Genomic DNA, 72,089 nt, shown 5'->3' with positions numbered 1-72,089 from the left:
TGTTGTTGTTGCTGCTGCTGTTGCTGCTGCTGCGTGCGCCGAACAATTTCAGCAACAGCAACTAAAAGAGCCGAGCGACGTAATTCATTTTGCATGTGCGTGCAAAATGTGCCAGCGTATTTATTACGTAAATTAACAACAACAACAACTACAACATGAACGACAGCCCACATCATGACAGCAACAACAACAACAACAACAGCAGTACCAACGGCGACGTCGTCGACAGCAGGATGTTCATGACGCAGCGGAAATAAATTTTGCGTGAACAATACAACGCATTACACTGCAGGTTAGTTTAGCTGCCAGCAAAATTGATGGCAACCCTAGGTGGGAAGGAAGACAAACACACACGGACATACACGTATGCTAATGAGCAGTCACTCATGTTGCAGAGTTGGCAAGCTGGCGGTCCTCCTTGTCGGTCGCTCGTACGCTTGTTGCCCCATTGGCGGCGGCGCCGATGACGTTGCGGCAGGAAGTGGCTGTCAGTTGAGTTTTTGAAAAGTGAGGTGTGCTTCTAGGCGCGCTGCTTAGGTACATGCCTAGGCCATGAACTTTATACATATATGTATACGTATAAGTGTCCAACACCTGGCCAAAACTTAGCAATAGGCTTTCCCAAATAATATCAATATCATGTGGTTAAAGGGCTTAACAGTGGCAGGTTCTTCCTTATATCGTTTCTTATGTATCTCCCATTTCCCGCATTTATTGCTTTTTTATAGCTCTCGTAAATCGTACAGTTTTTTTAACAAAAAGACTCCCTGACTCCCTCTCTCAAAAGGGCAGTTTCATGGAGGCTTGGTTTTTGTTAAGCTCTGCATTTATTATATATACTATTTATATATACTATGCTGCAAAACACTTTAAGGATTAGAAAAAAGCTGAACAAACAAAAAGGGTATCAAGAAAAGAATTCAAATGAAAAGGTTTTTCATAACTCTTTTGCTTAATAGGCTTAAGTATTTATAGAGCTCGACAGTAGTCACAAAAGAATCAGTTGGAATTTTTTTCGCTCATAAACTTACCCAATGTTTTCTTTTTACCCGATTCTTGACTAATAATATGAGATATTCAAAGTCCAGGTAAAATTAAAATGTAATGTAAAATGTAATTTTCATATAAAATTGAATCTCCTTCTTCGGCAGGATTAAAAAAGGATGTATTTAAATTTCGTTTTGTTATTGATAAAGTAATAGTTCCAGATAGACCACAAGTAATAATAATAATGTGATAAAGATATTCGACCTAATATAGTTGCTGTTGATTGATTAATTATTAATTATTGTTGTCCTAAAATTGAAGAAATTCCAACCGAATGTAGAGAAAAAATTGCTTAATCTATTGATGCTCTTTCATGTGTAATTCCTGATGATAAAGGTATGCAGTACATCCAATTTCAGCTCCATTTTAGACTATTCTATTTACTATTAAAAAAATTTAAAGCTTTATATATGTAATATTGAGAAATTTATATAATTTATTTTTATCCTGCTCCTCCAATTGCAATTCCTAAAAATAAAGTCGTACATAATACAGTACATTCAGTTCCAGCTTCGTTTTCAGCTATTCCACTTCCTAGTAAAAGTGTTAAAGCTGCAGGTAATATTCAGAAACATATATTATTTATTTTTTAAAGTACTTGCCGCCAATTTGGAGCTTCTCCATACCGCATGCGATTCATGTCTGTCTGACCAGCGAGCAACCTCATTAGACCACCAAAATGTGTCACTCATCACTCATCATCAAGTGATATGTTGTGTCAACAAACGGAGCAACAAAAAATACGCTGGAAAAACCACCAAAAAGGCAACAAAAACAAAAAGTGAACTTGTTGAAAATCACACCTCCCCTCTCCCTCTCCCTATGCCAACATCTATCAGCTGACATAAAAATGCGTAACATTTTTCACATGCAACTGTGACAAAGCGGCAGCAACAAAAAAAAGCAAAAGGAAAACAATGACAGGCTGGCCACAGCCACATTGTTGTCACATGTCAGGGATTTAAGAGAGATAGAGAGAGGCAGCGTGAAATACGAGTCGTCCTTCGAGCGGAATGAAATGGGCGAAAAATGATGAATGACAAAATTATACAGCAAATGCGCGCGTCTGTGTGACATGTGACCACTAATGAGGATCAACTTGCTGGGCTGACATTCTGTTGTTGTTGTTTTTTTCCTTCTTTTTTTAGCCACTTGAAAGTCAAATTATGGCATTAAATTACCACTCAGAGAATTACGAGTAACAAGGGTAGGCAGATTTTCCTTTGTTCTGTTCCTGCTACCACAGTTTCCTTTTACTAATTGTATTGAGTTTCGTTCGTAAAAAGAAATGTGGCAGCAGCTCCTCTCAATAATTATTAAATGACTTAAAATCAACATTTATTGCAAATTATAGGAATATATTGGGAGAAAAAATATGCATCCAGAGTTCCAAATATAAGTATTTTTTAAAGTATACAAATCAGACTATTTATTTTCTGTACCCAAAGGGTAAAAGGGTATTCTACTTAGGGATCAAAGGTTTGAAATATATTTTACACAAATTACAAATCAGACGTTTTAAGGGGAAAGGGGTATTCTATATCGGGAGAAATTATATGCATCCAGGTCTCAAAATATATTTTATAAATAAAATATACAATTAATTTCTGTACCCAAAGGGTAAAAGGCTTTTATATATAGTCTTCCTATATATGCATCCAGGGTTCGAAAATTGAAATTAGTCTAGAGTCGTCTATACTCTGCTCGTTTCTGTAGAAGCCATTTGTAGCTATTTGTTTGTAGAAAACTTGCTCTACATATAGATATGATAGCTCTACATACACACCAAGTTTGGTGTCCCTAGCTGTTACGGTACAAAAGTTCTCGCTGTTCATACAGTCGGACTTCTGCGTGTTACACATATTTGACGTCTAATCTTTCTAGTATACTTCTATATTGTATTAGTATTTTCTTACAACTTTTATGGGTATTTTTTGCAGGCGCACATATTTTGCCAGTTTATATTGAAGAGGTGCGGCGAAAGGGCTAAACTGCATAGCTAAATGACGGCAACTTTTGCCCATTAAAGGGCAAAGCAAATTATGCTCGTCATCAGGAATTACGTCATATTGAGGATGTCAGGGGTGTAGTAGGCGTGTTGGGGTTGCCACAGCACATTGCCTGCACGAGTGCTGAGCTTATCTAAACGATACATGACGACATGGCCTCTAAAATGCATGAAAATGGTCAGGAAGTCAGAGCCATGAGCAGCAAACTCATTCAACTAAACGAGCGTCAGCTGAGACGGAGGTCAGACGGAGGACTGTAGACTGTATGGCATAAAATAATAAAATGCAAAGTCAGCAGGAAATTCGCAAGGGGCCTGTGAAGTAAAGTGAATGCTTGAAAAAGCGCATTGCCTTTTGAATTTTTAAGCTGTAATCAAAAGGAAATCCAATTTGGATAGCTCTAGACCAGCAATATACTCGTATGTATGCAAATACTTGTATATAGAATAATGTGTTGTGTATTAATAGCAGTCTGGCTAAAGGCTATTCAAATAGTTTATATACATGGATCATTGAGGCCAAGACGAAAAGAACACATTTATTGCTTACTGTCAGTTCAAATATCTTAAGTAATATTATGATCGCCATTCTCGGTAATGGTCTTCTTTTGAATTATCCACAAACTGATTTAAACTCATTTAATGTTAAGTGAGGTTTTTTTTTTTTGAAAGTAAAGCACTTTAAACTCACCTTTTGCATCATTATTCATAGTTCATATGCCCCCATCCGCTACCGCTGTCGCATTTTGAGTTTTTGAGTAGCTCTTGACATTTTTACTGACAATGAGTTGGCAACGGCTGTTCGTTGCTGTGGTTCTTTGGTTGCTTGCCACTTGGCATGGATGGCTACAACAACAACACCATCAACAACAACGGCGTAGTAGCAGTGGCAGGAGTTTCCTGCTGTGCGCCACCGTTGGCATTCTGTATGCTCGCTGGCAGCCAAGTGACAGATAGACAATCCCAGTCGGGCAAACAGCCGAAACGAAATGAAGAATGGAGCGTTGCGGAAACGCAAAAGACAATGACACTTTGCTCCAAAAAGGGGAAAAAGATATATATATAGAGAGAGAGAGCTAACGTAAAGCATGACCGACCTATTGATTAACTTTATGTTTAATTAAAATTATCATTATGCGACTGCAGAAATCACAAATGTTCTGAGAAATGATGAAGATCGATTTTCAAGATTGGGATAGACTAGCTACAAAATCTAACGATTTATTATTATTTCATCTTTCACTTTCGTAACGTCTAAACTTTAGACTCTAAAGTGTTGGGTCTTCCGCCAAATTTGGTTTTAAAACTAACAAATCGTAGGCTCTATTAAACGATTCTGCAGTCTGGCTTCATTTTTGTTTTTAAAGAAACTTGATTTATCGTTTGTTGCTTAAATCATTCTCAATAATATATTTCTTTTATAACTAATTTTTCAGTTCTAATCTAAACTCATTTTATAGGTTAGTACAGAGCACCTATACAACAATTTGTTCCTTTATAGCCTTAATACTTTTCATGATATAGAGGCTCATACTTTGAGACAATTAGTTGACATTTTTCACTTGCTCAGTCTTCTCCTTCTTAATAAAAGACCTTTGTACCGCTTTTAAGAAAGGGTATATGTTGAAGGACGCGTAAGAGGAGTAGCGCTAAGTGGCGCAGCAAAGCAAACTTTGCACCTACTGCCAACCCTGCCAACTGTGCGCACACGCAACACGTCGACATTCACGTCAACGTCGACGTTGAGGAGGTTGGTGGGGTGAAGAGCCTGCTGCATCCTTCATCAACATGCATTGCCTTTTCTGCGCTCTTTTTTTTCTCTCAGGGCTTCCTTGATCGTAATTGTGAGTGACAACGCCTTGATGCCTGATTATGATAAATGAATTGTTAAATTGAATTAGGTGTTGCCGCGCGGCTGTCACTCAATGCCATCGTCATATTTCTGGCTCACCACCATAGCCGTGCCCCCGACTTTGTTGCTCGGCTTGCATCGGTGTGGCTGGTTGGTTATATATTTTTTGGGGTAGAATTTCCACAATTAAATTGCATGAAATTTGATATTTTTCAATGATGTTGCTGTCGACAGCAGCTGAGAATTGTTATCTGCAGACTCGAAAGGGTTGACTGAGTAGATGGATGGATTGGATGTTCTGCCTGCTTGTCGGGCAGGATGTATTGCCTTGACAATTTTGGCAGCTCTGAAAATTAGCTCAGGTTACCTTAATTATGCGCTCTCAGTCTATGATGATTGTCTATTACTATTGTTTGTGACAAATAGTGGAGCTCCGATTGCTAATAGCTTCTTAGACCACCATTTAGCAAAGGCTGGAATTAGAGTAGCTGCTGGATCGTATATAAACGGAGAGTATATCTTCAATCGAAGTATTTTTAAGCGTCCCTCAGAAGGGTATGAATAAAAAATTGTGATAATCTTATTGCTGTTTTTATGCGACAACAAATTTTGCTTGTTTTACTTTCTTATCTGATTTCAATTATATATAGATTATATAAAGATTATCTATTCTAACAGTGAAGGAAAGAAGGAATGCTTGGAACTTGTGTCGATACATAAAACTAATTAAATTTGAACTAAAGGACGATCATGGAATATTAAATAAGAATGCATAGATTGCAAAAAAGTTACAAATAATTTTGCTTTAGCCTTAAGAGGTGGGACTTTGAAGCTTATATGGATGCCTTAATAGATTTACTCAGATTCAATTGCTACATTTCACAGCATACATAAGTTCACTTCTAAAGACCACAGCTTAACAAATGTTTTTAAATTTTAGCTGGTTACAAACAATAGATTTTTTATGAAAAAATTAGCAGTGAAACGAATAATTTACTGATATCATAAATAAATATTAATATTTGCGGCAGGTTTTGTAATTCCAATATGATCTGAATATTAAGAATGCCACTTGCTGACTTTTCATTAATTAAATGTCATAGCTGTATTATAAAATTAAAATCCTTTTCGAAATCTATTGTCCAAAATAAAGAACAATTTATTTGAAAAAAAAAAAACTACATTATGGAAGGCATCTTTTGATTTCACTAAATTGTTGACCCAATTCGAGTATTTATTTGACTTTTTCAAAAAAAAAAAAAAAAAAACAAAACGGAAGCAAAAACCTCGAGTACATTTCCTTCAGTCTTCAATGAGCAAAGCTCTTTTAAAACTAAATGATTTGGGAATTAGAACTCTAGATCTTAAGCCGTACATATGTCAACTTTTTATTGTGAGAAATTAGCATTTTTAAAATTTGGATCCCGCACCTTCAGATGCATCTCAGAGTTGCTGAAATTTGCATGTCAACAAAGTCGAGACCTCAATGTGAAATAGGTTGTGTGGTGACCAGGTTCCCCAGCTCTCTCCAAAAATTGTGCAAATGTATTTCTAAAGCAATGTAATAAATCAAAATGCATTGTCATAGAATACGACATGCATACACCACAGACTCCATAGCTCAAGGCTTTGAGCTCGTTGTGCTGACAGGCACGTCAGTGCCATATCACAGTGTTGCACTCGTGCAGAGTTGCCCCTCTTTCAGAGTTACCCTCGGCTGGGGAAGTATGAACAGCAGCTCAACGGATATGTCATTTAGAACGTTGTGCTTGCCACATTTGTAGTCGTTGTTGTCTTTGTTGTTAATATTGTTGTTGTTGTAGTTGGACCCTGTCATGCACATTTGACCAAGTTCCGGATTGTAAAGCAATTTGTTAAGCTTGGCCATTTCGGTCTGCGTGTGTTGTGGTTGCAGGTTGCACAATAAGTTTTATTAAAACTTGCAACCACCCGCCGCTCAGCGCCCAGTCCATTAGCAACATTGTCATAAACTTCCTTCCAATCCCCCCTCTTAGTGCCCTCCTAGTGCCTGTCTTGACTGCCTCTCTAGTGGCAAATGTTTTCATTTGTATTACAAACCATTTATGACAGCAACAGCAAGGATGATAAACTGCAAACCAAGCGATGGCAACAACATGCAAAATGCAAACAATTGACGCAACTGCAACAGCTCGCCAGGCCCCCGCAAGCCCAAACCAAACTCTCAACGATGCTCAGACATTGTTGCAAAATGTCGGTGGCGATATATTAGAAAGACAGATGACGCACCAAAAGCAGAGGCAGGCAATGACAATGATGAGAATATATACACATACAAGTACAGTGGCGCAAAAATGCATCCTAGCTGTATTAAGAACTATTTGCTATTTGTCATCGTACATGTAGTATAGCTTATAGGCTATATATTTTTTAATTAAAGTCTGGTTGTATATTAATTGTGTGGTCGCATTGACAAAAACTTAAAAACATCTCTAATTCTAGATTTAAGTTATATTCTTTAAAGCACACGCTTTTAACTCCTAAGCAGGCTTACAATAGTGTTCGACAACGTTTTCCAACAGGCTTCTAGAAAATTGCAATAGTTAAAGGCATTAATCTAGACAGCACCCACAGCAAATAGACAAAATATGCACATAATCTTGCCTTATGCAAGTTCACGTTTCCGCAGCACAACCGAATACTGATGGATGCAAAAATATCTCTCCAAAACTGATCTTCAATACCCCAGCAAAACTGCCAATAGCGATTCACTTTAAGAACGTAATTAAAGCCAGATTTATTTTATTGTTTATAATTATATTTATGTTTTTCTTTCATAAATAACCTTTTTTTTAAGTCATACATCGTCAGATATAAATGCGTCAGATTTGTTACACATACTTCAATATTCTATGGATACACTGTTCGCGTCTGAGGGCAAGCAAACATGTCAGCCAAGAGAGCAGTTGTCTTTGTTGCTCTTCTGTCTGCTTTTGCGACATCAACAGTGTCCCTTCTCCTTATTCTCCATCCAGCCCCAGTGCCACGCCCACTCCCGCTGCTGCTGTCGCTGTCAGCAGTACAAACGAGCTGAGTTGACACTGCATTTGGAGTTGCAGTTGCAGTTGCTGGCACTGCTGTCTCAAATGTGTTGCTACAAATACGAAATATATATTTCGTTTCAGCTGACACTGCCCATTAATTTTGGCACACTACGTAGGAAGGCGACAGGCAGCAACAACAATAACAATAACCAACACCCATGCGTATGTTGCATTGCGTTGCGTTTGGCTTACGTTACGTTGTTGGCTACGTGTTGTTACATGCGTGTGAGTGTTTGGATTGTTAGGGATGTGTATTTCTGTGCGGATCGTTCAGATTTCAAAATAAATATTATTAATAATATTAATATTCACTAATTTATGTTATAATCAGAGAAGTTTTTGCAGTAAATAACATTTTATTCTCTAAATATAATAAATGTTCTATTTAATATTCCAAATCATTTCTATTTCGAGAAAAGTCTGTGATGGCAAAATTATTTTGAAAACATAATAGCAACCATGAAAAAATAATATATTATTTTCCACACACATATTATTAAATAATATTAACTAACTTATGTTATAATCAGAGAAGTTTTTGCAGTAAATAACATTTTATTCTCTAAATATATTAAATGTTCTATTTAATATTCTAAGCCATTTCGATTTCGAGAAAAGTCTGTGATGGCAAAATTATTTTGAAAACATAATAGCAACCATGAAAAAATAATATATTATTTTCCACACACAATATATTTATTTAAAATCAATACTAAGGTGGACAAATATTAAATTTGATCATAGATCGTGACAATATCTAAGTAGCTTTCAATTGGCAGTTATATATGACTTATAGTTTTGAAATTAAAAATGCTTAAGCAAAGACAAGAAAGAGGAGGCCGAAGTACTGCCTGTTGTCTAGCATGTTTATGGCCAGGGAATGTTATCTTTACATAAATAATAAGCTCTGTCAATAATTTATGTAGCATTGTTATAAAAACATTTTTAAGTGTCGAGGGGAAATATTCATAATTTCATTTTGTCGGCGCAATAACTTTTGCAAAGGTCAGCCAATTTGATGAATTTTCTTTTGAAATTATGCACATCGCTAATCTATCGTCCCACACTCTCTAGCTGTCAGACAACAATGCTTTCACTGTCAGAGACAGAGCAATATTTTTGTTGTTTCTGTTTCTGTTGCTGTTGCTGCTCCTATTCCTGGACAATTTGTTATGTTCGCTTTGTTGTTGTTGGTGCTTCTGACGATGGTGGCCCGTTTTGGATTTTTATAAAAAATTCTGCCATGCTGCAAGCAACCAAACTAGAGTGCAACAACAACAACAACAGCAATAACAACAACAGCTATGGCACATGTCAACAACAAGGATGTGCATTCTGACAGCTCAATGACATTTTCTACATTTTCGTAAATTGCTTCAATTTGTTGTTGTTGTTGTTGTTGCTGATGTTGCTGCTCCTGTCGTTGTCACCATGCGGGCATGTTATGTGCATACATACTGACTTATATATGTACGTATGACAAAAGTTAAAGTCCTCGCCATTCTCAGAGCTCCAAAACGTGTAGAGAGTTACACAATTATTTGTGTCTTCCATATGCAGCAGCTTTTCAAAACCTGTGCAACATCATTTGCTGAGCTCTGCTAGTTTCTGGACATCTATCTTTCCGTCTAAAGAAAGCGATAATTATTTCTTATTTGTATTTGATTTTAAAATGGGAATGCGATCATCACAAAATGTTAGAATAAAGCTTTCTTACAAGTAGTTCTTAAGGGTTAAGTTTTTAGTTCAACCAAAATATATATTAAATTTTCTTAATATCCAAAACTATTAACTGGCTTCCTGGGAAAATATTAAAATAATTCGTTTCCCATTTTTATAATATTGTTTGGAAATAGCAGTTGAAGAATCGCAGACGAGAAAGCCACGGAGACGGTATATTTGCCTTTCGATGATAATGTTTATTAAATAGGAATAACTGTGATGTCTACTTAAGGTAGACTAGACTTTACCGGACAACCGCTTAAACATTGTTTAAAAAAAATGAATTGTAATGCTCGTTAGTATATACTATGAAGGGAATATGCTAAAATTAATTTATGAATTTCGAAAAAATTCTATGAAATCTCTCATTTAGTTAATGCTAAGTCCATCTGTTTGGAGCACAAATACGTTCAACTAAAATTGCAGCTTATTGCAAAATATTACGGTCCGCTGGGAAATAAACTTATACATTTTTAAGCTTCACTAACGTGTCTATAATTTGGAGAGCTTCGAGTGCCAAATAATTTCTGCTGTTATCCGTGTCCTCCACCTTATTATATTCAATGACTATTCCTATAATTGTTTTATTGGAAGAACCTAACTATTCGGATATAATTGTTGCTTTTGGAATAGAAATCATCTAAGCTAAAGCAAATGGAAGGGGAATTACTGTATACCTCAGATTAAAATATCTATATTTCTGGCATTGCTTCAATGCTGTTTCAGCAGCAGCAAAATGTAATTACAAACAACATAGCAAGTACATTGTATTTCTTTGTTTCCTCGTTAGCCGAAAACTTGTTTGCTACATTTATCTAACATAGTCGACTTACAACATACTACCCAGAATGATAAGAAAATTACTGGTTACACTTATTAGACAGCAAAATGTCAGAGATAGCGGCGACAGCTTGCAGACAAGCCAAACAAAAGAACCAGTTTCCGTTCCCCCGCTCCATTTCAGCGCGGACTGTTAAAAATCAGAAAGTGTAATAAATTTTAAACAATGCGGAAAATTTACGGTGATTTTCGCTGACATGCCCACACTTCTGCGCTTTCGGGCAGACAAGGGGAGAGACGAGAGACGAACGTCGTCGACTAAACTTGAGCCAAAAGGCAAAGTGTTCAGAGTGTTGGTAGCAACGCAGCCCCAAACGCAATGGCGGCGCATCAAAGCGTTTGAACGCCCCCTCGAGTAAAGTGTATTCATATATACACGTAAGAGTATGCATGTATGTATGTATGTATGTATGTATGTATGTGTGGCGTTGTGGTAGACGACGTCGCGACGTCGACGTCACAAACTGTTGAAAGCGCAAAGTGAAAGATATATGACTTCAAGTAGGTGTAATCGCCAGCACATACTCGTACTCAGAGACATATATACACATACTACAGTGGAGCTTCAATAAAATGCATTTTAAAAGTGAAAAAGGGAAAAACTATATACCCAAAGGGCGAGTCAAAACTATTTCCAAGGGCTCCTTATATAATTAAGTAACGTAATCAGAGATACTAATAGGTGCATTCTTTTGTTCGTTGACAATTCAAAGGTCAACAATTTATAGAAACTACGAATGAAGCCACCAAACTGACTCAAATGATTCTTCTAGTCTTACCGCTAACTAATAAAAAAATAAATAAATAAAAAAGACTTTGACATGTTGATTTGAATAAAGCCCTTCAACCATATATCAAATTTTTAATTTTCAAATCGTGTTTAATCAAAACCGTGTAAAAACAGAAGTGTTTATTAAAGCAATAGTTCCAGGATATATTCGATGAATTATTAGGTTTGTAATATAAGAAGGTATTAAACTTTTTGACAAAATTCAAGGATGAATTATATCTTAGATACAAGCAGTTTCGAGAGCCGAATCCTGAACGGCTTTTTCTATCTGTTTCAACGACTGATTGCTGTTCCTTGAGTTTATTTTCGAGTAGTTCTTCTAAACAAATGAGTATTGAGTACTGAGTAGAGTCCTTTTTCCCGGTATAATGCCCGCAATCTTACGTATACGTACGCAAAAATTGTTAGGAGATAGTTTGTAGCTGATTCAGACTATCATTCAGTTTGCAACAGCTCAAGCTTTGGCTTAAATAAAGAATTCCAAACGGAATTTTAATAAATAATTTATATATTTTAGCACATTACTTTGCTTGTTGCTTATGGGAAAAATCAAAAGGCCCATATCCATTTTCTGCGTCTGTTTAAATACGTTTTTTATTTTCAATTATTTTAATGTAAATATTTCAATCATATTAAAATTAAATTAAATTAAATTAAAATGTGTAGTTATGGCAAGTATAAAATAAAAAAGTTTTATTTTAAATCAAAACTTTACTGATCTCAGTTTCGTTAGAATTCAGACAAGTCGTTCAAATATAAATAACTAAAGACAATAAAGTTGAACGTTCAGCTGTGTAAATGCCAAGAGTCTGAACCATTTAGGGGAATTTTGAACACTTGTGGGGTTTTTCAATTATTTAAACAAATTTCATAAAGAGAGAAGCTCTACTATAGTGCCTCAATAAGTGTGAGCTTAAAAAATGGCAAAGCCAATGGCACTAAGTGTGTGTGTTTTTTTTAACTTGAAGCCTGTGCGCACGTTCTGCAATTACTGGGTAGCCAGTATGTTGGCCAAGTGGAGCATGCGCCATGCACACACACATGGCGCACAGAATAGGGTACACTCTCACACACATATAAGTATAAGTGTATAAGTGCTCGAGACTCTGGCATAAATCGTCTAAGTTTGTTATTTACACTGCTCTAGTCAACATGCCAACGCCATAGAGACGTCTATCTTCCCCTTTGTTGCCCCCATCCAACATTCCCAGGGACAGACTCTCAGTTCCATTCCCATTCCCAATCCACAAAACGTCGCTGTTGGATCTTTATTATTTTGGCTCTCTGTGAAATACGATTTATTGTTTTCGTTTAAAAGATTTATTATGCGCGTCTTGCCTGGCAAAGGTTTTGCCGGTAAAGTCAGCTCCAAGTGCGGTTGAACTTTATTTGAAAAGTTGGCAGAAATATGCGCACATCGAGTTTCTAGTGTGCACTCATTTGTGTATGTGTGTGTGTGTGTGTGGGCCTTGGGCAGACAAAAGGCTTATTGTTTTGCTTCAAGGTCCTATACATTACAGATTATGCCTGTTTCGCAATTGTTTATTACAAGAACGCTGACGCCGTGAAGTGTTTTATATTTGTCAGCCGGCTAGGTGGCAATTCATTGGGGGGTATGCGGATCACTAGTATTGGTATTTCTCCCAATTGGCACTTGAATAATAAGTTTTTAATTATGAAATAATTTCAAATATGCATCAAAGAGTATTGTTGTAAATAAATCAAGCTAGTAATGCTATCTATATTCTTTTCATAAATAAAACAAGTAAAAAAGCTAAAGTCGGGTGTCCCGACTTCGAAATACTCTGTACATATGTTTACAATAATTATAGAAAATAAAAAAAATTAAGAAAATAAAAAAAAAAATTTGATCGATTTTACCTCTCTCGGTATTCGAACTCACGTAAATGGTGTATAATTGCACATTTACATAGCAATTGCGTTTGTGTGAGTGTATGTATGCCTATGCGCATCAATTCGTGTCTGTGTAAGCATTTTCGCAGTCAACCAAACAGCAACATCAACAACAGCCGCGGGCAGCGCTTGAGCAGCGCTGCATCAGCAAATATATTTATGGCTATAACTTCTTGTTAAATCGGTCTATCATAATGAAATTTGGCATACGGACACATAATAACCAACTGGGGGTATTTCCAAAATTTTAGTTCGAAATTCCAAGAATTACGGGAGTTACGATTTGCGGGGTAGAGGGGGGAGGGAGGGGAATTCCAAAATATACATTTTCTGCGTATTCACATAAGGCATCTGGGACTAAAATTTGGTGTTCCTAGGTCTTATAGTCTCCGAGATATAGGCGATTATACGAATGGAAAATCGGGAAAACCCCCATAGGGGGGAAGTGGGGGGGAAAATCAAAAAAATAAAACAAACTCGTATAGAATACACACATAACGCATCTTCGTGCAAAATTTGGTGTCTCTATCTCTTATAGTCTCTGAGATCCAGGTGTTCATACGGACGGACAGACGGACAGACGGACAGACGGACAGACGGACAGACAGACAGACAGGGCTAGATCGACTCGTCTCGTCATGCTGATCAAGAATATATATACTTTGTGGGGTCTGCCACGCCTCCTTCTGCCTGTTACATTTTTCAGCTCCCGCAAACCTAATATACTCTTGTACATTTCATGTACAGAGTATAAATATTAAATGGAAACCCAAGTCTTTGTTCAAAAGTTTGACTTATAATTAAACTTAAACTCCTTATTATGATGATAAACAAATATTCGGTATTAGTTATTCTTACAAATGCTTTTAGTTTTTTATTCAAAGCAATATTTCCTTCAGAGATTAAAAGCAATATTTGATTCTTATTGTCTCCTCTCTACTGAAATGTTCTACAAAATTTTGTTCTATTTTGTTTTAAGGCCTAACAATATTTTAAAGAAGTTTCGCTATATTTCCCAAGGAACCTAAGATTAAACTTATTAATATTTAATTGATAATTTTATAAATAATTAATAATTTTTCCCATAATTATTATTTATATTTCTTAATCCCTTTAGAGAAAAATGTAAGTGAGCATTGTTTATTGTGAATTTTAACAGTCAAAGGATAGAGTCTCTGATATCTATTCCACAGTATTAGAGTTATCTGTTAGGTATAAATAATATGTCGAAACCGCGATAACTATGTTATGATATAGCTATCATACAAAAGACATGACATGTTTTTGTATGGAAAACTTTTTGTCTATTAAGATTTTGGAATAAAATGTGAAAATGTAATCAAAGCATTTTATTTATTTATTTACTTCTATTGATTTATAAACCTTATCCTAGCTTTACATGCATCAACTGAATAGTCAAATTATGATTTCTAATAGATTATACGTACCCAGTACGGCTAATACGTTATTCGCAAGCCACGACAGATTTCGGTTAGAAGGCAGCTCATCTATTTTTTACCTTGATTCTTTTTGTATCCAAGTCTTAATGTACTGTTAGCCAAACCTACCCTAACTGTCTCAACAGCACACTCTACTTAACTAACATTTATCATAGCTTGCTCATACACAGCCACAACTTTTCATTGAGTAACTGCTTTGGGCAGACGCAGTGGTGGCAACTAAGTATAACATATATCCATACTTATTACCACAAAATCCAACACATATATCACACACAAACACTGGGTGTATTAAAAGCGCTCTGACACGCCCCCACAATCAACTTTGAACTCAAACAACTGACCCCTGAACCTACACAGTCAGTGGTAGTGGCAGTGGCAGCCAGTAAGCATTCTGCCACCCGTCAATGGCAGCGACACAAATTGCAAGCGCGCAAGACATTTATACACTTTCGACTGGTCGTAATCCCCCCCATCCCCCCGTCCCTGACAACATCCCACCAAAATTTCAGCCCTTGCGCTGTAGGAGCGCCCCAGCTGGCGCTCAGCCGCACAAACGTCAGAGCATATTATTGTAAATTGAACTCAATTACCACTGACAGCAGACAAATTGAAGTGGAAATTGAGATCTTCTGCTGCAGCATGGCTCGTTGTATTTATGTGTTTGAGTCTTTGCTTTGGGTCTGCGCGAGATGTGAGAAACGCAGCGAAAAACTTAATAAAAGTGAAAAATATTCTCGTGGCACTTATAACAAAAACGGTGATGGCAACGGCGACGGCAACAACAAAAATGATTCACTTAAAAACACTTTTTGCCTGAGCCTCTACAATTTTTGGCCCCCTTCTGAGCAATTTTTTTTTTTTATTTACTCTTATTTATATTTTCAGTGTCTCTCATCTCTAAAATGTCTGGCAGTCTGTGAAATATCATTTGTCAAATGCACTTTGTGTCAACTGTCTGTCGCAATGGACCCTGCCGGCATGTCCGCCCTTCCGTCCTCCCTTGATGGTAATGTCAGAGACATGCGGGTGAATTTGTCAAGATTTCATTTTATTTATTTATTTTCACTTTTTGCACACATTATTCCCAATTCACAGCTAGTTCAAACAGTGCGTGGTGCCTAATTAATGACTCAATTAGTCTGTCTGATTTGAAATGTGAAATTATTATTAAAAATAGCCACGAATATCAACCTCAAAACATCACATCCTGATCGTTTCATTTAATAATACTTATTTTCATATCACACGATGATTTTATGCTCTGCAAACAAATTTTTCAATTTTTACAAATAATCATATTATATTATGGTACTTTATTTTTACCAAGGTCTACTTATAAAAACGCGGGTTTGTAAATATTTGAAATGTAGGCTAGAAAGAAAAAGCAACATACTAAAACAAAATGCTGAGAAAAATCTTCAAAGCTCATTATTTCTAATAGATAATAATGCTATTAATTTAAAAACTGGTGGGTAGAAAATCTAAGTTTAGACGAAGAAGAAGGTTTTTAACAGATTCCAAAACAAAATACTGATTACAATCTCCAAAGTTCATCATCCCTAAAGGACATATCAGGAATTGGCTTTTGCTTACATTATAGATTAGTTCCGGATAAACGACTACCCAAACATCTAGGCCATAAAGCTTCTAGATAACAGAACCATCATCCGAAGACAAAAGACACTCCAACTGTCCTTCAAAACATTAAACTAACCATCGAAAAATATTAAAATAGTTAAATGATTGTTTCCTAAGGAAGATATTTTAAGTAAACTATTTTTGAAGAAACAGCATCAATATATAGAGTCGATTTCTAGTATTGCTCAGCAAATTTTGAAGATTTGAGAAGGGACGCAAATGGGTTAGGAGAACGCAAATTTTCGCAGCTAATCGTGCGTTTATTTTATTGTGTCTTTGGTTTATGAATCGTTGCATTTGGCACATTTCTGAAAGTGTTGCTGTAAACGCAAGTGCCCATTAGAACCATTAAGGAAGTCATCCAGCCGGACCATAAACAACTCACAACATAAACAACTCACTCGCATTGGGTTCCATTTAAGTAGAGCAACTTTGTTGCAAGTCGAATGCAATGCTGAAATTTTGAATTTTGCAGTGCTGCGAAAATAAGTAGGACACATGTGAGGGGTAAGAGCTATAGAATATTTAGTAAAAAGAAAATATGAAGTAAATAATTAATGAAATTTAAACACAACTCTTTGGTTAGCGCATTAAACGGGAAAATGAATACAATATTTGCAGGTGGAAAAATACCGATAGTGGCCCAACAATGTTTGGGAATATCGATACCAATAGATAGTGGAATTATTTTAAAATATTGAAGGTATCACATGAATCGAAATATTGATCGTCTTGCAATTACAGCAGCAGTCAAAATAATATTGCTACTTTAAGGAGTATCAGAAGCATCTTTAATTGCAATTTATTGCTCCCACAAGGGAGCAGAGGTAAAAAAGATATATCGGTTTTATTGATACAATTGTTGATATTGCTAGAATTTGTTTGATATCGTTAGGATTAGAAGAGCTGCTTGTAGGGTAGTTCTGATAATATAGTAATGCCAATAATTCCGCTACTAGCTGTTGTATTCGTAGCTTAAGACGTTTCGCAAGATTAGAGCTGTCTATAATATATAAGTATAGCTGGTAGCAGTAGTATAGAGAAGCAGTGTTAGTCTCTGCTCTACTATTGTTTTAAAAGAACTAATATAAAATAAGTAGTTTGCTATATCAGTACTATTGCTGGCTGTTAAGAAGAGTAGTAAAAGGTACGCTATTATGCCTTTACTTAGTACAAGTAGAATCGGTAGAAGTTAGTGCAGGTTTGTGGCATCGATAGGAGACTACATTCCCTAGTTTCCCAACACTAGTCTGCACCCACACAGGCACTCCAAGCCAGCAAATCAAATGTGCAAAATGCATGCATTCACCCGAAACTTAATCGCGTTTTCTATAAATATCTAGTTAACCCCGTAAGCTGCATGTAATAGGGTGTCATGGCACAAAATGATTACAGATAATTGACAAAATTTATTTAAAATATTAGCGTCGTGCACTGGCAACTGCCCCAGCACCATCACATGTCACCATGTGGCCCTCCTAGTCATTAGTTGCTTTTGCAGCATCCGCTTGTAAATCATGTTAAAATATTTATACAGCTCTCTTTTTTCTCGGCCGATAAATTTGGACCGAAATGACATTATGCACTCGTCTATATACAAATTGTGTGTGTTTGCGGGTGAATGAGTGTGTTTTATTTACTGTACTTAGATAAAGCGCGGCTCAACTGGAACTGAAACTTTGCGGCACGGCCCAGCAACTGCTGCAATTATCGTGCAACAAATCATGGTCGCTGTTGTGGCTCTATTGCAGCAGTCTGTTTGGTTGTAGTTGTTGTTGTTGTTGTTTATGGCATTAGTTGTGTTAATTTATGTACATTTATGAAATATTTACAAATTTATAAGCCATTACTGTTATTGTTATGGCAGAGATTTTCCACTTTTCCACTTCTGTTTTATCGCAATTTATTGTTCGCCATAACGGACTCACACACACACATGTATATATATTGTGTATATGTATTTGTATATGAATAACAAAAATAGCAACAAAAAGAAAAAAAAAACACGAAAATTTTGGTTTTTGCGCAAAATTTTTGGCTGTACATTTTATTTTGTGTTTTGTGCCTGCAGCGCGTCAGCTGCGTTTTATTTATGAGGTTTTATTTCAGATTCGAACCACCGCCGGATGTTTAGTTGCCGTTATTACTGCTGTTGGTATTATGTACGAGTATGTGCTGTTGCCGTTTTAATATTTATTAAAATTATGCATATTATTTCGTTTTTAATGAACGCTATGTCCGCGACATTGTGACAATAAATGTGCACAATATTTGGGCGGTAAGGATGGACTTAATGATTCATTATTATTATTTGTAATCAAATTCATTTCAGAAATGCAACTAAATTGAATTATAATTTTTCATTAAGTATTATCATTATGTATTTATTTATTATTATGCCAACAAAGATAGAAGCGAAGAAGGCCTAAAAATATTCCAACAAAATTATATCTAAATCTAATTAAATATCTAAAATCGTGCCGATCAGAGACGTTAATAGCTTTTATAGCTTAAAACAAAATATTACCTGACAGTATTTTGAAAAGAAAAACTTACATCTAATTAAAAACCAATTAGATTCAAGCTGCACTTTGTAGTCAGAAACTTCTCAGAAAATATTTAAAGAGAAACGTTTATAAGCTGTCTACCAGAAACACTAAAGTTAAATTCGTAAGTATTTAGATAATATGATTTTTAAAAACCAAATAGCAAATATCTATTTGGCAATTGTTGCTTAAACATTTCTCAATTTCTTCTTATAAAGACAATATTATCTAAAGCCTTAAATGAAAGTCGAAAAACACAAAAATTTTACATTTTTGCACTTATATTGATGAAAAAATTCTCAAAAGGGAAAATTGTTCTATCAGGTGTTATCTTAAAGCAAATGGTAGCTCCCGCTCTTCTTGTGATGCCATAAAGTTCCCTTGCTCTTTATGATTTGAAATAAATACATCGAAATGTAAATATTGAATGGGTTAGTGAGAGTTTAGTTTAGTTAAGATTACAAAAAATAATTAAAAATGTGTCCAAAACTAAATTACATTCAAATGTATTTCTATAAATAAAACTGTTGAAATGAAACATTTGAAAATAATTCAGATAAAATATAAAATATGAATAAATAGAAGAATTAATTAAACAAAAAATTACGTTCTTAGAGGAATTCGTCGAGAGTTGAAGCATATTTATTAAATGAAATCTACCATATAAATATAGCATTTTAAAATGATAATATTAGTTGCTGATATAATTCGCATTAAGTTGTTTTAAATCAAATCTTTAAATGAGTTTTTTCATTTTAATTTTTTACAAACACTTTGTTAAGAAATCTTTATAAAGTAGTTACTGACTATCTGCGAAAATAACAAAACTTTAGATACCATCAACTGCTTTTTATAAAAGGAACATAATTTATATTTATTTTATATTTATTTTATATTTATGTGAATTGCTGGCAAGAGTTTCATTTGATTAAATGCTTTAAAGTTGCTGTCGTTGCTGCGAGTTGTGTAAATGTTTGTGTTATTGATTAATTACATTTACAACAATCAAAGTTCATTGAGTGATACCAATCAAAACAACACGAGTAATAGCAACAGCAACAGCAACAATTCAATTCCATGCAACGCAATGAATCTTCAAGTTGAAGTGGCACGAAGCATGAACAGCCCAGAAGAGGCATAGAGTGCAGCGAAGCTGAAACTGGCAAGCAAGCTGTGCATCGACTTGAGCAACTGACTGAATGACTGGCTGAGTGGCTGACTGGCTGAGTGACTGAATGACTGAGGCAATGAGGGACTGAAAGATTGAAGAACATGTCTAATGTCTGTTGGCCGTCGCTTGATTGCTTGCATGTTCAGCGGGTTGTCGGATTGCACGGCATTTGTCTGTTTGCCCAAGTTACTTTGATCTTATTTTTTGATCTTCACTCGCTTTGATTGATCAATTAAATTTATTTGTAAACAACTTGATGCGTGTTGCGTCGATGACGAGCCGCCACAGCACAGCTCAGCACAGCACAGAGCACCAGGGCATGACGATGATGACGACTATGACGATGACGATGACGATGATGGCAGCCAGCGTCAAAGTAGAAGCGAGATTTATTTGTTGCTCTTTTAATTTATTTTTGTAAATTTGTATGTTGCTGTTGTTTTTGTTTGGCGGCTTGTAAAACAATCTTAGAGCGGCTCTATTTGCTGTGGTGGAGCAGCAAAACCACAACACGAATTGGGAGCACCTTTTGAAAAGGCAGACATTCAAATTTTCCAAACCACCCACCCGCTGGTTATAATTACACTACGAAACAACGTTTTTTTCTTTTTTGGAAAGCAATAATAATACGGACATACATTTTTAACATTTTATGAATAGTTTGTATTATTAGGTGTATTTATGCTTTCTTATCTTTTAAGTTGAGATTAGTGTTATATTGTTATATTAATTTATATCATCATTTTATTTTTTTATTTTAATATATATAAATTGTTTAAATATATTTTAATTATTACATTCGACTGAACTATTGTTGATGTACTTAATAAATAAATAAATAAAAAAATGAATAAATTATGTAGCCTTTGGCTAATTCAGATATAGTCTTAAAGGTTTCAGCAGTTAGAGCTAAACATGGCCCTCATTTAACACGACCTTTTTTAACGCCAACTCGGTCTAATACGATTATAAATGTTTTCCCTTTCCCCTTTCAACACGATGAAAACCTCATTCTTTTATAATAGAAGTTGAAAAATATTTAAAAAATAAGAGTATTATATTGTTGTTGGAATATACCCCAAATCCTACAATTAATATAAAAAATATAGTCAGGATTTCGGATACAACGGAGACTGACTCCATCGCTGTAATCAGTACTGGGAAGAAATGTCCTATTGCCTTGAATTGTTTATTTTATCCATAAATAATCTGAATGCGGCAATAAACAACGGTTTTTTAAAACAACAAAACTACAGCTGTCACAATTTAAACTCCGTGAGACATTAGGATTTATCATTTAATTACAGGTGCAGGATTCGAAAAAATGAATATAGATGATGAGCAGGAGTTGTTTGAAGATAAAGGCATGGATAACGAATTATTATGTGAAATTGAATTTTAAATTGAATAAAAATAATTCAAAATCAGATGACAGCAACTCTAAGAAAACTGAATGTATAAATCATTTATGCATAGTAAAATTTCAAAAAGCAGTCGCAAATGCAACTAGCTTGGAAAGACCATTCCAGTTGATGAGAAAGTTGAATACTTTTACCTTTTAAGGTGTGCTATAAATATGATTTAAAGGCCACTAAGCAATCGAGAAAACCCTTTCTTTTGCACGCAAGAGGACCACCACAAGCAACAAAAATGTTTAGCAATTTAGATTATAACAATTAGATAAAACTAATTGTTTAACAATTAGATAAAATGCCTATGCTAATTTTAATATTAAGCTGCTTTTTAAAAAGAATAATCTGTTAATGATAAATATTTTATATTTGGAATAACTTTTTAAATATGTTTGAATCTTAAAAACAGCGGAAATTTAAAAAAATATATATATTTTTTGTCTGTCATTTGTTGAAACTAGAAACGTAACCATATATTTGCTAAGGAAATAGGAACATAGGCCCCGTGTTAAGTGAGTGATATTTGTATAATTGGGTTTATGTTTAAGGTGGATATATCCGAATTATGTAGTCTTTGACTAACTGAGAAACAGTCTTAATGGTTAGAGCTTCAATGCAACTCTTTTTTAAGCCAAGTCTTCAGTGGTTATTGATTTTGATTAAAACCAACTTCTTATGTGATAAGTTTGAAAGTAATTGTTGCACAGTGCTCTCCAATTGAAACGCATCATATATCAAGCATGTATGTATGTATGTACAAGTATGTTTGTATCTATGCGTTCACCTCAATGCCAAGCGCCAAAATGAAACTGCAATCCAAGCGTTTTGTCTAACCTTATGTACGCGTCGTGCATTTTTATAACTGTCAGTAAGCTGTCATGTGTCAAAAGCATTAGAAATGCAATGCAACGGCAATGAGGCAGCAACAAAGTATCGCTGGCTCTGCATTACAATACAAGCACAAGTACAAGTATCTCAAATGCATTTACGTTGTTGTTGTTGCCGTGTCGCGATTGCTGACAATGACATGCCAGTTGCGAGTTGCCAGTACCAGTGCCAGTAGTTTACCAGCAGTATACCAGTGTCAGTGTTATAAAATGAGAATGAATGCCCTATGTATTGTTCGCAGTAATAGCAAGCAGCTAGTTATGGGTATTAGTTGTTGCTTTTATTATTACTGTTGTTGTTGTTGTAGTTGTTGCCGGCACGCACTACACGCTCGTTGATGCTGACGCCAACGCCAACGCCGACGCCAACAACGCCACCGCCTTGATTAAACTGTCATTTAACTTCATTTATTTTGACATAAAACTGACGTTGGCCCCCATTCTAAGTGGCAGCTTCAAAGCTTTTTAAATTATTGCTACATTGACTGAGTGATGTGTGCGAGCTACGTGTGTTAGGGATGTGCCTAAAAACAATTGCTAAACGTGATCTAAATTCAAAAAAAGAAAAAAAAAGAAGAACAACCTTAAAACTCATTGAAATAAAGCAAACCTGATCGCTTAGCAGATTGTGAAACTAAAATGTCGACTCTATGTAAATCAAATGTAAATATACATTTAAAATAAGCAGGGACAGAATAATAATAATTCCTTATCATAATATAGTATGTAAGAAGTATGTACAGCTGTGTTCAATGAAATAGTAGTGCTGTACCTCACCTCTTTCAAAACTTTTTTCGATACACTTCCAGTCATCCAAATGAAACAACCGATATCTTTTTAGAATGTCTGGAACGTAAGCATTATAAAACCGAAAAAATTACGTTACATTTCAACGCCTTCTTCTGGTTTTTCATTATTTTACACAAATCCCGATGAAAAGTGCTGTTCATAGAAATAGTAGTGCCTTTTTTATTTTTGTAAAAAACCAACAAAACTTAAACTAATCTTCATTATTCATGTTCTGCATGTTTATTGTATGTATGTATGTATGTCCCCTTTAGACTCCGAAACCGCTCAACCGATTTTATTCAAGTTTTGCGGCAATATTCAAAATAGTTCCGTGACTGAACCTTTTAAGTTTCGTGGCGATTGGTTAAACATAATTATTTTATTCGTTTTTTGTAATGTGTTTCAAAAATTTTGGTTTTCCCATTAAATTACACCATTAATGGATTTTTTCGATTTTCCTAATACTTCATAAAAACATTATATTTAAGCCTTTGATGATGTTTGATTATATATTCCATTAGCTAATAATTTCTCAATTGCAATAATAGAGTAGCTTGGAGCCCGACATCTTTCATTCTTTCTTTAAAACTGCTAGAGTCCCTGGTGTCTGTCCCATGCCAACCACACTTAGTTAAATCAACTCAAGTCAAGCCAAGTCATGCGGCCAACTCATTTATGCTAAATAACAAATGATTAAAATTCGTTTTGCCGATATAAAGCTGTCACTAAACATAAATTACAATATGTCAGTTTCAAGAACCTTTGACTTTTATTAATGTAAACATGAAAAGCAACACGCATGCTGAACACACACTGAAAGCTGAGATAACTTCGCTTTGGAACGGGCCGCCGACAAACTGGGCTGCTCCGACTCCGACTCTGACTCCGGCCACTGGTCAGGGGTTGAGTGGGGAGGCTGGGCCAAGGCGGGGTCCAGACGTTGTGTTTGTCGTCGTCGTCGCCGTCGTAGCCGTTCACATCGTTGGCCATGCACTTGGGCGCGCTGACAGCCACACTCGTGTAAGTGAGTGTGTGTTGTTATATGCTTAAAGATCAGTTTTAAGAGGCCCAGACGCCACAGCAGTTGGCAGCAGACCATGGGATAAAACGACAATTTGGCACTCTAGCGAATTTAAATATATATATTAAGCAGATTTAAATATTTTCATTAAATGTAGACGGTAAGGTTAATATGGAAATATTGTTTGATTGATCCTGAATTATATGGATTATTATACTGTGCATCTTTTAAGCTCTGTCTACCTAACAAGTTAAAGACAAGCTAGATCACTTAATAGGTTAAGTTTAATTGGCAAATTTGTGGTCAAAAAGTGTGGAGTTATGGAAAATCTAGAGGGGTGGAGAGGGCGAGCATCCGTCAAAAAAACACACACTCGACCGTACTTAGGAGAATCTGGATACCAAGTTTAGTTATTCAACTTAGCTCTTATACTTTCCGAGAACCTCGCGTTCATACAGAAGTATGGGTGGACGGAGATTTATCGACTCGTCTTGTCATCCTGATCAAGAATATATAAACTTTCTGGAGTCTCTTACGCCTGCTTCAGTGCGTTACAAACATTCGCACAAAACTAGTATACTCTTTCACCCTTTGGGTACTGGGTATAAAAAAACTCTTGAGGATTTAAAAACTTAACTAAGAGTCCTACATATATCGAGAGAAAGAGCACTGCTTTAATTTATGGACGCATGTACTGCCCTAGGTATTTGTTCAATTTGTTCAATAGTATTCGAAATTTAAGGCCTTAAAGTCATAAACTAATGCTTTTTATTTGGACTTTTGGCCCACATTTTTCCTTGTCTAGCCCATAGTTCAGCAGTTCAGTGTGTTGCATGTCTGCCTGCCTTTCTGGCACACTCATGCAAAGTGAAGTTAACCAAAGTGTTGCTGGACGACGTCCTTCAGCCTGCTCTCCAATGCGGCAGCTGGGGAAGAAGATACAACACTTGGCGTTTGCCTTTGATTATGGTATAATATCTGCTATGTTTGTGCTCACTTAGCGATCATATCATTTTGACATGCTCGTGTGTTTAAGCTGTCAAATTGCATGCTGCCTGCTGCCTGCTGTTGCCCTCTCCCTCTCCCCATCACCATTCTCACCTTCATCCTCATCCTCAACCTCTTTTAGTTGCATCAACTATCTTTTTACAACTGCATGGCAAGTCGCTCTTTTCGCCTCCACCCCTCCGTATCCCTGTCTCTTTGTCTGGGGATAGACAGGCACTCGGTCTCATGCCTTCTTAAGTTGACGTGTTACGCTGTCAGCGTAGAGAAAACCTCAATTTCAAACTGTCAGTTTGTATGTCAGCTTCAGCTGACAGTTCTCTACATCTCTCGTTGTCGTTTCTGCCGCACATTATTATTTTAGTTGCAGTTTTTGTTGTTTTTCGTTGCTTGTACAGCTTCAGATGCTTAGATGGGCTGGATGGGCATTTGAATAGGAGCTTGAATTGGAAATTATAGGCACATAATATACCCTATAGAGATAATAAGGAAGACAATAAAGCTAGCTCAGATGGGTTACAGCTATTAATATAGGGTATAAACGATAAAAAATAACTATGGTCTGCTGTTGAGCTTACAGACAAAATAATATATGTATTATCTGATATTCTTATCGAGAGGTAATTAGTGTGCCCTAGTTGGTGCTCCCTTAAATGGAAAGAGTCGTGCTATCACACTTTATCAGGCGAGTTGAGAGGGGAGGTAAAGGCAAGAAATGGAAACAATTTGCATTATTTCATTATATTATATTATATTATATTATATTATATTATATTATATTATATTATATTATATTATATTATATTATATTATATTATATTATATTATATTATATTAGAGAGATTATTCTAGTATAGATATATAATTATATTATATTATATATATTATATTATATATACTAATATTTCTATTATCTTTATTATCTTCTCTTCTCTTCTATTCTATTGCTTTATTCTCTTCTAGATCTCTTATCTTATATTATATTATCTTCTCTTCTATTATATTTATCTTCTCTTCTCTTATCTTATATTATCTTCTTATTAGTTCTATTCTCTTATTCTCTTCTATTCTCTTCTCTTCTCTTATATTATATTATTATTATATTATATTATTATATTATAATATCATTTATATTTGAGTTTGTTACGATGAGAGCTTTACCGAAATATATTCCCTGCACATATGTACATATATTCTCTCGGAGTTCCCGTATTTAATAAAGAAGAAGATCTAGGCAGTCTAGTCTCTGTATGAGAAGTGTTCTCCTAATATCGACTAGGGTTGGAACTGGCATCCAAGAAAGTTTTGTTTAGAAAATGTTAAGATTTTTTGACAAATTTACTTAAAATCAGGCGATTTTTAAGATTTCTTCCAAAAAAGATTATATTTTATTTATTGATCCCACTAATTTATATTATTTTATAAGAATAAAAATATACTAAGTTATTAGACCACTTAAATATTTGAATGCAATAAAAGGTATTTATGCGTCTATCATACAATATTACTCATAAATACCTTCATTATCTCAGATTGATCTTTAATTATTTGATTTTCCATACAATTTTCGTAGGTTGTCCACATTTCGCGAGGCATTTCTTATAGTTTGTAAGATTTATTGGTCTTAGATACAGAATTCGTGCGAAATATATTTATGTCATATATGTACGTCTGGGCCAAAAATTAAAGTAGAACATTCGCTACGAAATAAATCAGAATTCAGTAACAGGTGCAGATAAAGCTGTAATTATCCTGCTCCTTATTCACAACATACAGATATACTTATATATATACACGTAATTATTTCAATTTAAATCTCTGGCTACATGTACCTTTCATAGGACTCGGGTTTTGGACATGTCATTGAAATTGCAGTTGCGATCCAAAACCATAAATAAAGCTGTAAGGTTTCACTCGATTTGTTGGCATACAGAGTGAAGTCAATTGCTTTATGGCTGCCGCAGCTGCCGCTGCCGCTGCCGCTGCCATGTTATTGCCTCGACACAAAAGATTTACGATTATGGCGCGACTATTAAAAAGTTTCGCCTCTCGCACACCTCGGACAGAACTGCAACTCATTCGAGCAGCCCACATGCAAAGTCAAAATATTGTAAGAAGAAGGAAAAATGAAAAGAGCAGGACCAGTGCCTCGGCATGGCATGGCATCGATTAATTATGTGCGGAATTTTGTTTATTGAGTACGAACCGCCTTTAAATTGTCTAAAAGACCAGAGAGCTGTCAGGGCACGGCAGTGTTGCGATCGAATCGAATCGAAACGGGTTTCAACGGCTGACTACCGCTGTAATTTATGAGTTTAACTATAATTTTTAACATTTACGCTGCGCCTGCGTGCGCTTGCAATATGACAATATTTTTTCGCTGTTTTTTCTACATTTTAGTATTAACGGACTTGGACTCAAAGGGGCAGAGTAGGTCAGGGCGTATTTGGACTTTATGTGGACAGCTGGTCAATTGAGTTGGCTCTGCAATGCTGTGCTGTGGTCGCCGTGGCCGGCTCTTGTCTCGGCGGCGGCGTCGGTGTCGGTCTCGGGCCGGCTTGCGGCTAACTCAACTGCCAAGCTCACAGCGGCAACCATTTTGTTGTTTTCGATTAGACTGTTAAGTTGTCAAGTTGAAATTGATTTGTAGCTGGAGCCAGGCTCCGGCTCTTGCCTGCATTACTAGGGACTTCAAATTGCTAAAAATTAATGTAACACAAAGCGCGTGACAAGGTGTTTGGGCATTGTAGTCGCCTAACAAGCCGAACTTTATCGACTGCTTGTGCAATATCATAAATATTACTCTTTTGATTATTGATTACTACTTGTAATATTTGCAATATTTATGAACATGGCCAATCAGCATTAGCGAGCTTTTCGAAACCACTTTCAATTTGAATTGTGTTAAAGATCTTAAAATCCATTTAAATCGAGTCAACATGTAACTAAATTGCTCAAATCTTTAATTAGTATAATATTTCTTAGATGACTCATCCAATTACATATTACATTACAAATGAAGCATGTTTTTAGAAATATTTTATGGTTTTACACTTTTTTATGAGACTTTTGACCCCAGTTTTTCTCATATGCGAGTTGAATTTTTAGAATTATTTACGAGCATCTGTAAATCCATCAGCGTGTTATTAGAAACATGTGTTTAGATTTAGAGTTGCCAATTTTCATTTTACTTTTGACGCCTGTTTTCCCCCACTTCTGAGCTGAATTTTTCAAATTTTTACCAATAAATCAGTTACGTGTGTATAATACATCTTTCAACATTCGATTTTAGGAATTATAAAATAAAGAATGATCTGAATGATCACCAAACTTCATAAAATAACAAAGAATATCTTTTTGTACCATAGAACAAATTATACGAGTATATTTACTTCTTTTAGGGCATTCAAAAAAGTTCAAATAATACCTAGCAATTAGTTTATGTCTAAACATGATTGCAAAAAAATTGACAAAATTGATTGGGCAAGCAGAAAACTTCAAATAATATTTAGTAATTACTTAATGTCCAGCTGTCTTGATTGGAAAAAAAAATTGACATGCAAGTAAGTTGAATCTAGCACTCGAGCTGTAAGTTTTCGTATCACATCGATTAATTTGAAGCAAGTGTTGATTGGGTTTTCAAATGGCTGAACGCCGTTGAAAAGCACTTGAAACTCACATCAGGCATACACACATCACAGAAAGCTCATATAAATGGTTATTTTTGTGACTTAATGTTTATTTCTGTACATTGTTTATACGTCGAACTATCAGCGATAAGCCAAAGTGAAATGAAATGCACACAACACTACTTAAGACTCAATTAAATGTGATTCGTATTTTTAGCATTATGTGTCAAATCGTCAAATCGTAAATCTCGACCAATGACTGAATAATCATTTTTTCAAAATCCATTGCGATTACGTCTAATGCATGTCTAATCCACCAACATTTCCAGCTCACTGGGCTGCAGATTGTTTAAGTAAGTGTGGGATTCCAATGGAGGGGTGTGTGTGTGTTTTTTGTGTAAAAGCCTTTTCAAGTGACTGACAGATATCACTTGATCTGTGCTTATGAGTTGGCGTTGCTTCAAAGGAGTGTGCGATGCCGCCGTCAACACCGCCAATCCTCTCCAATCCCCTCCCTTCCTCCCCACACCCCTAAGCGTTTCCGACGCCACCACCATCAGCAGATTTGCCGCCGCCGTTCGTTTTTTCGCCCCGCACGCGCTGCGTGTTGCCGACATTATCCGACATTTAATTAATAATAAAGTTGACAGTTTGTTTTGAGTGACTGTGACAGTTTTAATTGAGATTTTTAACTTATCGGCGGCTATATAATATAGTCACTCGGGTATGGAAACATTTTCTATAAAGAGTTGTTTATTGTATATAATAAATATTTTTTAAATAATTTAAAACTTAGATGTCTCAATAAATTTATATGCTCATAAGCTATACTAATTTTCAATTTCAATTTAGAAAACCTTTCTTTTTAAAAAATATTGTTGAATTGTTAAATTGCCAAAAATATATAAGCATTTGTAATTTTCAAGAACCAATTATATGTAATTGTAATGAGCAGTGTTTCACAAGGATTCCTATTTCTCCACTTATTAGATGTACAATGTGAAATTTTATGCTCCCACCTAAAATATAAATGTATTAAAAAAATGATAGATTGGCACATATAGATCGGATTTCGTTAAAAATCGCACAAAAAGAAAGTGGAAAAAATAATTTAAAATCCTTCTTTTGTTTTCAAGGCTTTGAAATAATATGGAATATAATATACGTGTATATGTATATAATGTGGAAGATAACACAACGTTCAACTATTGTGATCAACCATTTGTATGTGCATTACCTGGATGTTGCCAAACTTCTCTATAAGACCCCAAAGTATTCTTCCACTCTTACGTCATAATGGCAAGGCGGTCTAAGGAAGTTGTCAGCATCCAATTCGGTCGCATATTATATTGAAAAAATCTTTTCCAAACAATTATTATTTTTTTAATTAATAAAAGGTTTTTTTCAAGCTATTTTAGTGACTAAGGAGGAGTTTAGTAGTATTTATGAGAATGCAATTTAACAGTGCTGAAGATCAAATATTACTTTTAAAGTTACGATATTGTTGTAATAAATATATATTTTGTTATAACCCCTGGGGATAAGACATTTTCAAGTGAATCAAGTGTTTGATTAATATTGATTAACTTCTGCTACCGATACCTGTTACATTTCCTGTGAGTAAGAGCGGTTTTTTATATATATTTTTGTATTCAAATCTTGCCTTCGATCGTCAAGTGTGCTTGCAGGGCATTCAAAGTACTTGAATGCCCGATATTCGAGCCTCAATTGCGCCTGCCACTCAAAAGCCAAACCCGACACTTGAGTGTAAGTGTCTAAAGTGGAAGCGTTGTGTGTGTGTGTGTGTGTTTGTGTTGTGCGGCCTTTCAAAAAGCGCACACTGTAGTCAACTAGTCGATTGAGTGGCGATTAGCGCACAAAACACAAGTGGCATGTTTTGATGATCATCGTCGTCATCATCATCATTCGCGTCCGATTGCCAGCAATCAAATGTGTATTGAAATTGCTTTGCACGCTCTAAGAGCAGCTTGGAAGGTGCTGGCAGAATGGGGGAGTGGAGCGAGGGGGAAGCGGGCAAGACAATAACAACAAGAAACACGCGTAAAAACGTTTTCAAATGGTTTTTCAATTGAGTTGTTAAGCGATGGAGCTCAGCCCCCTACCCGCCCCATCTACCATTCAATAACAACAATAACAACAGTAACAACAACAATTGCCAGCGGGCACAAAAAGCGCGCACGCTCGAGCCGAGCTCGCGATAATTGAGTTTTATGATTGACACGACAACTTTGCTTTTTAAATTGACATAAATTTCAATATGTCGCACAAAACACAGCAGAAAGCTAACGAACGAATGAACGGGCGATATGGGTGTGGGGGTTGTGGGGGAAAGGGGCGCGATTTCGACGCTCGACAGTTTTGCAAAATGAACAAACGAATAAACGAACATTGGAATAATAAAAAAAAAAAATCTAACAAAACTCTCGCCTTTGTGCGACTGTCTGTCTGTCCATGTCCATCCATCCATTCGCTCGGTCTCAACGATAAATTGTGCAATAAATTTCAATTACAGTTATTTCGACGGCACACATAGAATAAAAAACATATACAGCAACAAAAAAGACATAAACTATTTAAGTGGCGCAGTCAGCTCTCGCTCGAGATGGCCAGGCCGGGTTGGGGAGTGTCTGGCTACGAGGTCGCGAGAGCCAAGAAAAAGAAGAAATATGTACATATATGTATGTATGTATGTGTGTATGAATGCGCACACAAATTGTGATAAATTTTATGTTAAAGTGCATGAAATTATATGGAGACACATTTGGACAATCATAAATTTTATTTAAACAATTTACAATTGTCATTTCACAAAGTTGTTGTAACTGCAATTGTGCCGACTCGAAAGACTACTATATATACTTGTATATCTATCTATGTACATACAAGTATATGTATGTATGTATGAAATGCACTTGCAAATCATTTATTTATCTGCAGCCAACACTTTTGGGCTTGGGTGTGAAACTCCAACAAGCATTAGACAGTGTTCATTGTTATTGACATTATTTATTAGGCCATTAACCAATATTAACATTTATTTATTTTAATGAGGGTAATACCTTGTATTACAAGTATACATAGTTAATAGTTAAATAGCACAAGTCACAAAGCAGAATGGTATTCATTTTTTAGGTCGGCAATAGTGCTACGAAAGAGAGAATTACTTTCAAAGCGATTTTGTCTTGGAAATTTAAATCTATTTCTCTGTTTCTGTTATTTCCCGATTATTTCCCAAATTTTATGCGCTATGAAGTTATATTCATTTGCGGACAACAACAGTAACTTATGCTGCCATTGTTACAAGGAACGGACTATACGCCTTATTCTGGCTCTAAGTACAATCCAATCTTACGCTCGAAAGTATTCTTTACTTATATTGTATTCTTTTACTTTTCAGTAAAAATCAATTTCCACATTAATTAAAACTCTGTAGAACTGATTATAGAAACTATATTGTTTAGAATCCTGAACATGCCTGATTATATATTAAATAAAAAGCAGCTACAGCTTGAGGTGTTTCAGGTCTCTCTTTAACGCTTCGAATACGGTGAGTGGTCCATACAAATACTTAGTAGGTCTCTTAAAAGAATTAATTAAAATTAATACTAATTGTAATGTAGAACAAGAGATAAAATCTAAGGAGAAGACCCTACATATGAAGCCAGGCGTTCATACAGATGGATGGGCGGACGGTGTACGGATCGATTAAGAATATACTTTAGGGGGTCGGAGATGCTTGCTATTTTATAGAAATAATTCAGATTCGTACCATCTATTGAAGAGCTCTTCAACTTAATAAACTTCTTTCTTTATAAGTAGAACAGAGAACTCGCTCTTCTATTCTGATGGACGGACGGTGTATGGATCGATGTCTAGATCAATGCTGATTAAGAATATATATACTTTATGGGGTCAGAGATGCTTGCTTCACCCTATTATATACTGTGTACCAATCTAATCTATGTATACCCTTTTTACGCCTATTTTATAGAAATACTTCATATTCTATTGAAGAGCACTTCAACTTAATAAACTTTATAAGTAGAACAGAGAACTCGCTCTTCTATTCACACGAGTTTAATTGGGTGTTTGGGCCACCTTCAACTCAGGAATTCTCTCTGTGTGTGTGTGTGTGTGTGTGTAACTTGGTTGACCACACTACTCGCACAACTCGTAATCTGAACACAATACGGGAACTCAATAAAATTACAACATCAAAGAGAAAAGTGGCGAGGTTTTGCAGCTGACAGTGCTGTGGCGAAAATCTACCCAACGATGCCCCCCGCCCAATAAGTGTGGTGGTCGGAACTTCACAGATTTTCAGACCACATACAAACTGACAAACGCACTCACGCGTCCATTGCCTTAGTCTGTTGCTTTTTTCGGTTTCGTCTGACAACTTACTTTGGCATTTGGCTGTCAACATGCTGTCAGACATTTAAACAATAAATGACCAAACACTTTTCATTATGTTGCTCTTTGCGGTTTTCGCTGCAAAAGGCACACACAAATACGCACACGAATCCGCCCAGTCGGAAACAAACCACAGAGCACGGACACTGATTCCAAATTCGAAATTTGTTCTGTCGAAGTGAGCAAATTTGGTTTTGATGCTCCCGGTTTGGTTTGTCCATGAGAATCAGAATGAAGTTGCCAATGCCAACCAAATGGGGCTTATGCGACTATATACTACGAGTATACAAATGTATGTATATGTATGTATGAATATATCGCAAATATACTTTTGAACATTGCAAAACTTTTTGACATGTGTGCATGATTTGGGTCAGAGTGCCAAATAATCCAGAATGCTGCGTGTTGTGGAGGACTGGACTAGAGGGGGAGGGGTGGGGAGGGGAGGGTGTTAGTGTTGATGTTGATGTTGCAAAGCATGCTCGTAGGTCAAAGGTTTTACTGCTGTTACTGTCATAAAAATGTTGCTTTCGAGTAATGGTGTCTGTTGCAGGAACGACATGAGTTATTCTGCATGTGTGTTTCAAATGCGAACCCATTTCAAAAATGTTGACACTCAACATAGGGCAATTAAATTCATTTTTCATTCATTTGCTGCATGTGTCCGTTGCCATTGTGTTGTTGTAGTTGTTGCTGCAACGTATATTCTAAGAGTACGTCTATTCTAAGAGTACGATTTTCTATACAGATTGTCATATATATATATTCTAATATAGATATATATTCTAATAAGACAGTTATAGGCAAAATTAATATTACGAGATTATTGTAAATGCAATTTTCGTAAAAATTAAAAACCTCAGATTCCTAGTAAACCAAAGAATAAAAAATATAATAACATTTCATTTATTCCATCAATTTTTTTATAGCTATTATTAAAGCTAGTAGATAATTCGACTTGTTTGTACATAGCTCACATATTGTTCGAATTGTTCTAGCAAACTGTTATATAAGTTATAGATGATCTATCTAAACTAATGCTTATAATGATGTGATATTTAATCAAATTATGTTTTCATTTCATCTTATCTTTCTTTGAACTTCCTAAGACCTTTTAATATTTAGTTCGTTTAACTATTCCCGAATCTACCCGGTAAATGTAGAGCCTTAAGTCACATATTATTAGCAGTCAAGTGATTATTTTTATTTTACACTATTTCTTCCATTTAAGGGATAATTCGACTTGTTTCTATATACATAGCTCACATATTGTTGGACTGTTTATAATGATGTGATACTTTATCAAATTATGTTTTTATTCTTATCTTTTTAAGACCCTAGACTGCACTTTTAAATAAGTCTCATAAGGTCGAGCCTCAAGTCACATTGTATTATTCACAGTTAGGTGCCTATTTTTATTTGTAACACTACATCTAATATTTGAGGAGTTTCTTTGATTTTGTTGGGTGCTGTTTCGTTGATCGATTGTTCGCTTCATTGACATTCTTCAACAATGGCGAGGCATTAAGTGTGCCGCATTTTAATGGACTCTAAAAAACACATTTCTAAAATGCTGGGCCGCAACTACTACTTACAAATTGCTTTACACACATTAAGAGAGCATTTCAAATGACTTTCACCTCCAATAAAACAATTCTATCTGCTGCCTTCTCCCCCCCTCCATTACCTGCTACAGGGATACTATATACGGGTACGATAAGTGCTCGGCAAGCGGGAGGAGAGGAGAAGATACAGGCGGCAGAGGTAGGGGCAGAACTAAGCAACTGTCGCTATTCTGCTGTCAGGCTCGTTACCCAAAACACCGGTCATAAATTTTGTTTTATTTATGAGCATTTAATTTTTGTAACATTAATTTAAACATAACTGCCAAAACATAAATTAGCTTCCGTTTCAACTAATTATGCCGCCTGCCAGTGTGTTACACACACACACACACTCAGGCGTACACACACACACACACACACACACACACAATCACTCAAGCATGAAAATTGTTGACTGCACAAAAGGCAGCCGGCAATAAAAGCGCAACGAGCGCGCTCACACACACACACACACCCCCACCCACACACCCTCGCTAGCAGCCCTGTTCCCATGCCACTGCCCTGCCCCTGCCCCAGCTCATCCAATAAATTTAAATATGTGCTCATGTATGTATGTAGCTTGTTTTATATAGCAATATACATACATATATATATATATATTTACGTGTGTGTTTTGTTTTATCTTTTCTCTGCCGCTGCCGCTGCCGCTGCTTTTGGTGTCACTGCCGGTTTTTTGTGGGGGCGGGCAGCAGCATAGCTGGTTAGCATACCCTGAGCCCTAAGTGCCGTTACACATGCACATCACATGCCTACACATACATACATGCATTTATTTTATATGCCACCTCTTCTTCTTCTTCTCCGGCTTCATCGTCTTCTTGTTCATCATTTTCATTTCTACTTTGCCGCATGCCGCTGCTCTTTTGAACTGCCACCAAATTAGCTGCTCATCCAAGCAATTAACCAGCGCCACATAAAACCGAGCTAAAATTAACGAGCGCCTCAACACAACTGAGTTTCCAATGGGGAAAATAAACCCCATTATTTCTTAACATTTTTCCGCTCACTAACCTGTGCCTTGGGGCCAGCAAGTTAACAAATATCAATAAAATGTAGTTGTTAGAATTTTCAAAAATTGTAAGCCCAATATATTTTCATTTTAAATGTAGTATTCATTTCTAAATTAAAGAAATATTGCTTTATACATACATATAAACAGAGATCACACGATTCGATTACTTCCTATATACAAATTTTGTTACAGAATTGAAATTCTGAGCAGCGATATAAAATACATATTGTACATATGTCGAACAATTTTAAATATAGCTATCACAGGTGGAAATGTTTCTGTTCCCCACAAAAGGGCTGAATTGTACTCAATTTCTGGGGAAAATTTGTTCACAGAAACACTCCGTCAGAACTAACACACATATAAATGTAACTGAATTGTTGCTAAGAAGGAAAAGCTCCGGAAATAGACATTTCTAAGATAATTTTATAAGAATGACAATAACTTATTAATTTTTCAACTTTTTTCACAATAATTTTTCAGCTTAAGTAGAACTGCTTACCCCTCACAATGCAGAATATGCAGCAGAGTTGATGTTTTGAATAGAGAATGATACTTTTTAACACTTTACAATTACCTTTAAATATTTTATTTGCTAAACTCATTTATTCTCGACTTTTTCTTTGACTTTGTGGTTTTAAGAAGTATTTCTTATGTTCTAACCCTATCGTTTAACTATTATCTCTACAAAATAGAGATATACTATATTATACAACATATATATTATACAACATATATATTACTAATTAAAACACTCGAGCTGCTTTATCAAGAGTAAACAAAATCGAGCTATAACCGCCATCAACCTAAACAATAAATTTTAAAAATTGGAAGCAAAATAATAATGATATAGTCGTACTTCTACACATATATCAAGAGCCAAAAATTATGTTTCTGGGAGAGGGGTACCAAGTGGCAAGTATAATAAAATCCAATTAAAATCCAAAGAAAACAATGTTTACGAGTCGTTTTCTGACAGCACGAGAAACCGAGAGAGAGGGAGGGAGGGAGGGAGGTAGGGAGAGTGGGATGGAAGTAGAGGTGGGGTTGGGTTGGGTAAAGGGCTCAGTGTCGAGCTGCTCGACGATTTCGTTGAGTTATGTTAATGGCTTCTCTGCGCCCACAAAACGGACTATGGCTTGTACGCACGGCGCTTTAATGTCTGCATCTTGTTTGAATGGATAATGAAATGCATTTTTCAACAGCTGCAACTAAAGTGGAGGTTGGGGAGTGAGTTAATGCAACGACTGGTGTATAATATAACAGTGGTCACAATCGGAAGCAGTCATCGTCAGACCCAACATAAATAGAGCATAAATACGGCATAGAGGTTAGTCTAAACAAAAAGTCACTTGGAAAGTATTATTAATTAAATTTTATATATGAGGGTTAGCTTCGGTAGAGAGAGGTGGGAAAGAAAGTTCCTTAAGGAGAATGAATAGTTTGGTCAAATCAACCTAAAATTACAATATATTCAGCTATAGGATTCGAGAATAGCGCTTGTTTGAAGACAATTATGATATTTAAACTTTTGTACCAGCTACAGAGATATACTTGTATATTCCTATATTTTCACGAAATGCTCAAAACATGGAAAGATTACTATACATTTCTTCGAACCCATGCAAATATTCTTGCAAACGGCGTTTCTGCTGAAACGGCGCATAAAAGGAGGATTTACAATGAGCCTTCTTCTTTATGAGAAGGTCACACCCTATTGACCTTGCCAATAGGTTTATAAAAATTATAAATAATATGAAATGTAAATAAGACTAAACTCATATTTTAAGCTGAAATTATATTTTGCTATAAGTTTAGCTTAAGTTTTTGAAATATTAAAAGTATAATTAAAAACTTTATAAGCACTTTCAATTCTCTTTCAGCTTATAAATAAAACAAAAACTCGCTTGAAAAACAGTTGTCTTAACAATTTAAATTTGTATAATGATGAATAATATTAGATTTGTAGTGAAGGATAATGATAATGAAAAATGTGAAATTTAATCAGAAATCTTAAGCTTGTTTGCTGTCGCTTAATTCAATAAGAATACTTTTCACATCGTTTCAAATAAATCAGGCATAAAGTAAGATTTATTTTCTATATATAAAATCATTGCCCATTTCTTTCAGTTTCGAAATTCCCTTCAGAAAATGTATGCTTCATTAATAACATTTTTGGAATATGTGCTGGAACATCCAATCCAATCTTTCCATTTCTTTATTCGACATTTCTCCGCCTTCTTGTTATATTTCTTAAATAAATACGAAATAGTCTACGACTCTAGAAGTTGACATTAGCAATTTGTTAGCCTTAGTGACTCACTTGGAAGTTTCAGTGTGGAAGTCAAGACAGCCAGTAGCGAAAACAAGTAACGCCAACGACAACAACAACGAGCAACTAACACCACATAATTCAAGCCCACAAACGACAAACAGCTGAGCCAAAACAGCAACGTCTACAGCTTGACCCCCGCCTTACCCATTTGGCCAGAATTCTCCATGTTACCGCTTGCCAGCCAAGTGTCAGCGTAAATCTTAAAATTCACGAAGCAGAAAGTGTGTGTTGTTGTTGCTGTTATTGCTTGTGGTTGTGCTTTTGTGAAATTGACTTGGGCAGCAGCTAGCAGCTGGAGACAGCTGGGAGAGTGGGAGAGAGGGAGAGCAGCATTGGGATCACTGCAGATAGTATTTATTATAGTGGGTGTCCCTGTCCCTCGACTGTGTTGCCCCCCAGGCTTAGGCGGACTACACTTTATTATTTATTGCTGGCCGTCGCGTTGAGTACGAATTCATTTTATTTATGAAGCGAGGCGGCCAAATGGCCAAGCAGCCAACTGTGTGGCGCTCTTACACGCTCTGCCAGTGTGTTGGTGGGGCTCTAAGGGGTCTGCCTCTCAGAGCGCAACTGGAACTCCGTCTGCACGCCTCAAAGCATGCAACACGAGTCGACGAAACGACGAGCCGCCAGCAAAGGCCACCAGCAAAAACATTGTAACAAACTACACAGCAATTTTCGTGTCGGCTAATTAGCTTTGGTGTATTGTTTATAAATTTATGACGCATGTTAAATGGGTTTAATTTATTTATGAGCAATAGCACTTTGACCACAGCAGCACTCGACTTGCCCCTCTCCCACCCGTCAGTTGCTGGGGAATGGAGCTTTGGCCAATTGAATTTGCGTTTCGTGAATTATGTTTATGAGTTGGGCAAAGGGCGTGCTTGTGTGTGTGTGTGTGTGTGTTTGTGTGGGTGTTGAGAACAGTTGCTCTGCGGCTAATTAGGCTGACTTTGTTGTTGTTGTTATTGGATTTTGTGAGCAGTCAAGTGTGGATTTTTTGTACATATTGCTGCTTTGATACATTTTTATTTTAATATGTGTGTTGGCCTAAGGGGACACTCGCTTTCTCCATGCTTTAGCTTTCTAATCAAATTCTATGGAAAGAAAAAGTAATCCGAATGTTGCCTAACCTTGGCACGACTTGTGTATAATCTATAGGAATAAGTATTTAAAAGTATAAAGTATATTTCAAACCAGAATAGAGAAAAAGTTATCCTAATACAGCTACATAGGTACAACAAGCTTGGTACACCTTGTGTATAATTTATAGGAGGTTAAAGCTTATTACAAACCAAAACCGAGGTAAGGTAATCCGAATATTGCTTGATATTTTCCCAGCTACATAGATACAACAAACCTGGTACGTCTTGTGTATAATCTATAGAAAGATAAAGCTTATTTGAAATCAAAACTGGGAAAAAGTTATCCGAATATTGATTGATATTTTCCCAGCTAAATAGGTACCACAAACTAGGTACACCTTGTGTATAATTTATAGGAGGTTAAAGCTTATTACAAACCAAAACAAACAAAAAATAGTTATCCAAATGTTGCTTTATATTTTAGGTACACAAGTCTTGGTACAAAAAACAAAAGCTGAGGACTGTTTTTTAGTTAGTTATAATAAGTAGGTTCGATTGCTGGATATGATTAAGTATGTTAATAAAAAATCGTAAGATTTATACTTGTATTGTATATGTCAGCAACTACTGTAAGCTACGTATATGTAAATACCAAATAATATTTATTAGTACAAGTTAATATACAAATGATGTAATTATATACCCTATATGGCATACCTTAGAATGCAAAGGACATCTGGCAATGCACATGTTTGATAGAAAAGTGGTAAGAAAGAGTATGTATGCAGTTTTGTAAAGAAAAGACCGTTGATTAAAATAAGGCTTATCGCTATTTAATAGACACTGTTTAATATACAATACATATATTATTGTATTGGGAATTATTAGTAACTGGAATTCATTTCAACTCCACCTGCATAAAGGATATCTGTACGTTTTCAGAAACAGCACTCGAATAGGCTTTTAAAGCTTAGCTTAACACCAAATGCTTAAATTATAAAGTTTATAGTACAACTTAATTTGTTTAAAGACAACAAATACGCACGCCAAGCAATATTTTCTAGTGCCAACAAGTTTAAGAATCGGCCTGGATATTATTTGTAAGCAGCAATTTCGGAAGTCCAATCTCTTAAATACTATAAGTCAGGTGTTATGTGCTTTGTAAGTGATCCTGGCGTTTTATTTCTCTAACAAAATTAAAATAACTATTTCCACCATTTTTATTCGTATTTATATTTTTGCAAAATGTTTCGTCGTTTGAATCTTGCAAGAACAAAATCATGGAGCCTTTTCAAGTAAGACCGATGTGAAAGCCGCCAATTTCTCTGTTTTGCAAACTAATCATTTAGTTCTTAGAACATTTTGTAGAGGAAACTCCAGTGTTTGTGAGCAATTGGAATCGGGCCACTGTTCCGGCACCATGGCAGATGGTAAGTTTTGGAAATATACGCTTTAATCTCTCACAAAGTCCGTTTCCTATAGTTATTGAAAAGATTTCAAAACAAATTGGCCTGGAGCCGGGCTATCACACCATACCCAAGTCCCGCGAAAACCTGCTCGCTTTCCAGCCCAAGCATGAAGAGTTGCCAACGCGCAGCATGCAGGACTCGTATACAACGGCTCTGATACCACTGGGAGATGACGAGTTAGCCCGAGAGCGTTATGTCAATCACTTGGGCCGGTTGAGGTTTGGGCGTCTGTTGGAGGAACTCGATATGTTTGCAGTGTGGATTTGCCATCGACACCTGAAGATACCGACGCTGCCCGAAGAGGTGCCATTGCCGTACACATTTGTCACCCTGCTCGTCGACACCATCGAGTTTATGAACCACGACCACATCAGGGCGGACATTGACATTCAACTGTCCGGCCATGTGTCCTGGACTGGTCGCAGTTCCCTTGATATACCAATATATGTGAGACAGAAGGACGTCTTTGGCGTGGAACGAACCATTACCAGGGCCATCTTTATGATGGTTGCCCGCAATGCCACAAACACGGGCTCCGCGCCAGTAAATCCCCTAAAGCCAGCCAATGAGCTGGAGCAGGAGTGTTGGAAGGAAGCGGTTGAGCGACAAAAACAGCGGCGCACCAAACACGCAAAGTCCGTGTTCCTGGTCGAGCCCACAAAGAACGAGGAGCAACTCATGTATGATCTGTTTAAGCGTACGAATCACGACGATATTCTAGAGTTTGGCAAACGCACGTTGCCGGCCAAATGTCGCTGGATGGATGACAGCTACCAGACCACAATAATACATCCATTTCCAGAGAACCGCAATGCTCAGAATACCATCTTTGGAGGTTTTATCATGCGGAATGCTGTCGAGAATAGTTTCATAACGGCCAGCATTTACGTTCGCGGACGTCCTATTCTTGAATATATATCGGACATTAGCTTTATGGCACCCGTAAAAGTGAATTCTTTCTTGCGAATGACTGCCTATGTGGTCTATACGGCAGAGAATTATGTACAATTAATGACAGTTGCCCACATCATTGATGGGGCGACATTTGTGGAAACTGCGACCAATGCGTTCTACCTCACCTATTCGTCGGATACTAAGGTGGAAGAGGTCCTGCCACGCTCCTATCAAGAGACCTTGTGGTACATTCATGGACGACGTAAACTCTTGGCCGTGAAGAATGTGGATGGCTATGGGAAGGAGCCCCCACAGGTAGATCCCAAAGCGGATAAGGCTAAAGTGAAAGCAAAAGCTGAACCAAAACAACAAAAACAATAATGAAGCTACAAAAATATTAACAATCAAAATATCAAGTTCGTTAAAAGCTTCTATTTAGTGCTTTTCGGCTATATTTGTAAAAAGTCAAGAACGGAGTGTTCTTAAAACAAATCTGAATCAAAAGTTTTGCTTCCACGCTGTAAGTTGTAGATCTAAATCGATTACAGGAAAGGTTACATTTCCATAAAAGTTAAAATACGATTGATATCACGTAAATAGTAGATTTGACAAATTTTTGTTCTGTATAACGAAAATTGTTGTAATGAGTACGTATTTATTTGAATAAAGTATTTTATTCTTAATTAAGAAATAACTTTCTAATTGTTTATTCTCCGTAACAAATACTTCGAATAATTCTGTTGTTAATATTGCAATTCGAAAACGTTACAAATTAAAGTCGAATCGGTTTTTTTTTTCTTCCCAATTGCACATACATATTGATACAGAGAATAGGAAATATATATCTTCAAGCTATAAGGCAATAACTGCTGCTGGCTAACGACAAAAGTGTAACAAAAATTGTGGTAGCTAAAACAAAGATCCCAGTTTCCAGACCAGCTTAAAAAATCTTGAATATAAAATTCAATTTTAGGATAGAAAAATCATTGGCGTACACTCATGAATGTGATAAGAAATGTGATAAGTTGTAAGGGAGATCATTTATAAAGAGAGGTAAAAATTAAATTAAAAGACTACCTTGGGTTAGCTCAGAAGTTACATGAATAGATCTAAAAATATTCGACTTGAGCACTCTATAAATATGAGGGAATACAATTCTAAAATGTAGATGGAAAGCAAACACAATGAGTCTTCAAGAGTAGGAATAGAATTAGTCATGGTTAGTAACATGGTTTTAAATTAAAGTAGATTAACTGTTGTTGAACGATTTTTTGTAAATCCATGCTCAACTTAAAAACAAATTTTCACTCCAATAATTTAGGAATATCATTTTATGTAGCCCTACCTCTGTAGCTGTGACTTAGAACTACTTATTTTTATGGTGTATACATAAAAAGCTCGTAAACTTGTTTAATAGGCCTTTCCCTTTAATTATAGATAGATAGATTCTCAAAATTGAATTTGATATGCATTTGCAGATGAAAATTATAATAATGCCTGAATTAGTCCTCACTTATTCCCAACCAAACCAATTAAAAATTGAACAAAACACCATTGCTATCTAGGCTTTGCCATCGCCAACTCACGCTGTGCTGGACAGCTCAATTTTTGAGGCAACATTAAGCTGCAACGCAACGTAATTCAACTCAGCTCAGCTCAGCTCGGCTCATTTTCCACTTGAGGCAACACACACACATACTATAGTCACTACATGCCTCATGTCAGTGCAGCTCATAATTATGCCATTGAAATGAAAATTTCTTAGTGGGGGGGTGCTGGACACAATTGAATATTTTCAACTGGCGACCACAACCAGCACGATGACGATGACGCTGACGACAATCGCTGGGGCGCCATCGCAATGATCAATGGGCGCTAATTAGTGTGTCCTCTGTTTTGGAAATTTTACACATGCCCCAGTCGTCGGTTCGGTTTGAGTTACAAGTGTCTGGGTTTTGGGTCTGGGTCTGGGGGTCGTTTGTCGTGTTCCCTGCTCGCCGCAGGTCATTTATTATTGTTGTTATGGTAGTCGACGTTAGCTGTTTGGCAGCTGGCAGCTAGCAGCGGGCAATGCTTGAATTTCAATCATTTTGTTGGCTCCTTCAATCCGAAAAGTCTCGATTTGAATTTGCGATAATGTCCAATGGCGACAAAGTTTTCGTTTGACCAACGCATAGTGGTACCAAATATTTAGTTAAAAGCGGACCTTTGTTCTATTCTTTTGAAAAAAATAATAAACCTTTTTCGATTCAAACTTATTGTACAAATTAATTGATTTTAAAAAAAATTAATAATAAACAAATAAAAAAAAAATGTTACCAAATATTTATGTAAAAGCTGACCTTTTTTCTATTCTTTCGAAAGAAATAATAAACTATTTTCTATTCAAACTTATTGTACAAATTACAAAAAATAATAAAATTAAAAAAAAAATGTAAAAAATAACAAAAAAGCTTAAACATAATTTATTCTAAAACAAGAGAATTTTAAACAGGTGTTGAGAATTTGTTTTAAACTAGTTGGAAAATAGCAATAGAAACCAATTTTTTTAATATTATGTCTTTCAAAATAAATAAATAAATATTTAGGTAAAAACACGATAATGTTATAATGAGGGAGCAACTATAACATATTAATACCACTGTATTGTAAAACAAGAGAGTCTTAAACATGTGTTGAGATTTTGTTTTAACATAATTGGAATATAGTATTAGAAAATAATTCTTTTAATATTATATCTTTCAAAATAAATAAATAAATATTTAGGTAAAAAAGAAGATGATATATTGAAGGAGCAACTATAACATCTTAATACCACTGTGCAGCTGGGTCGCTTGGACTCAGGACGCTGGGGACACTCTGGGGCGCTCGACTTGTCTGCAGTTTGTCAAAGCTCTGGCTGGTGGCAGTTGGCGCTGCCGCTGCCGCTGCTCTTCAAGGCTTATCTGCACTTGGCTGCCACTAAATTATGTTTTATCTGCATCTGTGTGTGTGAGTGTGTGTGTGTGTTGCTGCATGTTGTAATGTTGCTGCCCGCTTTGTATTGTGTTTGGACGCAAGCACCGGCGTCAGCGTGTCCGTCCGTCTGCGTCGTCGTTGCGGTCAGTTAGCCGAACGGCATGCATTTTGATTGATGACCCCAAAGCGCTAATGAGCAGCAATTAATAAAGTCATGGACTTTGTTGACCGCACAACGCATGTCTACGTATGTCTATGTGTATGTGTTTGTACATATGTATGTGTGATTATGCATGGCATGTGTAGTCGAGTTGGCGGTGTCTGACTGATTAATGCCGTATGCGATAATGAGGTTTTGACTGTGGCTCGACTAGTGTTTGTTTGTTTATTTGTTTTTGGCATCGGCCTCCTACAACTAATGCCTTTTGATATATGCGTGTGCGACGGGAAAGTAGTGTTGATGTTGTAGCCCATAGCCTGGGAAAATTTCGGGTAGCTTTATTGACTAATGTCGCTCTCACATACCATTTATTTGCATTCTCAACTTAGAGCTTGGGTTAACTTAATGTTTCTTGTTGGAAAGAAATTTCACATTTACAAAATTCCATACCATGACTAAATTTTATGGAGAGGCTACTTTTTTTTGGCATCCATAGGCATTGTAAGCCTAAAAGCCTCGAAATAAAATGAGCATTTACATTTAATTCGAGTGTTACGCTCTAAAATTTAGCATTACTTTTATTTAATTGCATATTTTTAGAGCGCATTATTTTACTCGATATTGGATTTGTTAGCTATTCTGAAATTCTTTTCAATTTGCAGCGGACATAGCTGGCCGATTGTAAAAACCAACTCCCCCACCAAATCGAAGGCGTTTATTAGACTTAAATATAATTAGATTGTCGACATAAAATCAAATATAAATAAAAAGCCAGTAAGCCACTAACTGCAGCTCCTGAATCCACGATTTTATTTAACAAACCTTGCATAGAGCTTGCAACAGATACTCTCAAGTTACATTGCCATTATCCGTTGCACTTTAAACTTTAACTCATTACCGGAAGAAGAAGAAAAAAACACACAGTCACTCAGATACATACACACAAGCATTTCAAGACACTTCATTCAATCAAAACAACTTGCGCGCTTGCCTAGATTTAAAATTCGCACAACATGCCAGAGCCATTAATCATTTCTGTGAGGCAGTTGGGGCGTCGTCTCTCCAGTAAAGCAGCGCGACTGAGACTTGATTCATTTCGGCAAAACAAAATGAATATTTTTCGTTGCTTTTCTTACGCAACGCTGGACACAAGATTGATGTGACATTTGTGTTGGCGCTGTAGAAATATGGCAGAAATATGGCAGCTCTTGGCAGCGCTCTTGAGGCTTTGCCCGGGGTCTGTTCCTCTCTCTAGCAATTGGCAATGAAAAATTCTAGCGCAAGCCGAAACGACATTTCAATTCGCAAAAGTGCTGCAGATACAACAGCCACAACAACAATAACAACAACAACAACAAGCAAGAACAACAACAACTGGCAGCGTTGACAGTGAGTGCGAAAAATATAGCGCTCACAGCATATTTTGGGTTAACTTTCTTCTGGCGCTCGGCAACGGCCATGGCAGACATTCTGGCACGCCATCTATCATTTCAGCTTTAAGGGTTGTTGATGGCCCTCATAAATTATTTTTGCACGCGCGCTCCTTCTGCGCCAAATTTTGCGCAGTGTATCTGAAGGATTTGTGGGGCTGTCGTGTCTGCAAGCGCAATATCGTTTACATAAACTATTCGCGACCAACTAAACGCTGCAGCTTGGCTGCACTTAGCCATCTGAGGATGTGAGGTCGGCGTTAAGGTGAGTCATGTCAACTGGAGCATAAGGAATAATGTGTGCTAATGACGAAGTGAGTTAACAATGTGCTTGTCTGGAGTACTGACTTCTAGCATTATATCGAGCTTCGAAATATTGACTTTGCATAACTTTTCTTAAAATGCTTTCAATTTGCACCGCAACTAGAATATCATTACAAATCGCGAACAAGCTTATAAATAGATTAAGATTTGGTGGAGTTTTTATAACAGAAAGGAAACAATTTGTAAAACAGTAGTACATTATTTAAAATGTTGGCTACTTTTAAAATCAATAAATAATATATTGCCTAAATGAAAATATAAATTATTAAATCAGTAATCAATATCTTGCCAAAATGAAAATATTAATTATTGATTTTAAAGGTTTATATGTTTGTTTTAGTTTTTATTGCAAAATGGAAACAAATTTAAAAAGTAGTGCACTATTTATATAATTGGGTGTTTTTAATAACAATAATGAACATATTAATTTAGTCTTAAGTTACAATAAACAATCGAAGCTCTTCTACATAATAAATTTTGTAATTTTTCAACAAGAACAAAAATCCAAATATTTCAATAATATTTATGACATGTTGTATCGAAAAATACTGAACCAACCAAAGCATGAACTGAACCTACATAGATGTTTGGATACGGTCGCTCTATTTCATTGTCGGTCTCTTTCGCAGTATACCTAATTCTGTTTTTACACGGTAGATTGGTTCCAGAAACAACCGTGTAAAAAAATACACTGATCATATGCAGAAAGAGGTGATTGCTTCCTTATCTCCAAAGAAATATATTTGAAATTTTTGATTTTTAAACCATGTTATAGCAAAATCGTGTAAAAAAAAGACCGTGTAAAAACAGAATTAGATGTATATCCTTCACTGCAAAGCGTAATAATGCTCCTAACCATAGACGAAAATGTGTTTTTTTATAAACCATATAAATCACATAAATTATTAGCATTTAATATCATGCTTATCAGTTTTTTCCCCATTTTCTACCCATTGTTTTTTGCAGGGTATATGCTTTCTCTCCGCTTGCGAGAATGCTTATTTAAATTTTTGCAATTAAAGCAAACAGGACGAATGTTGGAAATTCCAAGTAACCATACGAGTATTCTTCCACCCACAAGCACAAAGTTATCAAGTCATCAAGGGAAGGTCTCTGTTTAAGTCTTCCCCTTAACCCCGCTAGCAATCAGCAGATCACTGTATGTGCCATCATGTGGGCACACACACATACACATGCGCATATGTATGTATGTATGTAAGCGTGTAGGTATGTAATAGAGCCACAACATCATTTGCGCCGCTTAAAAGTTGATTCAAAAAGTTTTACACCACAGCCAACAGACAGGAAACGAGTCCTTGAACAAGCCGCCAACACACCGATGCCGACAGCACATACTGTGGCACACACAATTAAGCATAATCACCTACACACACAATTAAGCATACACACAGCGCACTCTGTCCCGCTCACTCACACACACACATATATATACGTATGTATGCGAGCATAAAAACAAACTTGCTGCAATATCGTTGGCATCGTCGTCGTCGTCGCCATCGTCGCTTTCGTCGCCATACAATTTCCGCAAGTCGTAAAAGTCGGTAATTTATACCTTTTGCCCCATATGCCATGGCATGGTAATTTGTTAAGTAGAGTTAAAATAATTGCTCGTATTTATAATTTACACATTTCGGCTTGGAAATTTATCGCAGCGCTGAAAGTGCGCTAGATATCAGCCTCCGCCTCAGCCTCCGCCTCTGCCTTAGCCTCTGCCTCAGTCTCGTTCTCAGTCGCCGTCGCAGAAATGAGAGCAAACGAGGAGAGGTTGTGCGGTCTCTGCTCTACCTATGCCTGCTGATGTGGATAGGGAGAGGAAAGGGTGGGGCGGAGCGAGGCCCGAAAGCTTGCCTTGCATTTTTCGGTTATTTTGCGCTGTGCTCTGCAAATTTATGGCCTTCACTTCAGTGGGGGGCTCTTTGACTGAGTGCGTTGCAAGTGCAGGGTGGAAGTTTTAGCCGCTATTAATTTCACTCTCTCCCACACACACACACACACACACACACTTACCCACAGCTGGTCTCTCTATCTGGTTTTATGTTGCAATGCATGCCGCTACATACTCATCCATATAAGAATGTAGTTAGTTGGGGTCCAAAATGCTTTCACTGCGCAAAACTTTTCTGCTGAACGGACTCTGTGTTGGCGTTTAAAACTTTTTTCCTGTTGTTTCGAAAAACATTTAGTTGTGGTCGTTGGCTTCTGAGAATTCAGTCTATCTTGTTAATTTGAGATTGTGGCTGTAAACTTTTACATTCCCAAATGACTAAAATAGGTAAAGAGGATTGTGAACAGAAGGTCCTTGTTGGAATTTCCAAAATGTGCCACTACAAATACTTATTAAAAGGTATGAAAATGTTTTAAATAATGAAACTTTAAAAGTGTTATTCAGTTTTTAAAATTCTATCTTTGTATAGCTTTTAATAGCGAATAACGCATAGAAGGAATAATGGTAGACCACATGTTATGGGTACAAATAAAATCATTTAAATCGCAGCTTTATAGCTATGGCTTTGTATCTCTGTTTTTTGAGGATTATTATTGACGTACACAGATAATAAGTATATCAGATCACTTCACCATAAACTAGCTATAATAAAAACTTTATGAATTTAGTGATATGAATTAGTGACATTATTGTTGTTATAACTGAAGGTGCAGCACTACCCGAATGGTGACTAGGAATAACCAGCTACAAATTAGTTTTAAACCTTTCTAAAAAAAAAAGAATTTATAGTACGGAAACTGTAGGGCTTATAAGTATTTCAGAAACGGCAGAATTTTTTGTGTAAGACGTAGGCGAATAAATATTATAGAAAAGATTTATGCATTAAATAACATTAATTTGAAATGTTTTTAGACATTTAACATAAAAGCTGAAAATATGGGAGTCGCGCATAGCCGTATACTATTTACAAAAATATTTTCATATTTTTAGATAGATAAGTGGACGAAGTGATTCAAGAATAACATTTTCGAATGTTGTTGTTTCGAATGTATACAAAGACTTATATTAGGACTAACTGAGAATTTTCTAAAGCTCGTATAAATTGACCAAATCACAATTCTTCTTGTCTAGTCTTGCCACCTTCTGAGAATCAGGAAAAATGTAATGATGGGGGATCAATTTATAAGATGTACATTCTCGTATATACAGACAAAAACAGATCAGTGCATAATTATAGTACACCTTGCTGAGGTTCATAAGGCTTCATTTTTATAGAACTATTTCTTGCAATCCTTTCACTCTTAGGCTACAATGTAAACAAGCATTTATCGCAATATAAAAGGAAGTAAGAAAGTACAGCTTTGACTCAATTAGGCTGCTGGTCGCCAGATTATCTGAACTTGTATCCGATATCCAAGTTAAAGGAACTTAATAATTAATCTTGCATATATTATTTTAAGGCGATCTTTCTAGTCATTCTTTTTCCACAATTTTTCCAAGTCTGCATTCAATTAAAGATTAAAAGCAGAGCTATTTTCACCATTCTCACAGACATGCTCTTTGCATCCCTAAGCCTATCGATTGCCAAGTCTAAAAAGTTTACGTTCTACACAATTTCTAAGCCATAAAACATTGCGGACAATAAATTTCATTTTAATGGCTGAATGGTTGGAAATTTCGCTACTTATTTTGTTGCTCAGAACATTTTATAAAACATTTATTTGCTTGATTCCTAGCCTCATTTCCGCGTGCTCGTCCTGATGCCTTGAACTCCAGACGCCCTCCTTCGTAGCCAACCAACCGCCCGACCCAGCAACTCGAAGATATATTGTCAGTGCGAGTGCCGGAGTCGAGTCTCGACCTACCCTGGCCATAATGAGGCCATAAAAAGGGTTAAATAAAATGTGCAGCAATTGCTTTGTAGAGCTTTTGGACGATGTGCCTTATGCCCCTTGACGCCCCATCGTCTGCAGCTTGTTAGCTGACAGCGTAAATTTGCACGCTCCTATTTGCACGATTTTCGCGCCGTTGCTTAAGAATTATTGACGTCTTGTTGGCCAGGATGTGGGGAAGTGTTGCCAGAGAGGGTGTGTTGCCACACATACTTAGTCACACACACACATACACACACCCACACATTCACACGACAAGGCAGGCAGACAGAGAGCATAGAAATTACTGTTTGTTGCTACAAATTGCTTCCTTTGCAAGAGGCAAGCAAAAGCTGCAACTTGCCCATATGGCAGCCAAACAGAAGCAGCCAGCAAGACGGCGCCCCAAAATAGACACATCAATGAAATTTATTAGTTTGCATGTACAAGTGCAGCTGTGGGTGTGTATATGTGTGTGTGTGTGTGTGTGTTAAGTGTCTTGGTGGTATTTGAGAAGCGGAAATGCGACCCAAAACGGATGTAACTTGGTGCTAATTTGATGCAAGCCGCTGAGTATTAAGTGCCCACCAACCTGCTGCCAGCGAAAGCGACTTCAAGGCTTGGTTTGATTTCATTTCGCAAGCTTCCTAAAAGCTCGCAAATCTCAGTGAGATGAGCTTGCGAGCCATTAAAGCGAAAGCGAATCATTTAAAAAAGATAATCAACTGATAACTAAATAAATTTAAATGGATAATACGTTGTAATCTATATGTTTTAGCTGTTCAAGTTAATAACTAAATAGAAATGGAGTACTTTTAAATACTGAGGGCCTATGCTTTTCTTTTGGGTTCCTCCCTCACCTAAGTGCCAATTGAAATGTTTTAAAAATGTGTTTTTGCGTGAGGAGATTTCAGGATCTAGATTTAAAGATAGGACGGTGAGAAAGAAAATAAAACTGTGGGTTTTATTACTTTCAGATCGTGAAATATTTTGCTTTATGATTAATATCGTGTATCCGAAGGGTAAAAAGGGTATATTAGGTTTTTGAAAAGTATTTAACAAGCAAATAGTAGCATCTCCGATCCTATAAAGTATATATTCGTATATTTTAAGCCAGCATGAGACAAAAAGCTCTAGACATCGATTCGTACATCGCTTGTCTGTATGTATAACTTCGTAGGTAGACTCTCCTAGTCCCTATGCAACATAAGTTTATTTTTTGATTCATCAATAAAGTTCACAATTAAGAAGCTACCTTTATCAGACTTTGCTCTCGTAAATTATATGATAATCCCATGCCTTCTGTTGTTTTTTAACAAAACCGATCAATTATTAAAAAATCTGTTAGAGATAAAATTTCGGCTACATATTTATTGTTTTGCTTCTACGGCGGATATTTTCTTAGATGCAGAATATTTCACAGTCAGGCTCGACACCTAGAATACAAAATTCTATATTGTTAATTCCTTTCGGCTAGGATAATTTTAATGGTCTGCAACGCATAAAGTACTTCTTCTCTCTCTCTCTCTGCATTTTTTGATCAGCCAGATTTGCCTCAAATATGGTCTAGAAATTCCGTGTCGTGATTCAAGATTATTGCCTAGCGCTCATCTCTAGCACTCGAACATTTCAATCAAGGCACGTCGCTCTCTCCTGCTAAAAATTCTCGCTTTGATCTTGCCGCACATTTTACACTTTTATGGGTTTATGATACGCGTCATATAAGAACGACAACGCGCAGCCAGACATTGCGAGCAACGTGAACATGCGAGTAGAGTTTATATCGACATCGGGAATATGCATTTACTTTGCAGTTTACTTGTTTACTCAGCTTATTTATTTATTTCGCCTGCTTTCAGTTTTTATCGACTATATGCCGAGCCATATTCATGCACACGCCTACACTATGTAGTATGTACTATACTGTATGTATGTATGCGCATTTGTTTGTTGCCACACGCACAGTACGTTTGGGTTGTTGTTTCACTTTTACGAGACCTCAAATAGTGTGCGATAATTAGGTGAGCAGGCGTCCAACAACGCGCCTCGGCAGAACTTCAAAGGCAACATCCGGACAGACGCTCTTTATGGCATGGGATAGTCACAAACAAGTTGGGAATTTGTGCCTCCGCGTTTGGGCATTTGATTATTATTAGAAATTCCTGGAAACAGTCGCTCTGTTAGCTTACATTTGTAACCATTTACATGAATGATGCCATGGTTGAGTTCACTCGACAGTTGAATGCAAATGCTAATAATTGAAGCCATGTGGCATTAATTATGCGATTTGTACCTTTTGAATCGAACATTAGGAAGCATTTACAAAATTCAGAATTGTAAGCCACAAACAATGAATTAATGATAAGGCACTATTAAACAGTTAAGGACAGTGGGTTTTAAAGTAAAATTGAAATTGTAAATTTTACAACAATCTAATAATAAAAAGGTTTTGTAAATGATGCTTTTAAAAATCAATCTGACTATAGTTGAGAGAATAACTGCAAATAGCCGTAGCTAAATAAGTAGTTCCATAAAGCTAAACAAGTTAGATGAAGATCAATATTAACACAAACTGGATTGGACATACCCTACAGATAATGATGACAACTGTGTTCATATATGACTCGAACAAAATCTCAATTAATTTAATGAAATCTATTTAATTATCTTCAAAGTAATCCTCTCCAGATGGAATACACATATGCAAACGCTTTTTCCAATAGCCCTAAGTACCTTCTTCGATTGGACTTGAATTTTGTCAATCGTGTCTAAAAGGTTTTCGAAATTTAACCTAAATATAATTTAAATAATAAAGAGTTCAATTCACAAACTAATATATCTTAAGCTGCTGGCAGCATGACTATAAACTCCATGTTGGCTTTTAGTTTTAACATAAATAAATGAATAACCCAACTTTTTTGTTGAATAATTTAGATGTACACAAAACTAAAGCCGAAATATGTAGGTGCTAAGGAAAATTAAATGAAAACTTAAGACACCGAAAACTAAAAATGAATTTTTTTGATTTTAGAATCATATTTTGTATTGAAATAAGTTTGTATTCTTGCAATTTTCTTTAAATATCTTTATTTATGTTGTCTTCTTCTAATCAAACACTAATGATGCTGTTATACCTCTATTAACTTTTACTTATGTATGTGGTCTTTTAAAATGGATTGTTAATTTCAAATTTGCAAAATAATTGACTTACATAAACTTGTGAGCTTGGTTAGACAATCATTTTTAAGTGATTTCAGATAATGATCGAGAGGTTAATCTTGAATTCAATTTGTTTTTCGTTGTTGTTTTGCATTCGCAATTGCCAGCTGCGACCAGTTTGAACAATCAATGCCAAATTTATTGATTTGACCAAAAAAGCAACGGTTCAGATGCTGCTTATCAAAAAATGCATCTGCTATTCCATGGATTGGAAAGGTCAACAGCATGTAAATGATGTTCGCATGCTGAGCCGTCATTCCACCTGCTGCTGCTTCGTTTGCATTTTGCTTGACTTGGCTAACTGGCTGGCACATTATAAAATTTGCGGTTCAAAGTCAAAGCGATTGAGCGCCAAGTGAAGTTGGCAAACGCTCGACTAACGATGTGACAGCAAGTTGTTGCAGTTGTCGATGTTCGCAGAGGCAGAGACAGCGGCGAAGGCAGCGGCGGAGGCAGCGGCAGCAGCAACACATGTTGGCAACGTGCATGCGGCAGCATGTCGCTGATTAGCATCGCCGCAGCGCTCATGTCGGCAGATAAGCTCTTTTGCATTGCTGCACACTATCTGCGAGTACCTGCCGCCGACGATGCCACAAATCATTGGCAACATGCCTTTTATTGCGACGGCAACTTCTCAACATGTGCAACAAGGTGTGGTTGTTGCTTGTTTCTTGTTGCGCTTGCTGTGTTACTTTCGCATTAATCTTATAGCCGCATACCTGCACACATTCACATATGAATATAAGTATGTGTGTACTTTTAATTATAATTGTCGTTATTACACGAGGTATCTAGATATCGCATGTAGATATAGCACCGGCAACATCATGAGTGATTAATATGCTCTTAAGAGCAATGCATCGGATAAAACAGGATGTACTGAATGATACTGATATCTATACAGATTGCCCGGGTCTATCAATCAATCAGGCATATGAGCCTGTTCATTATTTTTCATAAATTATTTTAATTACTAATGGAACTACACTTCTCAACATGAAATTGATTTTGTAGTACCTTGTTTCCTTCTTCTTTCATACAACCGATATCATAGTGTCGAAAAATAATATAATGGTTATATGGGCTTCGAAAGAAGTTGTATAAATGTGAATAAATTTTGTAATATTTTTATAGCCTGTACCCAGAGGGTGAAAGGCTATACTAGTTTAATATTTATTGCATACGAGTATACTAAGTATATTAAATATTATATTTTGAATTGATATTAAATCTGATATACCGCCAAGTGAATTTCAATATTACAATAATACAACATTTGTTTTGGCTTTCTAACTTGATGAGTGGCGAAATATCATAGGTTTTTAGATGGTAACCAGTTTTATTATCGAGTTATTAGAGGACCGACAGAGGTGGAAGTTAACTTATGAGTCGGTACGTTTTTTATTACAATTAAATAGTTAAACGAGAAATTATTGCTTAAAGAAATTTTGATGTATGGAGGTGGCTTAAATCCAATAAATCATGGGGCTGGGATGCCATGCAACTTATAAACCCATAATAAACCAACTAGAAAAACTTCCGAAGCTCAATTTATGCAGTTTACTTTGCCCATTACCAACCAGCCAGGCCCCGCAAGATCAGCATTACATAGAACCAAACCAACCAAACCATCCAAAGTAGGACAGAATGAGGGGAAATTCTTAAGTAAGCCTGCAGCATTGGTTACCAATAAATTCGTCAATATATCCGCGATGATAACGTCATGAAAATTATCATCGAAACTGTCACTGTCGATTAAACTTAAGGCTTTTTCATTTAACTCCCACAACTGTTATTTTAGTCTAAAAAATCCATAATTTATGAGTATTTCAAAGAAAATCCTAGAATATATAAGTCATATATATCAGCTAGTAGCTGTTGAACTATCATCTTCATTATGAAGAGTGAGCTGTAAAAGGCTTATATTTTTAATGAAAAATGATAACAATACCGAAGTGCTTGTATTTATAGCCCGTGATTTATTACCTCTGCTTTCCCGTTCTGTTATAGCTGAGCCGCAATAATTCAATAAATATAAATGGAGCTCTCATGGCAGTGCGAACTTCGTCACTGTTCTATGGCTCTGACAGTTGCCAGCTTTTATACCAAGTTTTCGCAAGATTTTGATAACAATTCTGGTGAAACTAAGGTGCTCATAACCTTCCGCTTTGCTTTTTATTTGATAGGAGAATTTTAGATGTTTTATACCCTACTCAAGGGTGTTTAGCGGTTGTTCTCTAAGCAGTTGTCGTATATTTTTTTTTATCAATTTTCAACAACTTTCCCACCGAACTTTATGTACAAGTTGCAATAACGAATTAATTATCGTATTTCTGCAGAATTATTAAATTTAAATAAAATTAGAGAAGAGATTTTTGAATTATAAATAGAATGAAACTCTAGAATATTCAACTTGTAGTCATCCTAAATTAAATATTTTGTATTGACCTGAGCGATAATCCTTTCTTGCCGGGGTTGCCTAAATTGAACTTGCAAAAATACACACTTTCAAAAACATAATTAATTTAAGAAACATTTTCTAGATATCGGTAGGAAATGCAATTCATAAATAAGGTATTACCTTGAGCCCCAAAAGAGTGAAGGGTACACTTAAAAGATGAAGTGCCAAATATCTGCGAAAGATAGAACAAGGCGTGGCAGATAGAACGGTTCAGACGAACCGATAAAGATATATATGTATATAGATATATACGCCCTTCTGTATAAGCATTGAAAAATTTCGAGCCATAACAATAGGGGATAGCGAACTGACCGATCGGTGGCAAAATTTAACTTGAATACATTTTGTTGGCTATAAAATTTGGTTATGGAGTTTCTTATATAATCTAAAGCTCCATAACTTGGCGCACAATAAAAATGAAAAAGAAATGATATTAATTTAGTACAGGGTATACCAAAATCGGAATAACACAACATTTTACTTATTAGAAGCTATATGTTTATTAAATGTTGCATTATACCCCTTTATAATATCATTGATTTCTCAAAAACCGTTATCATTATGGAAGAATTGTAGTTCCAACTGTCATACTTGAAGCATATTCTAAAGTTTTTGATTGCATTCTACATTTAAAATTTTGTTTCATTTGAAGAAACTATATCACTCTTAATAACAATATTAATAATTGAAGCCTTTAGTAAAGTCAAGCATGTTCGGTATTAATAGTTCTATCGTCAACATATTCTAAAGTTTTTGATTGCATTCTAAAAATTTACCAAATTCCAAATTCAAGTATTGCTATCGGTCTCGAAACATTTAACTGTCTATTTTATTTGAAGAGTCATATAGTTTCACTCTTAATAACAATATTAAATTATAATTGCAAGACAACGAATTTTCTCACATAAAAATATGAACATCAATGGAAGACACATCAACCAAATCTGGCACAATGAGTTTATTCTATTTGTGCGTTCTTTTTTTGCTCCGAGTGTAAAATGTAGTACCTATGTATATACATTCTTATGTATAGTATGTAAAGGCAGCGATTGCAAAAGAGACAAACCAATCAAAATCTCAAATAAAAAAATATGTAACCCTGCGAAGCGAAGCTCATTAGCTGACACAACTGGCGCTGCAGCCGCTGCAGCCGCAGATAACGAAAGACAATCCCAAACAAGCCACTTAATTTAAATGTTCACTTCGCGCTGTGCGTGTGGGGCCAAAGTATTTTGTCTTCTGGTCGTTGTTTTTTCACTCGACATGCCAAGATTTATTTTCGGTATTCCACGGGCGGCTAAAAACGCGCTGTCAGCGCAGCAGTTGCTCCCATCCGTTCACGTCCCATGCCACGAATAAGACGATGCCTGCGACGACGACTACGACGACGACAGAGTGGAAGGCGACGGCAACATTAGCGTCTGTCTGTGGTGGTCTTACGACAGCTCTGGCGGGGAATGGCGGCCACCACACCATGGACCCACGTTGAGTTCTCATTGCACTTGACACTTAAATTGATACTCGCGCGTGTGTCTTGAGCGCCGACACGAAAACCGAGGAGATGAGGACGGCAGAGACGATGATCGTGCTGTGCCCGCCCCACATTAATTAGGCAAAATATTGACATGTTGACGTGTGGGGGTATTGATTTATGTCTGTGGTAGTACACTGTGTATGGGTGCTCCATTTTATTTGACTATTTCTGAGTGTGATATGAGATGCGATGCATTAGGTAGATAGGTGTGTGTGGTTGTGAGTGTGTTGCTTTGGGGTTTTGGAACATTTCAAACATTTTGAATATATATTTTGGACTTGGCGTTGTCGTTCGAATTGACTTTCAACGCCGCAAACAGCTTTGGAAGGGGATGAGACGCAGCATCAACTGCAGGAGTGCAGTGCTCCAGCGGCAGGTGCTGCCTAAAAATTGGACAGAGCTTCAATTCTGAGGGCGTTGCTATGCAAAGGCCATACCATAGTCGGGTTTGCTGCAGCTCCAATCGACCTGCTCATCATCGTATTTGTTGCTGGTCGCAGCTTTAATCTGACCAGATGTGGAACTCAGCGTCTTACATGCTACTAAATCCTTCTCGCTATCCTCATTTTTTACGATCGGTATGCCAGCACCCTCTGAACTCTCTAGTGTGCCGCAGCTGGAATTGGATTTACTGCTGCTATTGGAGTGAAGCTCTGTTGCCTCCGCTTGCTGCGGCTCCTCAAAGATATTTAACTGGTACAAGGACTGGTCTTCGTACTGATTCAAGGATATCTCTTCAAAATGATTCAGTTCTGCAGCTGATGCGACGTTCGTTTGATTCTGATCTAGTGGTAGCCACATCTGTAGGCTCAGTTGAGAGACATCCTCTAGTGAACTCATTCGTTCCACTTGTGGAATATCGTTTATGGAGACGCATTGGGTGACTTCCGTTTCGTCGGGACTACGGATGGTGGTTTGTGTAGGCTTTGGGCTTACTTCCTCTTGAATGGGGGGCAGGCCCATCATCAACATTTGCTCCTTTAGCATTTCTTCTTGCCTCGTTGCCTCTTCCTCATCCTCCGTTTGGGCTTCCCCAACATGACTGCAACTCTCACCCGACATTTTCAGGAGCAACAGCGAGCACTGCAGCATTTTGTTCTCATCAATGAGCTGCTCATACCCCTTCAACAGCTTCTGAACATCGACTCCAATGAGTTCTTCAGGCGTGGGCAACTCATTGAACTGCCGGGATGTTTTCCGTAGATCCTCGAAACGTTGTATCAACAACTTAATGTTGCCCATGCGCTCCAGTTCGCGTACATCAATGGGCTGCGTCGATCTGGCCCTCACATTGACGCCAGAAGCATTCGCTTCGATTCCCCGCATCATCTCTGCGGTCTGCTGTATGAAGGACTCCTGACGTGCCCGCAGTTCTCGGAGTCGCTGCTTCAGCTCGTCCAAATAGGCCAATTGCTGAGGAGTGTTCAGCTTGATGTCCATACTGTCTGCATGCGTATAATTTTGGTGCCAGTCCAAAAAAGATTGGATGTTGTGAGTGTCAGACACTGCTGTGAACGTGTGCCAACATTGATTGGTTCTATTTTGCGACGATGACTGTGTTTGGGTTAAGAGACTAATGCCTAAAATCGGTGTGTGTGTGTAAATTTTGAATGAGAATGTGTTTGATTGACGCCAACAAGTTGACTATGAAACCTGACATTAAAAAGTTTCATGTAAGGCCAGCAAACAAAACTGGGAATCTGGGAGAGAATTTATTGATTAACACTTTAGTGTCGTTGTGCAAAGGAAAGTTCCTTCATACAATAGTAACAAAGTTCAGAAGCTATGATAGCTATATTATATATGAAGCCGAAGTCGATAAAACTTCAGATAGTACTTATTGTGAAATCGGTTAAGTTTTGTGATGAGAGTATTTAAAAGAAAACTATGAACATATAATTTTAATCAGCTTAAAAACTTAATTCAAATGTCGGTAGATCGTTATAGACATGTCGCTTTTTCGATCTTATCGCTCAACACTCTATCCACCCATTAGTCTCTTCGTCTTTAATGAGTTTTTGGATAAAAGCGTCAAAATTGCATCTGGATTCAACAACATCGGCGCCGATAAATTATTTCAGTTCACCCTCACTTTCCCGCCTAAGACAATTCTTCCTAAAAAACACAATTTTAAGAAAATTATAGCCATAGTTGTAATCTCTGTTAGATCAGATGGGGCGCGACTGTAACATTTTACTCGTTAATCCAATACTGGTTAAGATATCTTAATAAGCACAACAAACACATTCTTGTACATACATCCTTTACGTGCCTCTCCTATCGCCACAGTCCTGTAATTACAATAAACTTTGGTGCACCAATACGACCTTTGGCAGCTCTACAATATAATAAAACGATTTTGATCAAACTCTGGTTACGATATCTTTAGAAACAACAAAGTTAGTAGAATAGATAGCGTGATTCTTGCACTGATCTGTCCTTTATAAAATAATAAAACTAAATACGATTTGCAATGAACTTGCGCTTCTAATACGGAGAGTAAGAGTCTAGATTACAAGTTGAAAGTCGCTCGGGTATGTCCATATCGCTTTTAAACTTTCGTAGAGAACTTGAAATAAGCTGAACAGCACTAAATAAGAATTCAATCAAATATACAAGTATGCACGAATATATAACAGCATATGCAGGAGTTCTATAGCCAAAAAAAAGTGTTTTTGAATTAAATTCCCCCACCTTTTTGGTGTCTACAATAAAATGTCGGTTAACTAGTGTTATTAATTGTGGCTCGCCATAAGTTTCTGTTTAGTGAAAAGTGCGGCAGCGCGCTGCCACAAAATTACCTTATTGCCTATTGCCTTTTATGAGCTCGAAATTGAGATATCGGCGAAACGGCAACACGGCCAACACGGCAACCGGCCAACTGTTAAAACCAAGTGAGTTGTAACACAACTGTCTACAGCGAATCGCGCGAACAATGGCGATTTTTGTCGGCGGTATACACCCATATTTATTTTTTATACTCTTTCGCGTTCAGCCTCTCCACTGTTTCGATGTTGTTGTCGATGTGGTGGGTGGGTGGAGTAGTTAGGAATTTCACAAAGCTGCTTGCTTAAGCCAAAAAAAAAAAAAACAAAAAAAAAACTAAAACGTGCCGCTGCTGCCGGCCACAGCTGCACCAACGATGGCTGTTGATTTCACCTGAGGTGAGTTTGCAGCATCGTGGTACCGTCTTGGTCGTCTTGGTCTTGGAGTCTTGGGCTCCGTCCATCCGTACATTGTCCACATGCAATTGTTGTTTCATATTTTAATGCCTTTTTGAGTTGGTAGGCGTGCTACGACACGATTTTCGATCCCGATAAGCTGTTATTTTTATGGGCAGGCGCATTGGTGGCGGTTGTCTCACCAACTCCGACTCCGACTCCGACGACTCCAACTTCGACTTCAGCTCTCTGTGTAGGACGCGGCTGCTGACTTAAAGAAGTTAAAATTATTACACCGCAATTGTCTTGATCGTTGATTTATATGCGCTTTTGTTGTCGGCCTTTTTGGCGGGCTTCGGGTGAAATTTGTGTGGCTGCTAATATTTATTGGTGCTGCATTAACTGTACTTGCCCCCCTCAGCCATACAAAGACAGATTTATATTTTTATGTGCAGTCATTAGGCAATTTTTTCTAAAAGCTTCTTCATACTGCAACCTTAGATTTATCGCTTGTGCAGGAGACATTTCTATAGTTTTGAAAATAATACGAAAAGCGCTTAAAAAACATTTAAAATTCACCCAAGATTTTAGAAAAATTCTTTTCAAAGAATATAGTAAATACTTCATTATTATCATTCCAAGATGTGTCCTTAGATTTATCGCTTGTGAAAGAGTTTTCTATACTTTATAAAATAATACGAAAAGCGCTTTGATATTATTCAAAATTTACCCAAGATTTTAGAAAAAACTTCTTTTCAAAGAATATAGTAAATACTATTACTCATTATTATCATCATTCCAAGATGAAAAATGAAATTTCTTATTAATAAATAAAATCCAAAAGATTTGTGTTCATATATTATGTACGTAATTGAAGTTTTTGGTATAAACAAAAAAATTTATTTGTTAAAAGCTTAGATTTTAAAAAAGGACTTCTTTTCAAAGAATTTAGAATTTTTTAAAATTTGTTTAAAAAGAAAACTGCCTTAAGGTAAGGTAAGGTATAAGCTTGTGTTCAGCTAACCTGCAAAATTCTGGATTAATAATTAAAATATGAAACACGAAAATCAGTACTTGGTTGTTTGATTAAAAACAGCATTATAATTGAAAAATGTACCTTCATTTAAACATGACTAAAATTCGAAAGCTTAATATTAATTTTTGGTAAGTAATTAAAGTTTTCTGTATGAAAATATATCGTTGAATACTTTTTTTAAAAGAAAGAAGATGTAGCTATTATATCGTGGAGGCTTGGAAAAATTTTGTCTGAATGTTCAGTCCGAGTTTCTCATTCCTATTATACATAACTTTATAATATACAATGCTTTCGAGCTTCTACTTTAGCGGCATGCGCACCCCTGTGTCCATCTCATACCCTACTACTTACGTAATGGATTTAGAGTTGTACGAGTGCTCTCTAGAAACCGAGCGCATTGTGCAAGTCGTCATAAATGAATTATTACACGGTCTAGCGGTCCACACAGCAGCAGCGGCAGGGGTCCCACTAACTCTGCCATTGCACAAGACTTGCCAATTGCCCCAAACTTAATGATTTCATCTCTCATTGCATTCAAATTTGTTTGCCGCCAGAAACGGAGGACGAGGAAGAGGCAGCTGCTGCGGCATGCTTCTAGCCACAAAACCCAAACCCAAAACCAAACCCAGACCACAAACCGAAGCCCAAGCCCAGGCCCAAGCCGAAGCCGAAGCCACGACCACAAGCGAGGCATCAGGCAGACTCTGTCCATGTGGGCGTGCGTTCATCATACGCCCCTTGTCCGCTGCCGTCGTCTAGTTGTCGGCTGATAGCGACCGGAGGCCGTCGTCCGCTCGTATAACGAATTTATTATTTATTTCACCTGACAACATAAACAACAGACTCTATAAATTTAGCTAGCAACGCCGCCTGGTCAATCTGCTCTGACCAATAGCCATATACATATACTATACTTATAGCATTCGTGTATTTATGATGGCTGCCAATGCGAACTGTGGCGATGTGTGCTCATATGAAAATGAAATTATTGATGCTATAGTTTGATACTTTTGCCAATATATCAAAGAGTAAATGTGTTGATTGAAATACCGTGCGCAGATTGCTGCTGAAAATTAATGGGCACCACCACGGTAAGCATTCGGAAATGGGGCCCAGTTCCAGTGCCAGCCAAAGAACAACTTCATTATGATGCGCCCAAGACCCAAATTAAACGTGGCAAATAGAAATCAGATGCGGCTCGGCACCAGCATCAAAGTTTATTGGGAAACAACAAAACTTTAACCCAATATCCTGCTTACGGTCATAATTTTTGTGCTGCTTGCAGCCAAAACTAACTCGACGACTGCCTGAATGGCCGTATGGCTGTTTGTCTGTTTGTCTGTTTGGCTGAATGGCTGGCCGGGCTTATTGCACTCTGTCTGCATCGCTGCCGCGTATTTTATTATGAATTGCTCTTAACGATGTTCCATTTTTCATGTGCGCATTCATAAAGTTTTTGTTTTTGTTTTTATTTTTCAGTTTCTTTTTATTGTAGGTAGGGATTGTTTGCATGTTGTGCGGCGGCAAGAAGATTGCAGGAACTGAACCGAAACGAACCGAAGCAAGTGAATAATTGCATCGAGGTGTTGCAAGAGAGAGCTCGGCAAGGATCCGAACAGTGGTACAGTTTTGTGTTTTTGAACAATTTCAAACACTATTCAGAAAACACACAAAACTTTTAGATCGTTTGAGAATTGAACATTTTGTGGTACAGTTTTGTATTCTTTTTTAATTTTCAAACTCTATTCAGAAAACACACAAAACTTTTAGATCGTTTGAGAATTGAACATTTTTTCAGAATAATTTTTTTTATATGATTTACTTAAAAAAATGAAAAAAGTATAAAAATAAATCTTTTTTTAACAATATTTTCACAATAATTTCAATCAGTAAAGATACTCCTTGTAATATTTTTTTTTGTATTTTAGGGGTAGCTCTCTCATTAAATATCTGGCCTTTACAGCTTAAGAACTCTGACAAGTTTTTTTTTAATATTACAGTAATATATAAACATTCTTTGAACTTTTTTCTGCTTAGATTGTTTATAGAATTTCTAAAAATGACTTTATTTATTTAAGTTCTGGTACTTATATTTACATAAGCGCTCCTCATAGGTTTTAAATTTAGTTATATCTGATCAGGCTATTTCAAAAGCTGTTTAATTATGAAATTTTAGTTTAAGTCTCGCATTGTTTTCAAAACACTAAACTGGATTACCCTAAAATCTGAAAATTTATCTCAGTTTTGGTTAGTCGAAGACTTCAACTATAATATCATCCTTTTCTTAAAATTCTTTAAAAATTTGTTCATTGTATTTAAAAGTTCAGTGGTAAATGAAGCTATTATAGACTTTTTCAAAATCCTCTATTTTTTTTAGTTCCGCAGTAGTCGAAACTATTATAAACTTCCTCAAAATCCTCTTTTTTTTTTAAATTCCGCAACATAACCATTTTTTTGTTTTCAATTTTATTTTTTCTTCGTCCATCAAGTTTTTAATTTTCCTAGAGCCTGACTTAGGCACAGTTCATTGAACCGATACGTATATACATTTTCAGTTCAATTTTGAAAGTCCAATAAAGGAAACGGAACTCGGAACTTGTCCGTATACTATATAGTATATTTGCAGATTTTTCTTTCACTCTAGCAATTCCCTTTCAATGCCATTGGGCCATTGCTGAGCATTGGTCGGGCACCGTGGAAGGGTTCGCTTTGCTGTCAAAGGCACAGCGGGTAGTAAAATCGCGGCGAACACAATTGAAAAACGAGCTTAGGGGCTCTCGGGCAGCATAGGGTGGGGTGTGGTGGGGTGGGGTGGGGTGGCGGGAAGTGCAAAGAAACGATGTAGTTGTGAGTGAAGGAGTACGGCAGCAAACACTCCACACTTGTCAGCAGCGGCTCTACTGATTGTGTGACTAGCTGGCTGTTTGGCTGGCTGGTTGGTCCAACCTCAACCTCAGCTCCAACTTCCAATCCAGCTTCAACTTCGTTTTCATAGTCACTGTTCTCGCTCTTTACAGACGACGCCGACCCGGCCACAAGGCACTGACACGGGCACACGGACACACGGACACAGAGACACACAGCCATACAGATACACAGATAGAGACTCACGCTTATGCTCACAAATCATAAATTGCCGCCTTAAAATTTATCTTCAATTTTCGAGACCCCATGTGGTGCTTAGCGAATGGTGTTTTGAAATTTATTGCTGCATTTGCAATAAATATTGTCAGTTGAGTTGAGAGCGGCGGAGTTAAGTGTGTGCTTTGTGTGTGTGTGTCTGTCTGTGTGTGTGTGGGAGAGCGCGACGGGAAAGAGAGATGCCGATGTCCCCCTTGGAGCTGCTGCTGCTGAAGCTGCCGCTCTTTGTATGATTGCCGCTGTTACGCCTCTGCCTCCGCCTCGAACGCTGGCCGGCCTTTGGTCCCCAAACCGACAGCTCTGCATTGTTTATTGTTTTCGTGCATATTAATGTGCGTTGATTGCGGGTCTGGCGCGGCGGTTTGGGGGCATCGGCGTGGCAGTTAGCAGCTGCCGCTAAAGCCAGCCCCCTTCCACTTCTCCTCATCCTCTTTCTCCTCCTCTGGCACAACTCTAAGCCGACAACCTCTCTCGACTCTGCCGACTCAGTTGTTAATTTACAATCCGAGAAATTGATTGCTGCAAGTGTTGCACTGTTGTTGTTGGTGTTGTTGTTGGTGTTGATAGCGAGAAAGAGAGATTTGTGGGGTGTGTCCTTTATTTGGTTGGTTAATTGTGGTTTGCATGTTAGTTAGTTGGTTCATCGTGAATATTTATTAGCTACCATATTGGGGCACTTTAATTGGCTGTGATATGTATATAAATATTATCATGATTAGCTGGTATCGGGGTTAAATGAAAGCAGTCCTGATAAATGGCCCTTATAATTATGCAATTTATAAACGACGAAACCACTACAATTATTAATTTCTCGCAACAAACCCATTTGCTTATTAAAAGAGAGAGTTTATTTAACGCTGATTATGTATCAGTAACATAGAAGACATAATATGCTCAATAGATACTAATTATGTATAATCCTTCAATTTAGTAAGTAGGGGGTAAACTTAATGTTCATTGCGAAGGTTTACAATTGCCACTTAATTGGGAATTTTTGATTTGGCACACTTTTTTTTAGAAATCCTATTGGGCTTTGTATCTGTCTTGAATATTATAAAAAGTAGTCTAATTAAAATTTTGTTGGTGTACTTGGTGTAATAGTACCTTATATCTTTATTATTGTGTAAATAGTCTTTCTCTACTTGCTTTATTTAAAAGATTTCTTATGAATTCTGTACTTAAATAGTATAATTTACGGAATATGGTAAGGGCATAGATCCAACAGTTCATGGCTGTAGACTTGCTCATCAAACTGGAATATAATTTGAATACGAAGACTTTGGAACCATCTGTGGTTCAATAATTAGTCCCACTTGATTGAACAATATGAAAAGGAATATACAAACAAACAATATGGTGTTTTTCGCATTCCCTCCTATATTCTAATTTTAGTCTTCAAATAAATGCTTTTCTACTGCCGGAAAGCAGAACTCGTACATTTGTATTTGGAACTGTAGCAGGAAAAAGCATTTTGCTATGACACCATGACACCAGTCCGGGCCATCACCCATCAAGCAAAACATGATGTATGAGTGCTTGATTACAGGCGTGTCACATTTGGAGCAGCCTCTGCCACAGCTCGAGCCACACACGAACTAACTTGCAATAACTAATTCAATATAGCCATGTATGTGTGCGTCTATACATTGGAATACCGTCCAAGAATGTCAGGCCACATTGCAGCAGCTATCAATCAATTCGCACCAGCAAAAAGTATAGTACCTTTAACTCTCTCGCCATATCCATAGCCATATCCATGGCCATGCACACAAACACTTCCTGTCGCCACAATTTGTTTGCGTTGCTGTCAAGAGCGATGAGGCTCGCACTCGCACTCACACTCACACTCACATTCCCATTCCCATTACTATTCCCAGTCCCAATCTCAATCCCACTCGTCCAACCATGTGACAGGCATCAGTAGGGCTGAGCTCATCAATCTAGTGTCAGCCTAAACAAAATGCAATATGTTCACGTAGTGGTGCTGTTGCTGTGGTCTGAGTTTTTGTGGACCTTCGGTTTGTTTGCCAAAAAATGAATAAATAAATAAAAAGTTTTCAAAAAAAAAAAAAAAAAGTGAAAAGGAAAATATTAAAGTGGGTTTCTGCAGCAGTAGGAGCGACAAGCCCAAAAAACCACGAAATATAACAAACAAAAATTTAGAACTCATGCTCTCGAACCCTTTTGTGATGATGATGGCCTATAACCATAACCACAAGCAGTAAATATTGGGAAAAAAAAATTAGAAAATATGTGTTGACAGCCGTCATCAATCAAGCGACACAACTTCTGACATGTCAAATGAACGAGCGAGCGCATAAATTACAACACAACAACACGATACACTCGAACACTGGACTGGAATGGGGTAGGGGACCCCTACACATAGAGAAATTATTTTCACAATCTACTCGTAGAGGCAAAAAGGGTTCGTGAATTATTTCAAAATTAAATTCAGATCAATGGCAGTATATTTTGGATTACTAATAGCAATGCTTGCTCGTTATCTTGTGAGGAATTGAGAATCGAAATATGAAATAGTTGTTTTTTTTTTGGCTTAAAAAAGAAAATAATTCTTTTTTAAATGTCATTCTTGACTATCGTACTATAATTAAACGCTAAGGGTCTTCATCATAAAGAAGTTCGCCCACAAAATATTTTACTTAAATAAGATCGCAAAGAAATATCAATAATTTTTATAGAATGTATAATTTTCAGGAATCCTCTTGAATATTAATAAAACCTTTCAATACCTTTTTGTATCTGTAGGAAAAAGACTCTTCACCATAATACGATAACATACATCTGCTAGCTGTACTCCCTTTCTCCCTATCTTACCGATAAGAACATCTCCTTATCGGTTTTTGCAGCGGGTAAAAGTATTTTCATTGGACAAATTCATAGTAATAATATTTAATAATATATCATTTTGATGGGTTTGTAACTGATTTCTGCAGACAAAAAGTGTTTAACACGCTAGAAGTATATGAAAAATCTGTTGACATATTAAACAGCATGGGTGAAGAAAAGACCAACAGTTCCAATGAAGAACCTGTTTAAAAAACAAGTGTCCTTCAGAAATTCAACGACTGTCTAAAATGGGGACCACAGGTAACTACTTTATACTTAGTTTTTAATACAAATTTATTTATTTATTTATTTATTTATTAAATGTTCCTATGCGATGTGAAATCGACATACGAACAGAATGCAAATTAAAATTCCTTATTATATTGAATCTATTATATTGGATCTATTATTATATGCACTTTTGGACAAAAATTGTACAAAGATGACAATATTCCTATACTAAGATACTTAAAAGCAGCTTTAAGATAATGCAAATGTTTTCCCATTTCCATAAAAGAAAGCCATTGAAGAACAGACGTATCGTTAGCTTTTCTTTATGCCAAAATACCCTTTTCTAACTAGGGTTAATTAGGGATCTGTTTAAACTGTAGAGTAGAAAAAAAAAATTGAATTTTTTGGAAAGTAAAAACTTGTGTTTCAACTATTTCGTTGAGTGTATGAGCCCACAGAGCAGATATTGAGAACAAAATGCCACAATAAGTTGTTATTGTTGCTGCTGTTGTTGTTGTCGGTCGTTGTCTGTTGATGTTGCCTTGCGTGCAGTAGCAACAAAAATGTCAAACGGCAGCAATTCGAAAATCAATTTCACCTCACACACACACGCACGCACGCACACAGATAGATGGAGAGCCTGAAACTGAGACAGCCGCCTCCTCGAACCAGGAATCGACGTCGGCATCGACTCTGGCATGTTAAATGTCATTACATTCAGATAAGATTGATAAGAGTAAACGTTTTTGCGTGTTGTTTACGTGAGTTCTACCAAAATGAGTCATGCGTTTTTCCTCGCACATTGGCAACATGGGCTCATTTAATCATTCAAACACTCAGCCAGTCAATCAGTCACTCAGCGAGGCAGTTTGTCTGGGCTGGGGCGGGGGCTAGCCCTGCTGCTGCGCCTGCTGACAGGCATTTTCACTTAAAACAAAAGCAACTTTTGCGACTCGAAAAAAAAAACGTTGCTTAATTTATCCAAAATGATAAACGAGCTGCTCGGCTGACAATCTAGCATTGATTTGGGCCTTGGATGTAGCCGAGTGTTGGCAGAACGCAATTAATAAAAGTACAGAAGCACTTCAACGACAAACAATGGCCCATAATATCTATAACTTGCTGGTATAAGTGATTGTTTGATTTGGTGCCAAGTGCTGTGACCATTGCGCAAAATAAATTGTTTTTCCGGCAAATTTTATTCCAACTTGTTTTCATTAAGCGTAAGAGAAAGATTTTGAGATTACGAGCTGCTAAGCTGTTCTACTATAGTACGAGTACTAGAAAATAAGTCAAATTGATTTAATATTTAAATTATTTCAGCTTGTTATAAAAATATTTTTAAATTTGTATTTTTTTTTTTTTTTTGCTAATAGCTGTTCTTACTCAGAACTTTTAAGGCACTACTAAAAATGATTTTAAATGCCAGAGTATCTAAGATAAACAATCAAACAATTTTAATAATTTTCGAACATTTTGTAAGTATTTTAGAAGCAAGAAGATTATTTTGTAAACCGCTGATTTGGGAAAACAAGATAAGTAAAATAAAGCCACATTTATGACTAAACTATGAACAGTTTTAAAATAAAATATTTGAGCTCAATTAGATTTACCTGATCAAGTTTCACTAAATGTTTTGAATAAAACTCCAATAAACAAATTACCTTGGCTTTTCTCCTCATCAATATGTATTTTAAATAAATTGAGCAATTCAGTTTGAAAAGTCGGCTTATTTGGAGCACAATATTTCAAACTTTGTGTTCATCGCTAAACATCGCTAACTGTTTTTCAAAAAGTGTTCAAGGTAATGGTCTGGAATTAATATTCTGCCCAAGCTTGAAATTAATTGTAAAACATTACGTTTCCGGACACAGCCAACTTCATAACGCTCTGATTTTTTTTCTAATTTGTACTGTCTTATACATTTCTTCTTCTTTGAAAATCTTCCAAATTTATTCAGAACTATGGACAAACCCGTTTATGCACGCGTCATTAAGGTTCTTGGTCGTACCGGCTCCCAGGGCCAATGTACACAGGTGAAGGTGGAGTTCCTTGGCGAACAGAATCGTCAGATCATTCGCAACGTCAAGGGGCCAGTTCGTGAAGGAGACATCTTGACGCTGCTCGAATCTGAGCGTGAGGCAAGGCGCTTGCGCTAGAGCAGATTTTGGTTCATGTTAATGGAACTACCAAGAAATGTGTACGGACCTCCAAGTTCTAAAGACAAATTAATCACAATTATGTACATATCATATCGGTTTCGCCTTGCGACCACTATTTCAAATACAACTCAAGCACTATTCTGACTAGTAACGTATTATCTTTTATTTCTGTCACTGTCCCGATCCAGCTACGCAATGGGACGATCAATATTTCTAGCGAGCTGTGGTTTTTTTAATTCTGATAAGAACCTTTTAACAACTGAAAGCTGGGAAGATATGTATAAAAAGTCTGGCAAAACTTCATTTGAGAAAATTTGTACATTCACCACTAAATTTTACGCACCTTGGAATACAACTACATATTTAAAAACACTTTATGATAAGCAAGGAAATCCAAGTACATTCTAGAGTTATTTTTCTTTGCTGCAGTTTAAATAGGTTTGTGATCTTTTTAAATACTGAATCATTTATCTTTATATGCTTGAGCAACATATAGAATCTAATTGAGTGTTTATCCCGAGGAATTCAATGTTTAATACTTTGATTGAAGACAGTTTTCATATATGTTACGAGCTCCTTTCTTGGATTACTAATGCATTTACAAATAAGATTATCTGAATTTCTTCTTCTAAAACTTCATAAAAAACAAAAAAACACCTTTCGCGATCTAAGAGAAATGCAAAACCATGAGATATGAATACAGCATGGCCAATATCTTTATAAACAATAAAGTATTTCGTACAAAAAATCCTAGCAAATCATTAATGATAAGTTGTCAGTAAAAAATAGATAGATGGATATAAGGTAACATGATTTGGATTCATCGTATATATGAAACGTAACTAACCGTTCTTCATTCCAGGAAAACCTTTTCAGTGAAGGTCGTGCAAATTGAATGTTCATTCAATTAAAGAACACCTAACAACCCAATATTTTACATGCATTGTTGCATATAAGCCCTAAACGTACCTACGCTTGCTATTCTGGCCAAAACGAGTTTTTATCAACATCACTTTTCAAGCAGCTTTCATACGTTTCCTGGTCGCACGTTATCATTTAATGCTTACAGTCATTACTGAAATATCACGTGCAGAGCTTTAACTTATCTGAATTTATTATGACTGCAGAAAAATAACAAAATTGTAAATACAAAAAAAAAAAAACCTAAAGTAATGTATGCGATAAAAACAATTACAAAGTGAATGCTGTTGTTGTTTTTGTTATTTATTTTCATTTGTCTGTGACTGTGACAGATTTCGCTTTTCATTTTGGAGCGGTGTGTTGGCAGTGACAAATCCTTTACCGTTATTTGCACATGTTGACATTTTGACAGGCTCAGCGACGACATAAACATACGCCGAGTGTCTCACGTGTTGCAAAGCGAGGCAAAGAGCCAGTGCCCCTATCTTGTGTCTTACACTTTTTCCGCTACCCTACCTCGTTCCCTGCCTGCCTGCTCGCTTGCGGCAACATTTTTAATATCTGCTCGTACGTGCGAGGCTACATTAATTTCAATATTTTGCAGCGGCTTGGCAGTACTTTACAAAATTTGCTTCCGGCTCAGGCTCGCTGACAGCTGTCAGTTCGACTGTTGCCAAAATATTGACAGTTATCAGCGCGCTGGGGCGCGTTTCGATTTCTTTGTAGTCTTTGTATATGGCCGACTACATATATACATATATACTCGTATGTATGCAAATCATTTTGACAGTTGTCAGCGTGTCGGGATGCTCCTATAGCTCGTCGAGACTCAATTAAAAGACTGATGTGCACAAATGTCTTACTAGCTGCCAGTTTTCCTTTGCACGATGTATTTTCAACAACGTCATCAACGCCCAGCAGCAGGAAAGGAAATGCAAAATACGAAATACAACAGGAGGAAAAAAATTGAATAAAATAAAACGCTTGCCTTTT

General features: G+C 36.6%; 3 protein-coding genes across 3 annotated transcripts; 2 read left to right on the top strand and 1 right to left on the bottom strand.

The window, feature by feature from the left end:
• The first annotated feature begins 40,501 nt into the window (after window positions 1-40,501).
• LOC115626437 (acyl-coenzyme A thioesterase 9, mitochondrial-like) lies at window positions 40,502-42,365 on the top strand. The gene is made up of 3 exons (XM_030521812.1): window positions 40,502-40,603; window positions 40,665-40,738; window positions 40,791-42,365. The coding sequence occupies exons 1-3, from the start codon at window positions 40,554-40,556 to the stop codon at window positions 42,050-42,052; spliced, it is 1,386 nt and encodes a 461-aa protein (XP_030377672.1). The 5' UTR covers window positions 40,502-40,553; the 3' UTR covers window positions 42,053-42,365.
• Window positions 42,366-57,724: 15,359 nt separating this feature from the next.
• On the bottom strand, window positions 57,725-59,223 carry LOC115626414. Its single transcript, XM_030521781.1, has one exon. It carries the CDS (start codon window positions 59,032-59,034, stop codon window positions 58,015-58,017), a length of 1,020 nt encoding a protein of 339 aa, XP_030377641.1. The 5' UTR covers window positions 59,035-59,223; the 3' UTR covers window positions 57,725-58,014.
• A 10,612-nt stretch (window positions 59,224-69,835) lies between these two features.
• On the top strand, window positions 69,836-70,326 carry LOC115626463 (40S ribosomal protein S28-like). The gene has a single exon (XM_030521845.1). It carries the CDS (start codon window positions 69,978-69,980, stop codon window positions 70,170-70,172), a length of 195 nt encoding a protein of 64 aa, XP_030377705.1. The 5' UTR covers window positions 69,836-69,977; the 3' UTR covers window positions 70,173-70,326.
• Window positions 70,327-72,089: the final 1,763 nt, after the last annotated feature.

Source organism: Scaptodrosophila lebanonensis, unplaced genomic scaffold, assembly GCF_003285725.1.
Source record: "Scaptodrosophila lebanonensis strain 11010-0011.00,11010-0021.00 unplaced genomic scaffold, SlebRS2 tig00000085-arrow-pilon, whole genome shotgun sequence".
NCBI classification, from domain to species: Eukaryota; Metazoa; Arthropoda; class Insecta; order Diptera; family Drosophilidae; genus Scaptodrosophila; species Scaptodrosophila lebanonensis.
The sequence above is the reverse complement of the archived record's forward strand: the minus strand, read 5'-3'. Positions and strand labels throughout refer to the sequence as shown.

What these genes read in the sequence shown, in the direction of transcription:
- LOC115626437 (XM_030521812.1), top strand. Translation starts at nt 40,554, where the DNA reads ATGTTTCGTCGTTTGAATCTTGCAAGAACAAAATCATGGAGCCTTTTC. An exon ending in AAATCATGGAGCCTTTTCAA is followed by an intron (nt 40,604 to 40,664) that starts GTAAGACCGATG and finishes TTTAGTTCTTAG; the next exon opens with AACATTTTGTAGAGGAAACT. An exon ending in TTCCGGCACCATGGCAGATG is followed by an intron (nt 40,739 to 40,790) that starts GTAAGTTTTGGA and finishes CGTTTCCTATAG; the next exon opens with TTATTGAAAAGATTTCAAAA.
- LOC115626463 (XM_030521845.1), top strand. Translation starts at nt 69,978, where the DNA reads ATGGACAAACCCGTTTATGCACGCGTCATTAAGGTTCTTGGTCGTACC.
- LOC115626414 (XM_030521781.1), bottom strand. Translation starts at nt 59,034, where the DNA reads ATGGACATCAAGCTGAACACTCCTCAGCAATTGGCCTATTTGGACGAG.